Consider the following 70,753-nt stretch of genomic DNA (forward strand, 5'->3'; position numbering starts at 1 on the left):
GCTGGTTTATGAATCTTTAACTGGTTTATGAAGCTTTAACTGGTTTCATCTCAGACCTTCTGCTGGTTTATGAAACTTTAACTGGTTCCATCTCAGACCTTCTGCTGGTTTATGAAGCTTGAACTGGTTTCATCTCAGTCCTTCTGCTGGTTTATGAATCTTTAACTGGTTTATGAAGCTTTAACTGGTTCCATCTCAGACCTTCTGCTGGTTTATGAAGCTTTAACTGGTTCCATCTCAGACCTTCTGCTGGTTTATGAAGCTTTAACTGGTTCCATCTCAGACCTTCTGCTGGTTTATGAAGCTTTAACTGGTTCCATCTCAGATCTTCTGCTGGTTTATGAAGCTTTAACTGGTTTATGAAGCTTTAACTGGTTTCATCTCAGACCTTCTGCTGGTTTATGAAGCTTTAACTGGTTTCATCTCAGACCTTCTGCTGGTTTATGAAGCTTTAACTGGTTCCATCTCAGACCTTCTGCTGGTTTATGAAGCTTTAACTGGTTTCATCTCAGTCCTTCTGCTGGTTTATGAAGCTTTAACTGGTTCCATCTCAGACCTTCTGCTGGTTTATGAAGCTTTAACTGGTTCCATCTCAGACCTTCTGCTGGTTTATGAAGCTTTAACTGGTTCCATCTCAGACCTTCTGCTGGTTTATGAAGCTTTAACTGGTTTATGAAGCTTTAACTGGTTTCTGAAGCTTTAACTGGTTTCATCTCAGACCTTCTGCTGGTTTATGAATCTTTAACTGGTTTATGAAGCTTTAACTGGTTCCATCTCAGACCTTCTGCTGGTTTATGAAGCTTTAACTGGTTCCATCTCAGACCTTCTGCTGGTTTATGAAGCTTTAACTGGTTCCATCTCAGACCTTCTGCTGGTTTATGAAGCTTTAACTGGTTTATGAAGCTTTAACTGGTTTATGAAGCTTTAACTGGTTTCATCTCAGACCTTCTGCTGGTTTATGAATCTTTAACTGGTTTATGAAGCTTTAACTGGTTTCATCTCAGACCTTCTGCTGGTTTATGAAGCTTTAACTGGTTCCATCTCAGACCTTCTGCTGGTTTATGAAGCTTGAACTGGTTTCATCTCAGTCCTTCTGCTGGTTTATGAATCTTTAACTGGTTTATGAAGCTTTAACTGGTTCCATCTCAGACCTTCTGCTGGTTTATGAAGCTTTAACTGGTTCCATCTCAGACCTTCTGCTGGTTTATGAAGCTTTAACTGGTTCCATCTCAGACCTTCTGCTGGTTTATGAAGCTTTAACTGGTTCCATCTCAGATCTTCTGCTGGTTTATGAAGCTTTAACTGGTTTATGAAGCTTTAACTGGTTTCATCTCAGACCTTCTGCTGGTTTATGAAGCTTTAACTGGTTTCATCTCAGACCTTCTGCTGGTTTATGAAGCTTTAACTGGTTCCATCTCAGACCTTCTGCTGGTTTATGAAGCTTTAACTGGTTTCATCTCAGTCCTTCTGCTGGTTTATGAAGCTTTAACTGGTTCCATCTCAGACCTTCTGCTGGTTTATGAAGCTTTAACTGGTTCCATCTCAGACCTTCTGCTGGTTTATGAAGCTTTAACTGGTTCCATCTCAGACCTTCTGCTGGTTTATGAAGCTTTAACTGGTTTATGAAGCTTTAACTGGTTTCTGAAGCTTTAACTGGTTTCATCTCAGACCTTCTGCTGGTTTATGAATCTTTAACTGGTTTATGAAGCTTTAACTGGTTCCATCTCAGACCTTCTGCTGGTTTATGAAGCTTTAACTGGTTCCATCTCAGACCTTCTGCTGGTTTATGAAGCTTTAACTGGTTCCATCTCAGACCTTCTGCTGGTTTATGAAGCTTTAACTGGTTTATGAAGCTTTAACTGGTTTATGAAGCTTTAACTGGTTTCATCTCAGACCTTCTGCTGGTTTATGAAGCTTTAACTGGTTTCATCTCAGACCTTCTGCTGGTTTATGAAGCTTTAACTGGTTTCATCTCAGACCTTCTGCTGGTTTATGAAGCTTTAACTGGTTCCATCTCAGTCCTTCTGCTGGTTTATGAAGCTTTAACTGGTTCCATTTCAGACCTTCTGCTGGTTTATGAAGCTTTAACTGGTTCCATCTCAGACCTTCTGCTGGTTTATGAAGCTTTAACTGGTTCCATCTCAGACCTGCTGCTGGTTTATGAAGCTTTAACTGGTTCCATCTCAGTCCTTCTGCTGGTTTATGAAGCTTTAACTGGTTTCATCTCAGACCTTCTGCTGGTTTATGAAGCTTTAACTGGTTCCATCTCAGACCTTCTGCTGGTTTATGAAGCTTTAACTGGTTCCATCTCAGACCTTCTGCTGGTTTATGAAGCTTTAACTGGTTTCATCTCAGATCTTCTGCTGGTTTATGAAGCTTTAACTGGTTCCATCTCAGACCTTCTGCTGGTTTCTGAAGCTTTAACTGGTTCCATCTCAGACCTGCTTCTGGTTTATGAAGCTTTAACTGGTTTCATCTCAGACCTTCTGCTGGTTTATGAGGCTTTAACTGGTTCCATCTCAGACCTTCTGCTGGTTTATGAAGCTTTAACTGGTTCCATCTCAGACCTTCTGCTGGTTTCTGAAGCTTTAACTGGTTTCATCTCAGACCTTCTGCTGGTTTATGAAGCTTTAACTGGTTTCATCTCAGACCTTCTGCTGGTTTATTAAGCTTTAACTGGTTTCATCTCAGACCTTCTGCTGGTTTATGAAGCTTTAACTGGTTTCATCTCAGTCCTTCTGCTGGTTTCTGAAGCTTTAACTGGTTTCATCTCAGACCTTCTGCTGGTTTATGAAGCTTTAACTGGTTCCATCTCAGACCTTCTCCTGGTTTATGAAGCTTTAACTGGTTTCATCTCAGACCTTCTGCTGGTTTATGAAGCTTTAACTGGTTTAATCTCAGACCTTCTGCTGGTTTATGAAGCTTTAACTGGTTTCATCTCAGACCTGCTGCTGGTTTATGAAGCTTTAACTGGTTCCATCTCAGACCTTCTGCTGCTTTATGAAGCTTTAACTGGTTTCATCTCAGACCTTCTGCTGGTTTATGAAGCTTTAACTGGTTCCATCTCAGACCTTCTGCTGGTTTCTGAAGCTTTAACTGGTTCCATCTCAGTCCTTCTGCTGGTTTCTGAAGCTTTAACTGGTTTCATCTCAGACCTTCTGCTGGTTTATGAAGCTTTAACTGGTTCCATCTCAGACCTTCTCCTGGTTTATGAAGCTTTAACTGGTTTCATCTCAGACCTTCTGCTGGTTTATGAAGCTTTAACTGGTTCCATCTCAGACCTGCTGCTGGTTTATGAAGCTTTAACTGGTTCCATCTCAGACCTTCTGCTGGTTTCTGAAGCTTTAACTGGTTCCATCTCAGTCCTTCTGCTGGTTTATGAAGCTTTAACTTGTTTCATCTCAGTCCTTCTGCTGGTTTATGAAGCTTTAACTGGTTTCATCTCAGACCTTCTGTTGGTTTATGAAGCTTTAACTGGTTTATGAAGCTTTAACTGGTTTCATCTCAGTCCTTCTGCTGGTTTATGAAGCTTTAACTGGTTTATGAAGCTTTAACTGGTTTCATCTCAGTCCTTCTGCTGGTTTATGAAGCTTTAACTGGTTTCATCTCAGACCTTCTGTTGGTTTATGAAGCTTTAACTGGTTTATGAAGCTTTAACTGGTTTCATCTCAGACCTTCTGCTGGTTTATGAAGCTTTAACTGGTTCCATCTCAGACCTTCTGCTGGTTTCTGAAGCTTTAACTGGTTTATGAAGCTTTAACTGGTTCCATCTTAGTCCTTCTGCTGGTTTATGAAGCTTTAACTGGTTTAATCTCAGACCTTCTGCTGGTTTATGAAGCTTTAACTGGTTTCATCTCAGACCTGCTGCTGGTTTATGAAGCTTTAACTGGTTCCATCTCAGACCTTCTGCTGCTTTATGAAGCTTTAACTGGTTTCATCTCAGACCTTCTGCTGGTTTATGAAGCTTTAACTGGTTCCATCTCAGACCTTCTGCTGGTTTCTGAAGCTTTAACTGGTTCCATCTCAGACCTTCTGCTGGTTTATGAAGCTTTAACTGGTTTCATCTCAGACCTTCTGCTGGTTTATGAAGCTTTAACTGGTTTCATCTCAGACCTTCTGCTGGTTTATGAAGCTTTAACTGGTTTCATCTCAGTCCTTCTGCTGGTTTCTGAGGCTTTAACTGGTTTCATCTCAGACCTTCTGCTGGTTTATGAAGCTTTAACTGGTTCCATCTCAGACCTTCTGCTGGTCTTTGAAGCTTTAACTGGTTTCATCTCAGACCTTCTGCTGGTTTATGAAGCTTTAACTGGTTTCATCTCAGACCTTCTGCTGGTTTATGAAGCTTTAACTGGTTCCATCTCAGACCTTCTGCTGGTTTATGAAGCTTTAACTGGTTCCATCTCAGACCTTCTGCTGGTCTTTGAAGCTTTAACTGGTTTCATCTCAGACCTTCTGCTGGTTTATGAAGCTTTAACTGGTTCCATCTCAGACCTTCTGCTGGTTTATGAAGCTTTAACTGGTTTCATCTCAGACATTCTGCTGGTTTATGAAGCTTTAACTGGTTTCATCTCAGACCTTCTGCTGGTTTATGAAGCTTTAACTGGTTCCATCTCAGACCTGCTGCTGGTTTATGAAGCTTTAACTGGTTCCATCTCAGACCTTCTGCTGGTTTCTGAAGCTTTAACTGGTTCCATCTCAGTCCTTCTGCTGGTTTATGAAGCTTTAACTGGTTTCATCTCAGTCCTTCTGCTGGTTTATGAAGCTTTAACTGGTTTCATCTCAGACCTTCTGTTGGTTTATGAAGCTTTAACTGGTTTATGAAGCTTTAACTGGTTTCATCTCAGTCCTTCTGCTGGTTTATGAAGCTTTAACTGGTTTCATCTCAGACCTTCTGTTGGTTTATGAAGCTTTAACTGGTTTATGAAGCTTTAACTGGTTTCATCTCAGACCTTCTGCTGGTTTATGAAGCTTTAACTGGTTCCATCTCAGACCTTCTGCTGGTTTATGAAGCTTTAACTGGTTTCATCTCAGACCTTCTGCTGGTTTATGAAGCTTTAACTGGTTTCATCTCAGACCTTCTGCTGGTTTATGAAGCTTTAACTGGTTCCATCTCAGACCTTCTGCTGGTTTATGAAGCTTTAACTGGTTCCATCTCAGACCTTCTGCTGGTCTTTGAAGCTTTAACTGGTTCCATCTCAGACCTTCTGCTGGTTTATGAAGCTTTAACTGGTTTCATCTCAGACATTCTGCTGGTTTATGAAGCTTTAACTGGTTTCATCTCAGACCTTCTGCTGGTTTATGAAGCTTTAACTGGTTCCATCTCAGACCTGCTGCTGGTTTATGAAGCTTTAACTGGTTCCATCTCAGACCTTCTGCTGGTTTCTGAAGCTTTAACTGGTTCCATCTCAGTCCTTCTGCTGGTTTATGAAGCTTTAACTGGTTTCATCTCAGTCCTTCTGCTGGTTTATGAAGCTTTAACTGGTTTCATCTCAGACCTTCTGTTGGTTTATGAAGCTTTAACTGGTTTATGAAGCTTTAACTGGTTTCATCTCAGTCCTTCTGCTGGTTTATGAAGCTTTAACTGGTTTCATCTCAGACCTTCTGTTGGTTTATGAAGCTTTAACTGGTTAATGAAGCTTTAACTGGTTTCATCTCAGACCTTCTGCTGGTTTATGAAGCTTTAACTGGTTCCATCTCAGACCTTCTGCTGGTTTATGAAGCTTTAACTGGTTTCATCTCAGACCTTCTGCTGGTTTATGAAGCTTTAACTGGTTCCATCTCAGACCTTTTGCTGGTTTATGAAGCTTTAACTGGTTTCATCTCAGACCTTCTGTTGGTTTATGAAGCTTTAACTGGTTCCATCTCAGACCTTCTGCTGGTTTATGAAGCTTTAACTGGTTTCATCTCAGACCTTCTGCTGGTTTATGAAGCTTTAACTGGTTCCATCTCAGACCTTTTGCTGGTTTATGAAGCTTTAACTGGTTTCATCTCAGACCTTCTGTTGGTTTATGAAGCTTTAACTGGTTCCATCTCAGACCTTCTGCTGGTTTATGAAGCTTTAACTGGTTAATGAAGCTTTAACTGGTTTCATCTCAGACCTTCTGCTGGTTTATGAAGCTTTAACTGGTTCCATCTCAGACCTTCTGCTGGTTTATGAAGCTTTAACTGGTTCCATCTCAGTCCTTCTGCTGGTTTATGAAGCTTTAACTGGTTTCATCTCAGTCCTTCTGCTGGTTTATGAAGCTTTAACTGGTTTCATCTCAGACCTTCTGTTGGTTTATGAAGCTTTAACTGGTTCCATCTCAGACCTTCTGCTGGTTTATGAAGCTTTAACTGGTTCCATCTCAGACCTTCTGCTGGTTTATGAAGCTTTAACTGGTTCCATCTCAGACCTTCTGCTGGTTTATGAAGCTTTAACTGGTTCCATCTCAGTCCTTCTGCTGGTTTATGAAGCTTTAACTGGTTTATGAAGCTTTAACTGGTTCCATCTCAGTCCTTCTGCTGGTTTATGAAGCTTTAACTGGTTCCATCTCAGACCTTCTGCTGGTTTATGAAGCTTTAACTGGTTCCATCTCAGTCCTTCTGCTGGTTTATGAAGCTTTAACTGGTTTCATCTCAGTCCTTCTGCTGGTTTATGAAGCTTTAACTGGTTTCATCTCAGACCTTCTGTTGGTTTATGAAGCTTTAACTGGTTCCATCTCAGACCTTCTGCTGGTTTATGAAGCTTTAACTGGTTCCATCTCAGACCTTCTGCTGGTTTATGAAGCTTTAACTGGTTTCATCTCAGACCTTCTGCTGGTTTATGAAGCTTTAACTGGTTTCATCTCAGACCTTCTGCTGGTTTATGAAGCTTTAACTGGTTTATGAAGCTTTAACTGGTTCCATCTCAGACCTTCTGCTGGTTTATGAAGCTTTAACTGGTTTCATCTCACACCTTCTGCTGGTTTCTGAAGCTTTAACTGGTTTATGAAGCTTTAACTGGTTCCATCTCAGACCTTCTGCTGGTTTATGAAGCTTTAACTGGTTTCATCTCACACCTTCTGCTGGATTCTGAAGCTTTAACTGGTTCCATCTCAGACCTTCTGCTGGTTTATGAAGCTTTAACTGGTTCCATCTCAGACCTTCTGCTGGTTTATGAAGCTTTAACTGGTTTCATCTCACACCTTCTGCTGGTTTCTGAAGCTTTAACTGGTTCCATCTCAGACCTTCTGCTGGTTTATGAAGCTTTAACTGGTTCCATCTCAGACCTTCTGCTGGTTTATGAAGCTTTAACTGGTTCCATCTCAGACCTTCTGCTGGTTTATGAAGCTTTAACTGGTTCCATCTCAGACCTTCTGCTGGTTTATGAAGCTTTAACTGGTTTCATCTCAGATCTTCTGCTGGTTTATTAAGCTTTAACTGGTTCCATCTCAGACCTTCTGCTGGTTTATGAATCTTTAACTGGTTCCATCTCAGACCTTCTGCTGGTTTCTGAAGCTTTAACTGGTTTCATCTCAGACCTTCTGCTGGTTTATGAAGCTTTAATTGGTTCCATCTCAGACCTTCTGCTGGTTTATGAAGCTTTAACTGGTTCCATCTCAGACCTTCTGCTGGTTTATGAAGCTTTAACTGGTTCCATCTCAGACCTTCTGCTGGTTTATGAAGCTTTAACTGGTTTCATCTCAGACCTTCTGCTGGTTTATGAAGCTTTAACTGGTTTCATCTCAGACCTTCTGCTGGTTTATGAAGCTTTAACTGGTTCCATCTCAGACCTTCTGCTGGTTTATGAAGCTTTAACTGGTTCCATCTCAGACCTTCTGCTGGTTTATGAAGCTTTAACTGGTTCCATCTCAGACCTTCTGCTGGTTTATGAAGCTTTAACTGGTTTATGAAGCTTTAACTGGTTCCATCTCAGTCCTTCTGCTGGTTTATGAAGCTTTAACTGGTTCCATCTCAGACCTTCTGCTGGTTTCTGAAGCTTTAACTGGTTCCATCTCAGTCCTTCTGCTGGTTTATGAAGCTTTAACTGGTTTCATCTCAGTCCTTCTGCTGGTTTATGAAGCTTTAACTGGTTTCATCTCAGACCTTCTGTTGGTTTATGAAGCTTTAACTGGTTCCATCTCAGACCTTCTGCTGGTTTATGAAGCTTTAACTGGTTCCATCTCAGACCTTCTGCTGGTTTATGAAGCTTTAACTGGTTTCATCTCAGACCTTCTGCTGGTTTATGAAGCTTTAACTGGTTTATGAAGCTTTAACTGGTTCCATCTCAGACCTTCTGCTGGTTTATGAAGCTTTAACTGGTTCCATCTCAGACCTTCTGCTGGTTTATGAAGCTTTAACTGGTTTCATCTCAGACCTTCTGCTGGTTTATGAAGCTTTAACTGGTTTATGAAGCTTTAACTGGTTCCATCTCAGACCTTCTGCTGGTTTATGAAGCTTTAACTGGTTCCATCTCAGACCTTCTGCTGGTTTATGAAGCTTTAACTGGTTCCTTCTCAGACCTTCTGCTGGTTTATGAAGCTTTAACTGGTTTCATCTCACACCTTCTGCTGGTTTCTGAAGCTTTAACTGGTTCCATCTCAGACCTTCTGCTGGTTTATGAAGCTTTAACTGGTTCCATCTCAGACCTTCTGCTGGTTTATGAAGCTTTAACTGGTTTCATCTCACACCTTCTGCTGGTTTCTGAAGCTTTAACTGGTTCCATCTCAGACCTTCTGCTGGTTTATGAAGCTTTAACTGGTTCCATCTCAGACCTTCTGCTGGTTTATGAAGCTTTAACTGGTTCCATCTCAGACCTTCTGCTGGTTTATGAAGCTTTAACTGGTTCCATCTCAGACCTTCTGCTGGTTTATGAAGCTTTAACTGGTTTCATCTCAGATCTTCTGCTGGTTTATTAAGCTTTAACTGGTTCCATCTCAGACCTTCTGCTGGTTTATGAATCTTTAACTGGTTCCATCTCAGACCTTCTGCTGGTTTCTGAAGCTTTAACTGGTTTCATCTCAGACCTTCTGCTGGTTTATGAAGCTTTAATTGGTTCCATCTCAGACCTTCTGCTGGTTTATGAAGCTTTAACTGGTTCCATCTCAGACCTTCTGCTGGTTTATGAAGCTTTAACTGGTTTCATCTCAGACCTTCTGCTGGTTTATGAAGCTTTAACTGGTTTCATCTCAGACCTTCTGCTGGTTTATGAAGCTTTAACTGGTTCCATCTCAGACCTTCTGCTGGTTTATGAAGCTTTAACTGGTTCCATCTCAGACCTTCTGCTGGTTTATGAAGCTTTAACTGGTTTCATCTCAGACCTTCTGCTACGTTCTGAACCTTCAGGAACAGGTTTGCTTTCTGTCCTCAGAGTTAGAACCAAACATGGAGAAGCTGCTCTAAGTTTTTATGGATCATAAATGAGGAACAAAGTCAAGATAACTGCAGGTCTGAGCCAACTCTTCTTCTTTTAAACCAAACTTTAAGACTTTTCTGCATTTATTGACTGATTTAATCCAACTGAAGGACTTCGATCAACAACTTTCCCTGCACTGTACTTCTTTTTGCTTTTAAGTGCAAATCTATATCCTTGATTCTTTTCTCCTCTAGGACTCACCTTGTTGTTGAATTGTGATACATATATATACATATATATATATATATATATACAGATATATTTGCCTTGTTGCTTCCTTTCCACTGTTACACTTTCAGATATTTGTCACTAATCCAAATCATTTCAACCACGTCTCTGTTTTCATTTGTGGTTTTGTGGAATTCTTTAGGAACTGACTCCTGATGGTCAACAGTCATTTTGTGAACATTTACATCTGTTGTGTGGCTTGAATTAAATGTTTGGTGGTTTATGAAGTTGTTCCTTCACTCGACTCCTCTCCTTGCATCTTAGTCCCTCCAACCAGAGGCAGAGGAGTTGAGGAGAGAGGAGACAAGGAGACAAGCATTTAAGAGAAGGAGACACTCCACATCATTTCAAACGGATGTGTGAACAACTGCTTTGTTTAACTGTTAATAATTTGTCAGAAAGAAGAATAAAAGAGAAAACCTGACATAATTTCCACTCTTTTCGTGGTAATTTATCTAAGTGGAAACTTTTAGGATTGATAGGGACCAAAAAACTAATGTTTTTGTGAATATATTCAGATTTGATACGATAAAAACTCTCACATCCTCACTAATTCTCTCTCACTGGTTCTGGTTCTGCCAGAGGTTTCTTCCTGGTTCTGGTTCTGCCAGAGGTTTCTTCCTGGTTCTGGTTCTGCCAGAGGTTTCTTCCTGGCTCTGGTTCTGTCAGAGGTTTCTTCCTGGTTCTGGTTCTGCCAGAGGTTTCTTCCTGGTTCTGCCAGAGGTTTCTTCCTGGTTCTGGTTCTGCCAGAGGTTTCTTCCTGGTTCTGGTTCTGCCAGAGGTTTCTTCCTGGTTCTGCCAGAGGTTTCTTCCTGAGTCTGGTTCTGCCAGAGGTTTCTTCCTGGTTCTGGTTCTGCCAGAGGTTTCTTCCTGGTTCTGGTTCTGCCAGAGGTTTCTTCCTGGTTCTGCCAGAGGTTTCTTCCTGGTTCTGGTTCTGCCAGAGGTTTCTTCCTGGTTCTGCCAGAGGTTTCTTCCTGGTTCTGGTTCTGCCAGAGGTTTCTTCCTGGTTCTGCCAGAGGTTTCTTCCTGGTTCTGGTTCTTCCAGAGGTTTCTTCCTGGTTCTGGTTCTGCCAGAGGTTTCTTCCTGGTTCTGGTTCTGTCAGAGGTTTCTTCCTGAGTCTGGAATAAAGAAGAATAAAAGGAGAAAACCTGACATAATTTCCACTCTTTTCGTGGTCATTTATCTAATTTGAAACTTTTAGGATTGATAGGGACCAAAAAACAAATGTTTTTGTGAATATATTCAGATTTGATACGATAAAAACTCTCACATCCTCACTAATGTGGCATCGGAGCTCACATTCGTCCTGCCGGTGCTCAGCTGGTGTGAGCAGAGCATCCTGTGACATCATGTGACCAATAATCAGCACAAATACTCACTGATATCGGTTAGAGATCCAGAGTCTGGGATAAAGCTCAGTTGAACGATTCTCTCTTTAATGCAGACGTGAGTTTTACCCGCTGAGATGAGTCAAAGGTCGGCAACATGTTGCAGATAAGCTTCCTGAGTCCAACATGTGGGCTGAATATTTACAACAACATGGACAAGTTCAAGGAGCTTGTTTGTTTGGCCTCATGGAAAACTGTGTTCTTCTGCTGATTATGGAAGTGTAAACAGAGGGTTGCAACAGCTGACCTCTGGGATGGAGCAGCTCTGTGTTTATCGTCAGATCAGACTTATGAACATAGTAATCGGCAGGTTCTGACAGTTTGTAACTGCAGGTCCAAGCTGCAGCAGCCATGATGCTTTTGTTCGGATTATTCTTGTTTAATTTGCTCCTGCAGAAGGGTTTCTGCAGGAAAAAAGCACACAAACAGTGTGAAACTTAGTCACTACGGACCCTCAAATACTTAGGCAACAATAACTAGGTTAGTTTTTAAAAAGGACCTGAAAACATCCATCTTAATGCGTCAGTCGGGTCACGGGGGGGTGGGAGCCTATCCCAGCATGCATTGGGTGAGAGGCGGAGTTACACCTGGACAGGTCGCCATCACAGAGACAAACAACCACTCAAAATCACTCCTAAGGACAGTTTTAGAGTCACCAGTTAACCTGACAGCATGTTTTTGGACGGTGGGAGGAAGCCGGAGAGAACCTCACATATAATAGAGAACATTCAGACTGTTCTGTTAATCAAACTGACTTTGAAGCAGCTTCAGGCCTTTTCAGAAACTTGCTCCTAAGACCTAAAGCACAGCTTTGTAGAGGGTTCAGGTAACATACTGAAACTCGCTGTATTCACCTCCAGCTGATCATTTCCATGCTGTAATTCATATGAAACTAGATCAATAAGATTTGACTCAAATATACAGTTCAGGAACATTATAGGGGAACTGCGGTGTTTTTAAACCTTATTTCTGGCATGAAATACGTTCATCTGCTCACTGAGAACAGTTTGGTGAAAGTCGGCGTCCTTCAGAAGATATTTAGATAACTGGAGATCCATATAACGGAGTGAACGGGGCTTAGAGGATGCAGCCTCTAAATAAGGCATTATCTGTCTTTATTTCACCAATACTTTAAGAAGAATGAATGAATGAACGTGTGCTATAGCTCTGTTAGCTCATAGCTGCTGTTATGTGGCTACTTGCAGCTATAGGAGAGCTAACGGAGGGATTTCTACACAGGCACTCTACTGGGACCACTTCATCCACACGCCCCCCTGCAGCACAGTTTATTCACTCCGTGCTCTGTGACAGTCGGCTAACTTCACACAGAGTTTGCTGCTGATAGTTTTGTGCAACATGGCAGGATATTTATCAGATTTAGACAACGACTTTGAGTCTATGGGACCATAGAGGGACAAATTTAGTCATCCTAAACCATGACAACCCAGGATGCAGAGTAGTAGTTCTCTCTGCAGCTTCCGCCCAAAACCCCACACCACCCAGAGTAGATAAAACAGAGGAGTAAAAGAGCAAAACTCCATGGAAGGATTTAACTGAACAGAAATTAAATGGTTTCCTTAATATTAGATCTTTCCAAATGAATTGATTTGTCATCATTGATAGGGTTGCATCACCTCTGCTGCCATCATTTCCATTAATAATGGAGTCATCTGCAACAAATCTATTCAAAAACACATCTTAAGCATAATTAGGACAGTTTTAGGACAATTAAATAGAATAAACTGATTCAACACCAACTTTAAGAGCTCATTCAGCGCAAGCTTTGAGTTTCTGCTCGGCCACGTTTCAGGCAGCAGATGAAAGAGACTGATGGGCAGCAGCTGTTGTTTCTCTATGAGAAAAGTATTTTCCTTGTGCCAACATACCCCTGAATGCTCAAAACCAGCAAACTGCCTCATGCCATCCAGCAACCAATTCACAGACAGAGTACTTTAACTTTTAAAAAGCCATTTATTGCATCACATGCAGCAGCAGCTACACCTCTGGAGCATGAAGGCCACACATGCAGAGTACAGGGAGCCTCACCAGAAACAGCCTCAGAAGCCGGTGGGAACGTGAAGCTTGTGCCGAGAGGCTTTGCCGTGGTGTGGGTCGTGTTCTGCTGGGGTGTAGTGGAACTGGGTGAACAGCACGCGCTTATTGTTGTGGCGCGACCGAGACTTGAAAGCGTAGACTCGATCCTGGTCAGTCACGGGAGTGAAGACGAGCTCGTCCTCGCCGCTGGGGTCAGAGGAAAAGCTCCAGCTCCCATCTTCAATCTGGTAGGTTCCACCTGGAGCTCCAGACTGACCTCCCCAAGCACCTTGCTGCTGTGCTGCAGAACCACTGGACTGTCCAATAAGCTCCTGATATGTTGGCTCATATGGATCCTGTCCATAAGCAGAGTACCACATGGGTGAGGAACCTGGAAATCAAGTGAAGCACAAAGTCAGCCTTCCAGTTACACCCCGAGTCAGTTTCAGCTGCTGGGATTTGAGGAGCAGCATCTTAGCACCTGGTGGAGGAACGCAGGCGATGCTTCCAATCAGCACACAGGAAATCCACAAAACCCTGCAAACACAGGGACATCTCATCAAGTTTTAGTATATTTAGAGAGCAGCGGGGTCCTGAACAGGCACCATCCTGTGGAGCTTCACTGCATTTCATAGTGATGCTGAGACCAAATGAGGCGGCCAAGGTTCAGTTCCACCACTTAGAAGCACTGGGGCAGACCAGAAGTTACTCACCTCATTCTGGTGCCGCTAACAGGGTCAAATTACAGCTTAACTGGGACCTGCTTCTGCCAACCTGCACCAACACAAAGCTCAAAGCCCTCTGACACTCAGTGGAGCTGCAGGAGCTGCTTTCATATGACCCTCAGTGCAGAGTTTACTGATTGCTCAGTGGTAACAGCTGCTGCTGCTGAAAGCTGCCAGGCTGCAGCTAACTGGGAACAATGGCTGACATGTGGAGCGTCTCATTTTCAGTCCTAAAAAAGCTTTCACTGATTGGCTGCATGGATTGAGTGCATGAGAAGGAATAGTGGAAAGCTGCAGCTCATTTAACATGTAAGTCTCGTCTCATTGGTCTTCTTCACTCATCCAAAACAACAATGTGAAGATAACAACATCATAAAAGCACCAAACCCTGAAATTCCCAATCCAGACACCCTTCTTTCTCTAAGGCTGCAGGTAACGAACTCCCAGTTAATATAATCATAGCCATAAACTCAAACAAAGTGTTTGCATTTTGACGTCACAGAGAGAAAACACTTAGCTCATCATTCTCAGCTTATTTATTGTGACAATGTGAAGCATTTCAGATATTTTGGGGAAGTTTTAGAGACGAATCTACACAGATCCACCCCCCTGCCCTCATCTTTTTCTTTTATTGAGAAAGCCTCCAGGCCCTAATAAGTTCAAGGTTAGACTACAGCAATGGACTTTATGTCAGCATCTCCCAGACTTCTCTCAGTCGCCTTCAGCTGGTGCAAAATGCTGCTGCTGCCCGTCTTTAACCAACACTAACAGACCTGTGCACATCACTCCTGTTCTTAGCTCCCTTAATTGGCTTCCTGTCCTTCATAGAACTGATTTTAAACTTTTAAAGTTTGTTTTTAAAGCTCTTAACGGCCTCACCCCATCGTATTTATCTGAGCTTTTAACTGTCCGTAACCCTGGCAGAGCTCTGAGGTCAACAAATCAACTTTTTCTGGAAGTGTTCAGGTCCCAATACAAGCCCTGAGGTGCCCCCAGGCTCTGGAATAAGCTCCGAGATGCATCTTATTTCTGACCTCTGACCTCTTTAAATCTAAGCTAAAAGCCTACTTATTTCAGATGGCTTTTAATACCCAGTAGTATAGTAACTATTTTATATTATCTTATTCAATTTTGCTGTATTTTATTGCGTTTTCTGTCATTTTATTGTTTTTTACTTATTCTTTTCTTTATTTATTATCTGCTGTAAAGCACTTTGGTTACACCGAAATGGATTGTTGTAAAGGGCTGTAGAAATAAATCACATTTATCTTTTCCTTCGGCCTATGAGGTTTTTCACAAAGTCAAGCAATAGAGTTTAGCTTGTTTAGTTCTTTGGTTATTCGACGAGACCCAAGCAACAGAACCTGGTCAAAATACCACCTAGAATGCATCTTTCTGTGGTGAAGTCTCCCAGATGAAGGTCATCCAGCTGATAAAATACTGCTCCAACCAGCAGGAGTCAGAGACAGAAACACAGCCTCGGTGGGGTTTCTGTTTTCCCTGCAGCACACAACGTGCACGTGCACGTGCACGCCACAACAGCGAGCAGAGGAATGTGAGCGGTTGGGGGGGGCATTGAGCTGAAGTGTTCAAAGAGCAGTTTTGGTAATTTTTTACTCGGCGGTCAGAGTCCTGTGCGGAGGGTAAATCGATGGTTAACATTTCCACTGAACACACTGAGCTTGTTTGTGATTTGCGTGGAATGAGAGGCTGAAGGTGCATGTGTGTGTGCATGTGTGTGCACGTGCGTGTGCACGTGTGTGGGAGGTCCAGCTCAGGGGCGAGGAGCCGGAGGGCTTTTTCCTCTGTAAGCTCGCTGTAATTCTTTCTGTTTTGTCGGCGCTCGGTCAGGATGAGAACAGTGCAGCTCATTGTTTATCTGCTCCCTGTAATGATGGTGAACTCGCATCCAGCAGCAGGTAGGACGACCCTTCATTTTAACTCTTATTTATTTCTGCAGGACCTGTGCATGCATCAGCCACTGCAGACACGGTTCGTTCGAAATGTCACACAGAGAAGCAAGGTTCAGCAAAAAGAGTTCAGTGAACAGAGAGGGAGGCAAAGCGTGGACTCAGACATGTCATCTCGCTTTAAAGCAGCCAGTTTGGAGGAAAATTAAGTTAAAAAAGCTTTCTTTAAAAGCCACTGATCACCTGCAGTTTGTAAAATCGTGAAATATAATTACAGAAGCCTCTTTCACTTCTAATTCGGCTCATTTTAAAGCTTAATGTCATCAACTTTATCATTGAATTCAGTGTAAATTCAAAGTGTTTCGCTGTTAGATTACATTTATTCATCTTTTTTTATCAAATTTAATCAGCTGTCGATAAATAAATAAAAAAACAACTAGTCTGACTGAGATAAACCAGCGAGTAAAAAAGGATAAAATGCACCATAAAGCAATTAAAACCCCTCAGATGATTCAACAAAGTTTAATGTGTGTTTTAATGCAATCAATGATAGATCCCAGTTAAAAAAGGAGTCCTGCAACATTTTCAGGGGATTTTGAATTCTACTTTACTGATGGTCACATATCAGCTGCTTTAAAAGCAAACTGTTGACTCGGTTTTGGGGGATATGAGGTGATTTTGATGGAATAAAGTGGACTCTGTACACAGCTGGGTGGTAAACCGCACTAAGAACTCTCATTCTTGGCACCAGGTGTAAAGCAGGATTTGCACGTCTGGCTGTGTGGAGCAGATTAAAACTTCCTTAAAACTTTATTAAAACCCACTCCGATGAGTCACACGGGGAGATTCAAAGAATACCTCAAATACACTTTTGTATTAGTTTTTCTTAGGACATTTCCTGCTTTTTCACTCCAGTTTTTCTTTGTTCAGCCACTTAACTCCGAGCTATGAAGCATTCAGGCAGAAAAAAGGCTCCTAACTCAAGGGATGAACCAGTGTTGTGTCGACACAGAACAGACAACTTAGCAAAGAAGCCATTTTAAACTGGATCTTTAGGCACTTTGTTACAAAGACACATCATTTGTTCCCATTTATGAAAAACAGCAAAGAAAACACAGTTTGACAGACAGAAAATAGGATTTCTGCAGCAACAAGGTGATTCCCAAAGAGCTATTAGCTGAAAACTTGGCATATCTCAGCATGGTGTGCAGTGTGTCCTTAAAACATTTGAGGAAACTGGACAAGTGGAGGACAGAAGAAGAAGTGTCAGGCCTAAAAAACTATCTCCAGCAGATGAACAGGATCTGAAAGTGATGTCCTTAAGAAAGAGGAAAAAATCCAGCTGTGACCTGACAGGACCTGAGAGATGCATCTGGACCTTCAGCTGATCCATCTACTGTTGGCCCAAGCCTCATCAGAAATGGGCTCCATGGAAGGGTGGCTGTCAAGAAGCCGTTCTTAAGGAAGGGAAACAGGGAGAAAAGGCTGAGCTGTGCCAAATGACACAAGAAGTGGACTGAAAATCAGTGGCAACAGGTCTTATGGAGGGATGAATCCTCCCCAGAGCCCGGACCTCAACATTATTGAAGCAGTGTGGGATCATCTGACAGAGAACGGAACAAAAGGCAGCCCACATCCAAAGAAGAGCTTTGGGATGTCCTTCAAGAAGCCTGGAGAACTATTCCTGAAGACTCCTTAAAGAAATGACAGAAAGCTTGTCTCAGAGGGTTCAGGCTGTGTTGGAGAATAAAGGAGCTCAGACCAGAGATTCACTTTAAAGCTGCTGAGAACTGATAAAAAACTCTGTTTCTGCCTCATTTAGCTCCTGTTTCTATATTTAAGAATGTTTAGTATCTACTTTCTTTCTGACATTTCACGTTCAGAATAATTTATTGCTTGCTCCATTGATAATTTGATAATCGTATCAGTAAAAACCTATTTTTTTATCGTTTATTCTGTTTTTTCTATATTTCTGTTGAGGCAATATTTACATATTAGCACAAAATGCAGCACTAACAAAAAGATGGTCTTAATATCAGTATAAACCTGCAGAAGTTCCACTTTCTCTCTTGTTTTCTAAAGTTTTTAATCTTGACGTATCTAATGTGTTGAACTGAAGCCGCCTTTTCTTAAAAACCTACTTCCGGGAAAACAAAGATGGCGGCTAACGGAAGTAAAACAGCGGGACCGTTAACGTGTTTTTCGTGAGAACTGAACAAACTCTGTTTCTACGGCTTGCTTGTAGTTTATCTAAATAATTGGTTTAATTTATCATAGATAAGGATTTCATCTTCTCTGTGCGAGTGGAAAACAAACTGCGGTCCACGTTGTTCCCATTAATTAGACACTATTCCACGGTAAATGGTGCATTCAGGGGCCTCTGGAGTAATCGGAGAAAGAAGAATTCATCTCACTGTTTGCTTTACAAAGCAAACGCAACATGTCATACTTGAACTCTGCAAAAACACAACGCACTGACAACAGAATGAGCTGGAAAAACAGCAGAAATGTTGAACTGTTCAACAGTTTGACCCCTTGACCCCAAAGCACACACTTGTGTTCTCTGCAGGGAGCAGCGACCTTGTGGTCTCACTGAAAAATGGTCGAATCAGAGGAGAGTTCGTCTCCGTGAAAGGCACAGAGAGGAGGGTGAAGCAGTACCTGGGAATCCCCTTCGCCCGGCCCCCGGTGGGGCCCCTCCGCCTGGCTGCTCCCCAGAGCGTGGAGCCCTGGGAGGGCGAGAGAGACTGCACACACCAGCCACCCATGTAAGACTGTCAATTACTTTTTATCCCTCAGGGTCATCATCAGCCTCACCTTCTGTGTCTGTTTTCAGGTGTATCCAGGATCCAGAAATAGTTGTGAATATTTCTCGGGCCATGTCCATTGAATTTACTCCATCGGAGCTCTCAGAGGACTGTCTGTATCTGAATGTGTACAGTCCTGCTGAGGCAGCAAAAGGAGACAAACTGCCGGTGAGTTAAAGAGAGGGTGGGGATGTGGTCCAGAGACCATTAAAGGGGAACTCCGGTGTTTTTAAACCTTATTTCTGGCATGAAATACGTTCATCTCCTCACTGAGAACAATTTGGTGAAAGTCGGCGTCCTTCTGAAGATATTTAGATCACCGGAGATCCATATAACGGAGTGAACGGGGCTTAGAGGATGCAGCCTCTAAATAAGGCATTATCTGTCTTTATTTCACCAATACTTTAAGAAGAATGAATGAATGAACGTGTGCTATAGCTCTGTTAGCTCATAGCTCTGTTAGCTCAGAGCTGCTGTTAGCTCATAGCTCTGTTAGCTCATAGCTCTGTTAGCTCATAGCTGCTGTTAGCTCATAGCTGCTGTTAGCTCATAGCTGCTGTTAGCTCATAGCTCTGTTAGCTCATAGCTCTGTTAGCTCATAGCTGCTGTTAGCTCATAGCTCTGTTAGCTCATAGCCGCTGTTATGTGGCTACTTGCAGCTACAGGAGAGCTAACGGAGGGATTTCTACACAGGCACTCTACTGGGACCACTTCATCCACACGCCCCCCTGCAGCACAGTTTATTCACTCCGTGCTCTGTGACAGTCGGCTAACTTCACACAGAGTTTGCTGCTGATAGTTTTGTGCAACACGGCAGGATATTTATCAGATTTTGACGACGACTTTGAGTAAGATGGACGTTCTTACCGGAGTGAATGAGCTGTGCTGCAGAGGGGCGTGTGGATGAAGTGGTCCCAGTAGAGTGCCTGTGTAGAAATCCCTCCGTTAGCTCTCCTATAGCTGCAAGTAGCCACATAACAGCAGCTTAGAAAACAGAAGAAGGAAAGAAAAAAAATAGAAGACAGAAAAGAGGGAAAAGAGGGGGGGGAACACCATAACACCATTCAAAGGATACCTGCTGGAACAGGGAAACACAAGTTAATAACCACAATAATGTCACATGGACATAAAATCATTTGAGAAATTAAATGGAGGGAGGTGAGGTGCATCATGGGAGCTCCCCCAGCAGGCTGGGCCTATAGCAGCAGAACTATGGGATGTTTCAGGCTCACCTGAGCCATCCCTAACTATAAGCTTTATCAGAAAGGAGAGTTTCAGCCTGATCTTAAAGGTAGAGAGGGTGTCTGCTTCCTGAAGCCAAACTGGCAGCTGGTTCCACAGAGAGGGGCCTGATAACTGAAGGCTCTGCCTCCCATTCTGCTTTTAGGGGCCTGATAACTGAAGGCTCTGCCTCCCATTCTGCTTTTAGGGGCCTGATAACTGAAGGCTCTGCCTCCCATTCTGCTTTTAGGGGCCTGATAACTGAAGGCTCTGCCTCCCATTCTGCTTTTAGAAACTCTGGGAACCACAAGGAAACCTGCAGCCTGAGAGCAAAGTTATCTGTTGGGAAAAGTGGAAAAGAAAACAGGAACGCTATGCAAAAGGACAGCAGATAGACAAAAAATATGCCAAATGATCACAAAGATCTGTCAAATAGCAGCAAAGCAATGCTAAATATGATGAAGTGGACCACAAAGCAATCATAAAGGGACGGAATTAGGCCCCACGGAGATGCGAAATGACCAAAAATATCCACAGAGCGACTGAAATACTCCCCAAAGTGTTGCGAAACAACAGAAAAGACCCAAACCACCATAAAGATGAGGAGTACGGCGTCTTGTCTCTCCAACCCAATTCATGCTAATGTTGACCTCGGTTTGCAGAGGCGTGAACAGCAGGCTCCTGCCTTGTGTTTCAGGTGATGGTGTGGATCCACGGAGGAGGTCTTACGATGGGAGCAGCTTCTCAGTACGATGGCGCCCCATTGGCTGCTTATGAGAACATAGTGATGGTTGTTATTCAGTATCGCCTCGGCATTCTGGGATTCCTCAGGTAAGGAAGTGTTTTCCTCTATCTAAATTACTCTGAAAGAACCCAGATCAAGTGTGCTGACTCTTCCTCTCGCGAAGCACCGGAGACGAACAGGCTCGGGGAAACTGGGGCTTGTTGGATCAGCTGGAAGCGCTGAGGTGGGTGCAGGAAAATGTCGAGGCCTTCGGTGGTGACCCACAAACTGTTACAGTGGCTGGGGAATCTGCTGGCGGCATTAGTGCATCCATACTGGTAAAGAAAACTCGTGATTATATGGAAGTATCGTGCTGGTCCAACCACCATGCACTAACTATTCTGAATTAACTTCTATTAGCATGTTTAGTCCCACAATTTATAATAATTGGTGCATTTTTTCTCATGTTATCTTTCCAAGTATCATACCCACATGCAGAATGTTTCCTTTTGCATAGACTCTGTCTCCAAAGGCAAAAGGATTGTTCCACAGGGCAATCTTTCAAAGTGGAGTAGCAACACTTGGGACCTACACTTCAGACCATCCTTTGACTTACGCCAAGGTACGGAAAACATGTAATTTAGGCTGTATTTCCACACAGTTTCACTCCAGAATGTGTATGAGCTACGTTGGTCAAAGCACGAAATGTGGCAGCTTTGAAACAGAAGACTCAAAAACCGTAAAAGCCTTGCATGACTCAGGCTTGTGGGCCTATGTCTCACAGTTTTCCAGATTCCTCCCTACATTTATGTATAAGCAGGATAAGAAATAATTGTTGTTAGTTTATAGATTTACAGTTTGCTTGTGAACCGTCAGAAGCACTGGGAGCTGCACCTCAGCAGGCTTCTGTAGAACCGGTCTATCACCGGAAACCGGGCTTTTAAGGGGCGTTGTCTTAAAGCGACGGGAGCTGACCGCGGGACTCGGTAACAGGGGACTGGAGCCGACCGCGGGACTCGGTAACAGGCGACGGGAGCCGACCGCGGGACTCGGTAACAGGGGACTGGAGCCGACCGCGGGACTCGGTAACAGGCGACGGGAGCCGACCGCGGGACTCGGTAACAGGGGACTGGAGCCGACCGCGGGACTCTGTAACAGGGGACTGGAGTTAACCGCGGGACTCTGTAACAGGCGACTGGAGCCAACCGCGGGACTTGGTAACAGGGGACAGGAGCCGACCGCGGGACTCTGTAACAGGCGACTGGAGCCGACCGCGGGACTCGGTAACAGGCGAAGGGAGCCGACCGCGGGACTCGGTAACAGGGGACGGGAGCCGACCGCGGGACTCGGTAACAGGGGACTGGAGCCGACCGCGGGACTCGGTAACAGGCGACGGGAGTCGACCGCGGGACTCGGTAACAGGCGAAGGGAGCCGACCGCGGGACTCGGTAACAGGCGAAGGAAGCCGACCGCGGGACTCGGTAACAGGGGACTGGAGCCGACCGCGGGACTCGGTAACAGGCGAAGGAAGCCGACCGCGGGACTCGGTAACAGGGGACTGGAGCCGACCGCGGGACTCTGTAACAGGCGACTGGAGCCGACCGCGGGACTCGGTAACAGGCGAAGGGAGCCGACCGCGGGACTCGGTAACAGGCGACTGGAGCCGACCGCGGGACTCGGTAACAGGCGACTGGAGCCGACCGCGGGACTCGGTAACAGGCGAAGGAAGCCGACCGCGGGACTCGGTAACAGGGGACTGGAGCCGACCGCGGGACTCTGTAACAGGCGACTGGAGCCGACCGCGGGACTCGGTAACAGGCGAAGGGAGCCGACCGCGGGACTCGGTAACAGGCGACTGGAGCCGACCGCGGGACTCGGTAACAGGCGAAGGAAGCCGACCGCGGGACTCGGTAACAGGGGACTGGAGCCGACCGCGGGACTCTGTAACAGGCGACTGGAGCCGACCGCGGGACTCGGTAACAGGCGAAGGGAGCCGACCGCGGGACTCGGTAACGGGCGACTGGAGCCGACCGCGGGACTCGGTAACAGGCGACTGGAGCCGACCGCGAGACTCGTAACAGGCGAAGGAAGCCGACCGCGGGACTCGGTAACAGGGGACGGGAGCCGACCGCGGGACTCGGTAACGGGCGACTGGAGCCGACCGCGGGACTCGGTAACAGGCGACGGGAGCCGACCGCAGGACTCGGTAACAGGCGAAGGGAGCCGACCGCGGGACTCGGTAACAGGCGAAGGGAGCCGACCGCGGGACTCGGTAACGGGCGACTGGAGCCGACCGCGGGACTCGGTAACAGGTGAAGGGAGCAGACCGCGGGACTCGGTAACGGGCGACTGGAGCCGACCGCGGGACTCGGTAACGGGCGACTGGAGCCGACCGCGGGACTCGGTAACAGGCGAAGGGAGCCGACCGCGGGACTCGGTAACGGGCGACTGGAGCCGACCGCGGGACTCGGTAACAGGTGAAGGGAGCAGACCGCGGGACTCGGTAACGGGCGACTGGAGCCGACCGCGGGACTCGGTAACGGGCGACTGGAGCCGACCGCGGGACTCGGTAACAGGCGACGGGAGCCGACCGCGGGACTCGGTAACAGGCGACTGGAGCCGACCGCGGGACTCGGTAACAGGCGACTGGAGCCGACCGCGGGACTCGGTAACAGGCGACGGGAGCCGACCGCGGGACTCGGTAACAGGCGACTGGAGCCGACCGCGGGACTCGGTAACAGGCGACTGGAGCCGACCGCGGGACTCGGTAACAGGCGACGGGAGCCGACCGCGGGACTCGGTAACAGGCGACTGGAGCCGACCGCGGGACTCTGTAACAGGCGACTGGAGCCGACCGCGGGACTCGGTAACAGGCGACTGGAGCCGACCGCGGGACTCGGTAACAGGCGACGGGAGCCGACCGCGGGACTCGGTAACAGGCGACTGGAGCCGACCGCGGGACTCTGTAACAGGCGACTGGAGCCGACCGCGGGACTCGGTAACAGGCGACTGGAGCCGACCGCGGGACTCTGTAACAGGCGACTGGAGCCGACCGCGGGACTCGGTAACAGGCGACTGGAGCCGACCGCGGGACTCGGTAACAGGCGACGGGAGCCGACCGCGGGACTCGGTAACAGGCGACTGGAGCCGACCGCGGGACTCTGTAACAGGCGACTGGAGCCGACCGCGGGACTCGGTAACAGGCGACGGGAGCCGACCGCGGGACTCGGTAACAGGCGACTGGAGCCGACCGCGGGACTCGGTAACAGGCGAAGGGAGCCGACCGCGGGACTCGGTAACAGGCGACTGGAGCCGACCGCGGGACTCGGTAACAGGCGACTAGAGCCGACCCCGGGACTCGGTAACAGGCGAAGGAAGCCGACCGCGGGACTCTGTAACAGGCGAAGGAAGCCGACCGCGGGACTCGGTAACAGGCGACTAGAGCCGACCGCGGGACTCGGTAACAGGCGACTGGAGCCGACCGCGGGACACAGTAACAGGCGACGGGAGCCGACCGCGGGACTCGGTAACAGGCGACGGGAGCCGACCGCGGGACTCGGTAACAGGCGAAGGGAGCCGACCGCGGGACTCGGTAACAGGCGACTGGAGCCGACCGCGGGACTCGGTAACAGACAGTGTTGTGTAGCTGGGCATCAGGTTGCTGGATGACATCAATTGTGAAAAACAGATGAACATGCAAGGTTTCACATAACATAGACTGTGAGAACTCTCTCAGAACTGTCAGATTCATGTTTTAGTGTTATATTTCTACATTTTCTTACAATTGGCAGTGTTCATGATCTCTTTTACGTGTCATATTTATCCATCTTATTTCTCCCGCCTGCAGATTGTTGCCAACATCACTGGATGCTGCGACTGCAGCACAGAAGAACTGGTGCGGTGCATCAGGGGGAAAAGTGTCGACGAGTTACTGGCTGCAACCAAAAAGGTAAACGAATCCCGTGAGGACAGACACAGGTAGATGTGTCAGGAGTGATTCCAGACTGAGAAACCCTGAACTCACCAAGACATGAAATAAAGAAATGAAAAGTCCTGGAAAATCTGGAAAATTTCAGACCAGAATGCACAGCTTGGCCACAAGATGGCAGCCTTTGGTCAGCATCACCTGCTGCTAAAGTCAGTCTGTTGCCACTTAAAGTCACTTTAGCTTCCTGTTTAGATGAAGATTTACCTGGGAGCAGTTGTTGATGGGGATTTACTGCACGGCACGGCCGAGGTCCTCCTCCGGAGAAAAGAAGTGCTGAAGGTTCCTGTGCTGATGGGAATAACCAATCACGAGTTTGGCTGGATCCTGCCTCAGGTGATTTACTTCCCCAGGCCTCCGTAAAAAGCTCAGAGCCTCTCATGCTTTGTGTTTGACCGTCTCCTCCTGTGGACTGCAGAGCTTCGGCCCCCCTGGCTGGGAGAAAGGCATGAACAGGGAGTCGGTGCTGGCTGTGGTGAACATGTTCAATCCTGCAGGGGTGAGCATTGCCTGAATCAGTTTGATCCTTTTGTGTTTCACTTTATTTGACTGATTAGCTTTAAAGTTTACTTCAAAGAATGGATTTTGTTATGGATCCAGCAGCCAAGTTAGCCAATAAACATTTATTCTACATAAAGGAACTTTATTTTTACTGTTACTTTGGATAAAATAAGTGGTTTCAATCATGTTCAAAGAGACTTTAAAAAAAAGTTTTGGGGAATAACTAATCTATATCTAATTTATATTTTGGTCCTCTTAAAAAAACAACTTCTATTTCATGCATTTATTTGCAAAGTTTAACGATTATACGTGAAGTTCTCCTCCTGCACTGAAGTAGGAGTCTGTTCTTTATGTATTTATTCAGAAATCAGTGTAAATCACATTATATTTCATGTTTTTTCACTTTTCCCTTGAAAGAAAAGTGTGAAAACAGCTTTTAAACATTGAATTCTTAAACAATTAAACTCAAACATTGAAACAAATTGACTCAAAGAGCTGTACAGGCTCCTTCTATGATCCAAAGCAGAATATTCTGTCTTAAGGATATTTAATCAGTCTGTCTCACCGTTAAACAGCTTCTGATTAAAGGGCTTAATGTGACTTCCCTAAAAATAAACATTCATTCATAACCAAATTTAAGCATCTTATACTCAATAACTCAATATTTTGACTGCATTTTGTCATTTTCAGTGATAATATTGCAATAAGATGACATTTTATTCCTTTATAGACCAAAGATCAATTAAATTCTAACAGATACAGAAAGTTAGCAACACTTAGCATCACCAAAAGGAAAAATAGCTCTAATGTTGTTGATATTTACGTGGCAGCCTCATTAAAAGTCTCCACTGATCTGTAAACTGTGTCCTTGTGTGTTTGGACAGACCCATAAACGCTGATCGTATTCAGGACCTACACCAATGAAATAAATGAATATGCTAAAGGGGAAATGACCAAACCAGGATAACGTTACATTTAGAGTGAGGTCAAACAAAACTCTGGGTCCTCGCGGTCAACAAATAGGTGAATAAATGTGGATCTTTGGCAAAATCTTTCAATCCACATTTGTACCTTTGTTTTGTGGAGCATTAAGCTGTTGTTCACCTCCAGAGTACTTAGTTTATTCCTCATTATTTGTGCATATGTATAAGATCTTTAATGCTTGTACAGAGAGCTAAGCTCACCAGAGGGATCATAACTCTGTTGTGAGCTAATATTCCTGTTGTTTCCTCTAAGCTCGTCCATTTTATCCACCAGAGATCTCACATTTCCCCTGATGATCAGGGGAAGAAATGCTTTAAACTTCCTCCTCCCTTTCCTCCATTTTGTTCCTGCTCTGCATCCCAGACGTCTCCTCTTCAGCTCGGGAAAGCTCAGTGAACTGCTGCCATGGTTACGCATCATAACAAATGTAAAAAAATCACCGTAGTCCCTCCAGCAGCACAGAGAAATGCTTCAGAAATCTGTGTTTTCACAGAAAAAGCTCAAGAAGATGCAAAGAAAGAAAGAGAGTCTGTCCAGGGGTGGCGCCATTCATATCATTTTAATCCTCAAATGGTAGAAAATTTGATACGAAACAACCAAAAAGATCTAAAACTTAAAAAAAAAAAACACAAAACAACCAAATAGGATTAAGAATGACCACAAAATATGCAGAATAAGCATGAAAGGACTCAGAATTACAATGAAATTTGCACGTTTATCTGTTGTTGCATTTGTGTTCTGGCTTTTGAAAAGCTGCGAGCTCTCAAGGCCACCGTAGATGTCAAGTAAACAAGAGAATAGCAGTTTAAGAAGGGCTGTTTTATTTTTAGTGAAAGATGTGTATCTTCTGCAAAACTGTGTGATTCGACTTCAATACTGTCGTTCAAAGACAGCATATGTGGGTGATTCTCACGAAACTGTCCTAACCTTTGCAAAAACAAATTTAGGTCAATTTTGCTATTTTTTTTTCTCTTATTAGTATTAAGCAGGGTCTCAATTAAAATTAGTGATCAATACACGTTCTTTAATACATTTTCGGAATGTTTTATTGAGTCGTTGACCAAATAAATTCATTACCGTAACACATTTTCAATTGATGATAACTGAATATGTATGAAAGGTAGACCTTTTATTTGTTTCATGCATGTTCTATTAATAGTTCAGAATAGTCACATAGTGTACAGTAATTTTAGTTATTATGTTCATTACCGTAACAAAATTGTATTTTTTTTTTTACACGAAATCTTTCCTGTCGTGTAAATTTCAAGTAATTAAATAGTTCCTGTACAAAAATAAAATTTGAAGGTATCACTCATTCCCATCCAAATATTTACACATACAGCAAGTGTTACAGTAATGAAAAGCTGTTACGGTAATGAAAAGTTTTGTTACGGTAATGACCTCAAACGGCATTCATACATAGAAGCATATATGCTGTATAATACACAAACAGAATGGGGCCGAGGATACTACCTTGAGGAGTTCCATATTCATAGTGATAGTAAATCCCCTAAACTTCAGAGAAAATGTACCCACATGTTAGGAAGCCATACTCCTGCAGCGCTGTCGCAGGCAGAAGTTTGATGCTTCACCTTCCATTCTCGTTTAAGGTCTCCACAGCCAACGGCCTCATCACAGATGAATACCTGAAAGATGCTCAAACTCCAGAGGAGATCAGAGACGCCTTCACGGAGGTCATAGGAGACCTGCTGATGACACTACCTGTTGTCCAGGTGGCCGGATACCATGCAGGTCGGAGAGCAAGTGAAACTAACCCGGACTAGTGTTGCAGAGAGGGAAAAACTGATCAAACTACTACTTCTGACTGCTTTAATCTAGTTTCACAGCAAAGAACGTGTGCGTCACGCTGATTCTGACTGATGGGGATGAACTAGTTGTGTCATGTACCGCCAGGCATGTCGAGGGACTTAGGACTCAGATGCAGGGTCGTGTGGTTTCAAGAGAGTTTATTATAAACACAAGACAGAACACGGCGCTGCAGGGCGCTCTCCCGGCAGTGCAAAAGGAAAAGGCTATAAAAAAACCTAAGAGCTCTCCTCTGTATCTATCGTGGAGGAGTTAAACAAAACCTCTCCAAACCGGAGGAAAACAGAAATGCTATGAACTCTTGACAAAGCAAAGACTCGCTCTCAAAATGAAAAACAGAAGACGCACTCTTTCCAAAAGAGGCTCTATGAAACTTTAAATTTAACTAAAAGCTCTCCTTTAATGGAGGCGACTCTGAATAGTAACGAAAAATCACTCCTAGAAAATGGAGGAAAAACAAAGCTATGAAACTTACCGTTACAATAAATTACTAAGGCTACGGAACAATGAATTACAAGGCAGGACAGCACTGCAGGAGAGTCGCTCGCTGCAGGCTCGAGGAATCTGTGGGTTCAAGGCAAGACAAAAGGCTGGTAATGAAGCTCAAAATGAGACGAAATACTGGCACAAGACAAGGGAAAGGTAGACTATTTGAACACATGAGGGACCAAGGGGAACAGGTGGAAACACTTTGGGAATCAGGGAAGACAATCAGACGCCTGAAACGAGAGGAGAAGGTCAGTGAGTTTTCAAAATAAAACAGGAAATGAAGAGACAAGACATGGAACAGAACATAAACCGAGACAGAAACGAGGGAAACCGAGCCGTGACCTCTGGGCATTTCCACAACTTCTACGTCAACGTGGAAGTGCAAGATACCTGGAACGAGAGGAGAAGATTAGTGGGTTTTTTTCCAAAATAAAACAGGAAATGACAAGACAAGAAACAGAACATAGATCTGTCAGGAACGTGGAAAGGGTGGACCCAGATGCAGCTCTTTAGTTCGAAATCAAAGGTTTATTTGCAAAAACAAGACAAAAACAAAGCGCGGCAGAGCCGGATTCAAAAATACTTAAACATGAAAGTAAAACAAGACTATGAATAAATACTATGGCTACGAATACTGAGGCATGAACCCAGACTTATCTGCGTGCAACGAAGCATGGGAGGGATAGTGAGGATTCTGCAATGAATGAAAGGAAACCAGGAAGCTAAATACTATGGAGGGAGTGATCAATTAACCAGGTGACTTGAGTGAACTGAATGTGAAAAACGGGGGAAAACATGACTAAACAAACTGTGATGTAACATAAACAGATAGGGCCACAGTTCTTCAGCCTTCAGCTAAGCCCAAGTCTTGTCTCTCTGTTTCCAGATGTGGATGCTCCGGTTTACATGTATGAGTTTGTGTACAGTGCAGATATGCACAAATCGAACAGACCCAGCTTCGTGAAGGCGGATCACGCTGACGACGTTGGCTTCATGTTTGGTGGCTGTTTCTGGGACGGACATATAAAAGTCACCGGTGGGTATACAATCCGTCATATGGAGTCATTTACAGACACTAATGCTGTAAATCGGTGTTAGATTTTAGATTAAACTTCTCTTTTCTGGTCTTTAGGCGACATCACCAAAGAAGATGAGAGATTTTCTCGGACCATGATGTCATACTGGGCTAATTTCGCCCGGACTGGGTGAGTAAGGACCGGTGATTTAGACTAGATTAGACAGACCAAAAGGAATCTCTTACATCTTTCAGCGCCTCGTTCTGTTTTAGCTGCCAAACGTGACTTCATTTCAGTCAGCAGGCTGCTGCGTTTTATGTTTATGTTGTTTCTGTATTTATCAGACGCTTTTATCCAAAGCGACTTACAAATGAAGATATAACAGCTTTATAAAAAGCTAACAATAAGCTAACAATAAGCTAACAATAAGCTAACAATAAGCTACATAGAAGGAACCCAGGAGTCCGACTCTGTCAGAGGGGACAGAGTAGAGATAGGGTGCAGGCATAGAAGGAAGAGCAGAAAGACTTTATTATTCACGTTTTAGCAGTTATTTGGTTCATTTCAGTGCAGATGTTGTCACAAACGCGCATCATCAACCACATCATTGTGAAATGTTGGTTGACAAATCCATTTTTAGACAAAATGTGACCTTTTCTTGTAGAATTTTGGCTAATTTTCGGGTCCTACTTTTCTTTTGGGTGCCAGGATTCTCAATATTGACCTTAAAGTCAGAGTAAAACTGAAATAACTGCAGAAAAATGTGTTATGAACTATTCGGTCAAGCATAGAGTTTATATTTATGTATTTATCAGACGCTTTTATCCAAAGCGGCTTACTAATGAAGATATAACAGCTTTATAAAAAGCTAACAATAAGCTCCATAGAAGGAACCCAGGAGTCCGACTCTGTCAGAGGGGACAGAGCAGAGATAGGGTGCAGGCATAGAAGGAAGAGCAGAAAGATAAAGTGCAGAGATAGAGGGGGGAGGGAAGTACAAGGTAAGTGCTGGGATAGGAGATGCTCTCTGAAGAGCTGGGTTTTCAGGAGCTTCTTGAAGATAGACAGGGACGCCCCTGTTCTGGTAGCGCTCGGTAGGTCATTCCACCATCGTGGGACGACACATGAACAGAGTTTGGATTGTCTTAGGCGTGGTGTAGGAGCTGCTAGACGACAATCCTGGGACCAACGGAGGGACCCAGTTGGGACAGAAGCCTTTGCAAGAGCCTCCAAGTAGATGGAGCCGTTCCATTAAGCACTTTGTAGCTAACATCAGGGACTTGGATCTGATGCTAAGGGCAGCCAGAGGAGCTCAGTTTTGTAGAATATGATTTATTAAGGCAACTGTTCTCTTGTTTGCTCAGAACAAAACAACTCAGTCAGTTTGGTGAACTCCTGAGGCAGAAAGATAAAGAAATAAAGCAGAGCTGCAGTGCTTCTCTCCCCCCAAAAAAGCAGGATTTTACCTGACATCAGTTAAATTATAACATTTCTTTTTTTTAATGTTTAGTGGTAAAAGAAGTTTGTGCCTGACCTGTTTGAGTGTCTCTCCAGCTCTCCCAATGGCCCTGGGCTGGTCAGCTGGCCTCAGTATGACCGACAGAAGCAGGAGTACATGGAGCTGGGCCCGGCTCAGGTTGTGAAACAGAAACTGAAGAAGGACAGGGTCCATTTTGCTACTGTCACCCTCCCTCAGAGGCTGGAAGAGTTAGCGGCTGGAAACTGATCACTGCAAGCCTTTTAGTCTTTTCTCTCACTTTCTTTTTGTGGCTCAACTCAAAGGTTTAATCACTGCTGCTTCAGAGTAGATTTTTGATTTCCTGTATTTTGTAACATAGCTGTAATTACACGAATCCTCAGAATCCTTCAACAAAATAAAAGCTTTTTTCTCCAACAGAGCTGAGTGATGGATTACTGAAGGTCTCAAGGTCAAGGTTATAAAGTTACCTTATTTTCCTTTTATGATACTCACAACACAAAGAGTCTGAGAGGTGCTTTACAACCACAAGAGGACATGAGAGGAGCTCAATGAGATGCAAAACAACAACGACACAACCAATTTTACTTTATTAATACCCAAAGGGAAATTATACTGTTTCAGTATTAATTATTATTAAAGATCAGCTGCTGTTACAGATAACAAAATTAAATAAAAACCAGCTGACAAACATGTAGAAAGTTGAGGTGCAGCAGAGAGGAAGGTAGGAACCTTCAGAGGTCTCCATCAGTGGGTCGGGCTGCTGTTTCTGTTGCTTAGCAACAACTCAGCTGATGATGTCACTCACAGCGTCAGCAGGTAACTCAGGTGAACTCTCTCAGTATGGACAGAAACTCACAGCCAGCAGTTCAACGTCTCTTCCTGATATTCCTGTTGTTTCCTCCAAGCTCGTCCATTTTATCCACCAGAGATCTCACATTTCCCCTGATGATCAAAGGAAGAAATGCTTTAAACTTCCTCCTCCCTTTTCCTCCGTTTTGTTCCTGCTCTGCATCCCAGACGTCTCCTCTTCAGCTCGGGAAAGCTCAGTGAACTGCTGCCATGGTTACGCATCATAACAAATGTTTAAAAAATCGCCGTAGTCCCTCCAGCAGCACAGAGAAAAGTTTCAGAAATCTGTGTTTTCACAGAAAAAAGCTCAAGAAGATGCAAAGAAAGAAAGACTCAGTCTAGTCCAGGGGTGGCGCCATTCATATAATTTTAATCCTCAAATGGAAGAAAATTTGATACGAAACCACCAAAAAGATTTAAAACTTCTAAAAAAGAGCACAAAACAATCAAATAGGATTAAAAATTACCACAAAATATGCAGAATAAGCATGAAAGGGCTCAGAATTACAATGAAATTTATACGCATATATATTTTTTTTCTTTAAGATTCACGATCGATCTATTTTCTCTGTTCAATCAGCTTCTCGCCGAAAACAAAACTTGAATAAAAACCATTTGTCGTGACAGAAAAACATAACTTAAAGTCGATATATCCACATTAATCCCCACATTAACAGCATGACTCGTTATTTTAACATATTTTCCATGTAATTGCTTCTATTTGACTTCTTTTCTTGCGAAGGGAATATCCGATAATCTTACCCTCTGAGAAGCCGCAGTGCTGATTGGCTGTGCTGCTTCCTGACGTCATTGGGGTCCCCCCGTCGTCGTGTTTGCATCTGTTCGCGCAGGCGCACTCACAGCAATACAACAGGAGTAGCCTCAGACTGCTCTCAGAAACGCAGGGGAGCGGACGGGTCCGTTCGGCCGCGGCAGGACGCTTCATGTACGTACAACTCTCACTTATGCTGTCGCCTTATTAGAGTTTAATTTACACTGTCCGGAAATATTATCCCATGGCTTTTAAAACCCTCCCTGCATCGCGTCTCTCTGTATTTGAATGACCCGGGAGTCAGAGCGCAGGGTTAATTCTCGGGATGTTCTGTTGTTTTTGGACCTCATTCGCTTTCCTTCAAACTTGTGCTGATGTGTGTTTGGTCCCACCATCAGAAAAGCCTCCGTGGCTGATGTGGAGTATCCTCCTCTGCTTGAAAATGGCTCCACGGTCACGTTCCGGTCAGAGCAGCGCTCAGCCTTACAGGAAACGTCAGCTCTTTCTGTGTTTGTTCAGCGCCGCTTCCTTTCGTAGCTGTCAAGTGCGCACTGGCACGGGGACGGCGTGCACGAAACCTCCATCAGAAAGAGTGCGATTTAACTTTGTTTCGCTCACTGACAGAAATTAACAGCTTACAAAACGGTACACTTTACTTTTTCTTAATTAGTTTGAGACTTAACTACATTTGGCAAGTGTTTCATCTGTCAAGGACCTTTTATTTCTGTCACATTAAGGTGCATGCCTTAGTAAACTTAGTAAAATATGATCATATTTCGGGTGGGAAGGGGAGCTTTTTTGCTTTTTTGTTGAGGAGACATTGCACACTGGTAATAAACTGCCGCAATGAGTCCAATAAACTTTATAAAGAGGAGAATATTTAATATTTAATATATAATATTTTATATTTTTTTTATTTCAAGGACCTTTTATTTCTGTCACATTAAGGTGCATGTCTTAGTAAACTTAGTAAATAGCTTTTTTGTTGTGCCAGAAACACCGAAGAGGAGATATTGCACACTGGCCGGTAAGAAACTGCCGCAATGAGTCCAATAAACTGAATATAAAATGAATCTGGAACTTCATAAAGAGGAGAATATTTACTCCAGTCATCTATTTCAGACATAAATGTGAGTAATCAACATATTCCGTCTTCTTAGATGTGGAATTTGAATGGTTTTCATTGTCATATGTCAGTGAAACTGAAACATGATGGTTTGGAAAGTAAATAAATCCAGAGAAAATGCCATTTTTCAGATGTATCGAGCCACTTGGGGCAGAAAGCAAACCCTACACATTGGAAAGGGGATACATAACTGTATCCACACATTAAGCCTCATATCAGCATTACTTTCTGGGATCTGTGAGAGCCTTTTGCTGTGTTTGGAAGGAGGCTGCACTTCGTCAGGTTGGCAGAGACTCTGCTTATCTGGACAACTTCCTCCCAGTTTTTCCAGCATCCACTGCATTGTTGTGCATGTTTAAAGCTGATATCGATGGGGAGCTTATCTTTTGTTGCGTCCTTTATCCCGGGAGCCGGCCTCAGGTCTTACAGAAGTCTTCTGGCATGACGGGCAGACATTTTGTCTGCACTCCCTCTTCCTTGTTACAAATGAGGCTGTGATGATAAAGCTTTAAATGAAAAAAAATGTGTTTATGATATTAATGTTGGACCTCTCTATGATCTCTAAGACTAATATCTGTGTGGTTTGACCCCGGCTCATCCTCTGAAAACACTCCTCTTGCCTGTGGTGAATAGATTTTATCTGTAAGTAGTGATTTTACACCATAACCCATCTGCCATCAGCCACTTTTGCTTGTCATACAGCTGCAGTAGCGTGTGATATGAGGCTGTTCATGTCAGCCAGCACTCTCAAGCACTGCAGTTCTGCTCTGACATGATATTCATACTGAGCCATATAACTGTGCTCTAATTCCTCCGTAAGCAGCTATAAAACGGTCATTATTTGGCTATGATTTCTTTATTGTAGATGTGTGACTTTATGAGGTTTCCCAGAGAGCAGCAGTTCCCATTTGTTCCCACCTCGCTCTGATATGATTTGACTTTGTTTGACTTTCTCCAGAAGAGGCTAACAGAGTTTTTCCAGGACTCGACATTCTTGAAGCTGCAGTGGCCTAAACACTGACTGCTTCTGCATATCAAACACTTTCCCCAATCCACCGGCTTTGCTCTCTGCTCTGTGCAGCGTTATTATAGCTCTGAGTTAGAAACTGAAGCAGTCCCTGCAACACATCTCAAGGAGATTTATGGAACCGAAGTCCTCGTTTCAACCCAAACGGTTGGTGTAACCGTGTGGATAAATATGAAAGAACAGATTTAAGACACTGGTAACACTTCAGAAACATTCAGCACTGCAAGCCCAACAACAAAAGTACTGGTTTAATCTCAAAAGTACCACTTTCTTACTGTTCTGGGGCTGAAAACACCTCCTTTAGTCCCTGGTTCCTGCAGTGGAAATTGAGGAGAAACTGTTTCCTGTTTAGCAGGAAATGAATGAAGAAATGAGGGCTGTTCCACAGACCAGATTCTGTTTTTTGGGGGGAAAGAAACAGGCTGAAACCAGCAGAGATGACACAGATAGCTGATGCAGAGACGTCCCTGTAGACACAATAATGGGGACTCTGAGAAAAGCATCGTCTCAAATTGTGTGAGGACACCAAAGGATTGTGGGTCAGGGAGTCCCAAGCTGGGTATTGGTTCCTGCCTCCATGAGGCTGAGCTTTGTTCAGAAATGCCTCAGCCATGGAGCCAGGTTATGGACCAGTGCCCTGAGAAGGGCACGGTGCACCCAAGCTGAACTGATATCCCATAATGCTGCAGTCCCATGAGAGAAAAGGCTGATTTATTGCTCTGCATATGCCTCATAAAGCCACAGTGACAGAGACAGATGAGCTGTGGGCAGGGCAGCGAAGCCCTCTTCATATCTGGCTCTTATTTCTTTTTTTTTAACTGTGGTTAGTGATATTTCCTGGGGATGGGAGAGGCTTGGGGTCACGTTGCGTAACGGGCCTGGCTTCCATATTTGAATCATGGTAATTGCAGCATACACTGAAGATGGGGCGGGACCTGCAGAGAAGCACGAACCCTGCGACTGTACCTGGGGGGAGGCTCCCTTTTTCTGCCTGTGGAAGCAGAAATGCTGCCTTTGTCAGAGTATCTGCTGATTTACCGAGCCATCCATCAGACAAATGGCGTCAGTGACCAGCAGGTGATTGTATGGTTGCCATCCATCCACAGCAGGGAATCACGACTGACTGAGGGCTCTGCAGCTCGCTCAGCTCAGCTTCTGCATGCCTGTAAAGCTGCGAGGGAAAGTCGTGACTTCCAGCGTCCTCTGAAAGACGATAAGACGGTTAAACTGAGGGCCAGATGCTCAGTAATCCTGGCAGGATCTTCCTCAAAAGCACTTTTATTTGTGCATTAGAGCATAAATAAAGGTTGAGGTTTTGTTGCTCTGATCGGAGCTCCATCTCCTTCCGATGGACGAATATTATTAGTCATTATTAGACAGAAAAAAACACGATAACTCCCACCCCAAAGGTTCAGGATAGACCTAAAACTGCTACCTCTGCCTGCAGGGACCTTTTTGGTGGTGAAATTGTCTCCTGGAAGTCTTTTAGCCGAAGGTTTCTGCTGTCGGCTTCCTTAAAAACAGGTTTCTGTTGGGATTAAACTTTTTAAACAGCGCATCATAAATAATGTTCATCAGCCTCCTTTCCATCAGCTGATCTGTAGTAAACAGATTGATTTGCTCAGCAGCTGGTGAGAAGTTCAGAAGGATTTTCTTTAGGCCTTAACATAATGAAATACCTGAAATGTTTCAGTTCTTTGAGGAATTCTTCTTTTCTAGGTGCAGCCATTTCCCGGCGGTTGCCTTTTCATCTCTTGCTTGAGGCATTTGTGATGAATATCAGTGTTTCTGAGCCTCTTTGGCACATTTCCAATGTAAATTACTGTAACATCTGAGTCAGTGTCTGAGTTGTTGGCATCTTTTCTTTTCCTGCTTCCTACCGAGAGGAAATCATTTCTAACGAGGAGAATTGGCAGCAGAGACGCTGTCACACATCCTCCAACACTCAGAGTGTTGCAGAACACGCTTGTCTTCATTTTCAGACGTATGTCTGGCAAGAGAACAGCTTTTTGATTGCTTAAATGTGTGAATGCTGCAGTTTTTTCTGTAAAATCATCATCTGAAACGAGTGCAGCTCATTTAGCCGGAGACTCAGTTCTGTAATAAACTATAATATTCTTATTGTAAAATGCAATGTGAGCTGAGCTGTAATTGTAGGTTGAGCTGAGATGACTCAGTGTCTCTCAGGTCCTGTAAACAGTGGGTTATGCAACCATCTCACCTTCAGAGCTGCAGCCCAAATGAAGGCTCAAGGGTTTCCAGGCCGGTGTCTAAGTGGGTGTCGAGGCTGATAAAATTATAGCTGTAGGTGTTCAGTTAAAGGACCAAACAGCAGCCTGTTGTAATGAAGCTTAACCAGATTAGCTGCAGAGTGCAGTGTCTGTTCGGGGGGGCTCTGTGGGGGGGTGCAAAGCTGTGTCTTCCACAGGCCTTTTATTGCACCCGGAGCCAGTTACACAACAGACAGGCAGCAGTGAAGCAGAGTGTCTGATTGTGGGAAATAGCTTCAGATGTGAAGTTCAGATTCGGCTTGTCAGTGATTTCTTTTTCCTGTTGAAGTGCTGACTCAAGAATAACAAAGAATTAAAACGTTGAGATTAAAGAGCTGCACCAGAACTGCTGTCACTACATAAATTTATCAATATCTTAGGTTTAAATCACACTCTGGAGCTGCATCGTTTGTTTTTTTCTGCTTTTTTCAGTTTGTGATCTGCTAAACATTCATTTCTGTGAGACATTATGAACATAGTTTAAGATCTTTTTGCTTAATCTGATCAATGAAACACAAGAAAGTCTCAGAAATATCAGATGCAACAGGAAGCAACTGAACATGTTCACACCTCACTCTGCTAAATGAAAAGGGATTTTTAGTTTGAGTAAGACACCAGTTTTATGAGCTTTTTATTTGCACAAATTATACAACTGTTTCTTTATTAAACCAGAAAGAGTTCATTTAATTACCTTAAAGTCCTCATTTCTTCATTTATTTCCAGGAAACATGAACATAAACCCAGAATCTGAGGCAGAACCAGAGTTTTTTCTCAGTTCTCAGCAGCTTTAAAGTGAATCTCTGGTCTGAGCTCCTTTATTCTCCAACACAGCCTGAACCCTCTGAGACGAGCTTTCTGTCATTTCTTTAAGGAGTCTTCAGGAATAGTTCTCCAGGCTTCTTGAAGGACATCCCAAAGCTCTTCTTTGGATGTGGGCTGCCTTTTGTTCCGTTCTCTGTCAGATGATCCCACACTGCTTCAATAATGTTGAGGTCCGGGCTCTGGGGAGGATTCATCCCTCCATAAGACCTGTTGCCACTGATTTTCAGTCCACTTCTTGTGTCATTTGGCACAGCTCAGCCTTTTCTCCCTGTTTCCCTTCCTTAAGAACGGCTTCTTGACAGCCACCCTTCCATGGAGACCATTTCTGATGAGGCTTGGGCCAACAGTAGATGGATCAGCTGAAGGTCCAGATGCATCTCTCAGGTCCTGTCAGGTCACAGCTGGATTTTTTCCTCTTTCTTAAGGACATCACTTTCAGATCCTGTTCATCTGCTGTAGATAGTTTTTTAGGCCTGACACTTCTTCTTCTGTCCTCCACTTGTCCAGTTTCCTCAAATGTTTTAAGGACACACTGCACACCATGCTGAGATATGCCAAGTTTTCAGCTAATAGCTCTTTGGGAATCACCTTGTTGCTGCAGAAATCCTATTTTCTGTCTGCCAAACTGTGTTTTCTTTGCTGTTTTTCATAGATGCAGCTAAAGAAATGGGAACAAATGATGTGTCTTTGTGACAAAGAGCCTAAAGATCCAGTTTAAAATGGCTTCTTTGCTAAGTTGTCTGTTCTGTGTCGACACAACACTGGTTCATCCCTTGAGTTAGGAGCCTTTTTTCTGCCTGAATGCTTCATAGCTCAGAGTTAAGTGGCTGAACAAAGAAAAAACACTGAAAATGCTCAGGAACAAGGACTGAAAATGAGTGAAAAAGCAGAAAATGTCCAAAGAAAAACTGTGAAAGAGCTTCAGAAAGCTGCAGAACTATTGATCAGGACACTTTAAAGGTTACAGAAAGCTGCATAACTGTTGATCAGGACACTTTAAAGGTTACAGAAAGCTGCAGAACTGTTGATCAGGACACTTTAAAGGTTACAGAAAGCTGCAGAACTGTTGATCAGGACACTTTAAAGGTTTCAGAAAGCTGCAGAACTGTTGATCAGGACACTTTAAAGGTTTCAGAAAGCTGCAGAACTATTGATCAGGACACTTTAAAGGTTTCAGAAAGCTGCAGAACTGTTGATCAGGACACTTTAAAGGTTTCAGAAAGCTGCAGAACTGTTGATCAGGACACTTTAAAGGTTACAGAAAGCTGCAGAACTATTGATCAGGACACTTTAAAGGTTTCAGAAAGCTGCAGAACTGTTGATCAGGACACTTTAAAGGTTACAGAAAGCTGCAGAACTGTTGATCAGGACACTTTAAAGGTTTCAGAAAGCTGCAGAACTATTGATCAGGACACTTTAAAGGTTACAGAAAGCTGCAGAACTGTTGATCAGGACACTTTAAAGGTTTCAGAAAGCTGCAGAACTGTTGATCAGGACACTTTAAAGGTTTCAGAAAGCTGCAGAACTGTTGATCAGGACACTTTAAAGGTTTCAGAAAGCTGCAGAACTGTTGATCAGGACACTTTAAAGGTTTCAGAAAGCTGCAGAACTGTTGATCAGGGCACTTTAAAGGTTCCAGGAAGCTGCAGAACTGTTGATCAGGACACTTTAAAGGTTTCAGAAAGCTGCAGAACTATTGATCAGGACACTTTAAAGGTTTCAGAAAGCTGCAGAACTGTTGATCAGGACACTTTAAAGGTTTCAGAAAGCTGCAGAACTATTGATCAGGACACTTTAAAGGTTTCAGAAAGCTGCAGAACTGTTGATCAGGACACTTTAAAGGTTTCAGAAAGCTGCAGAACTGTTGATCAGGGCACTTTAAAGGTTCCAGGAAGCTGCAGAACTGTTGATCAGGACACTTTAAAGGTTTCAGAAAGCTGCAGAACTGTTGATCAGGACACTTTAAAGGTTTCAGAAAGCTGCAGAACTGTTGATCAGGGCACTTTAAAGGTTTCAGAAAGCTGCAGAACTGTTGATCAGGACACTTTAAAGGTTACAGAAAGCTGCAGAACTGTTGATCAGGACACTTTAAAGGTTTCAGAAAGCTGCAGAACTGTTGATCAGGACACTTTAAAGGTTTCAGAAAGCTGCAGAACTGTTGATCAGGACACTTTAAAGGTTTCAGAAAGCTGCAGAACTATTGATCAGGACACTTTAAAGGTTACAGAAAGCTGCAGAACTGTTGATCAGGACACTTTAAAGGTTTCAGAAAGCTGCAGAACTGTTGATCAGGACACTTTAAAGGTTTCAGAAAGCTGCAGAACTGTTGATCAGGACACTTTAAAGGTTACAGAAAGCTGCAGAACTGTTGATCAGGACACTTTAAAGGTTTCAGAAAGCTGCAGAACTATTGATCAGGACACTTTAAAGGTTACAGAAAGCTGCAGAACTGTTGATCAGGACACTTTAAAGGTTTCAGAAAGCTGCAGAACTGTTGATCAGGACACTTTAAAGGTTTCAGAAAGCTGCAGAACTATTGATCAGGACACTTTAAAGGTTTCAGAAAGCTGCAGAACTGTTGATCAGGACACTTTAAAGGTTACAGAAAGCTGCAGAACTGTTGATCAGGACACTTTAAAGGTTTCAGAAAGCTGCAGAACTGTTGATCAGGACACTTTAAAGGTTTCAGAAAGCTGCAGAACTGTTGATCAGGACACTTTAAAGGTTTCAGAAAGCTGCAGAACTGTTGATCAGGACACTTTAAAGGTTCCAGGAAGCTGCAGAACTATTGATCAGGACACTTTAAAGGTTACAGAAAGCTGCAGAACTGTTGATCGGGACAATTTAAAAGACTTGGGAAGTTTTTTGACAAGCAACAAGCAACCTTTTGACTAACGGATCAACAGCTCATCTCCTGAATCATCTGTCCTTTTTCCACAGATGACACAGGTGTCAGTGACTTCAGATGGAGGCCAAACTGTAGACCTGACATCTCTCCAAGTAACTGTCGCAGAGTTTAGACACAGAGACCTCCAACATGGAGGGTGTAGCAGTGGACAACCTGATAGATTTCGACCAACCCTCAAAGGCCACATCTCTCAGCGTAGAAGGAAGCCAGCACCAAGGCCACTCAGACGCTTTCTCCCCCTCTGGAGGAGTCCAGCAGCGGCCATTGCTGCCCGAACCCATGGCACCAACAAAGCCCAGCCCCCAGCACCACCCCCCCCCAGAGGAGGGAGACAACGACAGCGACGCCACAGAGTCGGCAGACAGCGAAAACGACATGGACCCGCCTTCCCACAAGTGGGAACTGAGGAGGTCGTCGTCTTCGTCCGCTCAGAGCGGCGAGGAAACGGACGCCGAGGCGGCGGAGAGGAGGCAGTTCATGAAGGGTTACGTGGAGAAAGTGTTCCATGGAAAGTAAGTTTGTCTTTTAATCAACTTTAGGGTCATTTCAGTTGTGCAGAGCATTGGATGTAGAAACAGGGATCCTGCATTATGACCTGGAAATTAGGAATTCTGCTTTTCCAAATCTGAAAAATGGATCAAATGCAAACAAACTGAAAACTATGGCACAGTACAAGAGGAAAATGAAGCCATCGGTGGTAGAAGTCGGGTGAATTTTTCTTGTTTTATTTAGTTTAATTCATAATAATCATTGATACTTTGGTAGGAAGTTGTTGAGGGATAATAGATAACTTTTCACCACTTTACTGCCATATATATCGGCCAAATATTCAACTTCCTTAAGCATCTGGAGGGTAAGAAAACCCATTCTAGACTTTTATTTGCAGGCTTTTCCTCAGCTGTTAATACAAACCAGCCAGTGACTTTATACCATAAATTAGTGACTTTTTAATAGGTAAAGGCCTCAGTCAGTCAGGATAAACGGTGTTTTATCCCAAAAGAAGATGATTTCTACAGGTTCTGTCCCCTCTGTTGTTTATTCTATATACAAATGACTGCAGGACACATTACACTGACAGGTTAAATGTTCAAAAAACTGCTCATTGACTTCAGGAAAACAGCTTACCCAACTATTATTAAGGGTACGGCAGTGGATTCGTACAAATATTTGGGGACAATAATCAATAAAAACTTGACAAATGAACTAAATACCTGCAAAGATTCTACTAAAATCTTTTAATGTCGATAAGACCTTGACCTTCAGTCAGTTTTAACTTTTTGCTTGATCTCATTTCATGGAAAACCTGTCGACTAAAAACAAAAATCATCTGCAGAAAGTTGTGAGAGAAGCAAATAAGATAATAGCAGCTCCCGTTGTTGGAGGAATTTAATTCTCTGCCGTCTGGAAGGAGATAAAAGCGACCCAGGGTACGAACAAACAGGTACAAATGTTCCTTTATTCCACGTGCAATCAGTGCAGTTAATGTGCACAACCTTTAAATGCTCTGTTCTTTTCCTTTAAACACTTTATAGGAGACGTTTTTTATCTGTTTTTGGATGGATTGTCTTTTAAATCAAGTTTTTCTTTTCGTTTTCTGTCACAGTTTGACTATTTATTATTATTATTATTGTTGTTGTCTTTGGCTGCGCTGCTGCTGCAAATCAAATTTCCCCCTAAAGGGACAATAAAGCTCTGAACCGACCTGAATATGTAGGACACGGAAAAGATTACTCGCCTCCAAAATCCTACGGAAACAGTGACTGGTGTCTGTCCTTTGATCGTAGATATCAGTAAGTTTTAGTGACTCATCACAGCTTTCATGTGGAGATTTCTTACATGAGACACAGACACATGGAGCACAGCTTAGCTACACTTTGAAAACAAATGCTAATGCTCTTTAAGATGGGTACAAGTAGGAATTATTCACCTGTACAAACACATTCAGCAGAGGAAGCAGGTCTGGATCACCGGCCCCTGTTTCAACCACTTTGTACCCATAATGCTCCTTTTGTTGGACTCAAACCACTTCCTCCTCTCACAACAACTGAAAATATCTTGTAATTTCCAGCAAGAATGCAGGATCGTTGGGTAAAAGAGTAAAAAAAAGGGCTGAATGCTGGAGAGCAATGGCTTTTAATGGCTCTGCTTCTCCTTTCCGTTCATCTGTCTGCATCTTTTAACTCTCACTGACTCCACGGGGAGGACAGTTTCCTCTGCTCTTGGCTGTGTGTTCACTTAGGTTCAGGGATGGTTTTATCCCCCAGAAAACCCAGGAACGTTCACCTGCTCTGAGACTCGTGACCTAGCATCCGAGGCCCCCGAGGGAGCAGCTCTAATAGGGTTAAAATCTGAAAAGGTTCCTTCCTGATCAGATTATTCTCTGTATCTTGACCACCGAGGCTGAAACAGTAACCTTGAGTGGCTCGACCTGTTCCATGAGTTACTGTCACCTCTATCTTTTTTACACCTCCTTCATTGATATCACAGCCCTGTAATAAATCTCTCCTTGTTTATCGGTTTCGAACACAATGAAACAACCTTTTCCATCATTATAACATCCACAGAGGGGCTGAAGGAAAGAGCTTTCTCTTCTAAATGTACCACATGTGTGAACTGCATGTTTTCAGTATTTCCCTCCTTACCTGGAAATGATAAAGACTCGTTCCAGGAAAGCTTGTTCTGGAGCGCAGTGGCAGTCCTTATCAGCGTAAAGCTGTGAAGAGACTGACTTTTCACAGGTTCCGTAAATTAAAGCTGGTTTTTTTCACAGGGAGGAGTTTGACCAGGAAGAGAAGGCGCGTTTTGGCGAGCTGTGCAGCGGAGAGAATGGAAAAGGCCGAGAGTGGTTCGCCAAATACGTGAGCGCCCAGGTGAGCGACCTTTTAAGGCAGAAAAATATCTAAATCATTGGATTAAACATGGCAGGTACAGTAAGAGGCATCGTAGCAAAATAAATCTCCAAAAGTTTATCAAACGAAACCCGTTCCTTGATGACTAAGATCACCACAAACTTGATGAGTCTGCAGTTTATAGATAAAATAGTGCTTATAAAGGAAGACGTTTAAAAGAATGAGGTGGAGTCCTATCAAATGTTTTAATCTGGAACATTTCTTATCTTGGTGGAGCTGCTCGTTAACCAGAATTAATTACAAGTTTTTATTATAGACACATTTGGAAATCAGTTCAAATATCTTCCTAAATCCACCATTTAGTGATCGAAGCAGCAAATAAGTCTGTTTGCCTTGATTAAACATGATGAGATTTAAAAGCTTTATGATGAATGAATGCAGTCATATATAATCCTTTAACTAATGTCCTGGGATGGCTGCATGAAACCTGATTTTATCAAAGTCACAGTCCAATTCAAGCCAATTAGAATCCAATTCATTCAATTCCAAGTTAGTCCAGTTCATACAGAGTCGCTTTAAAAAAGTAGGCTGTCCAAGGAACCAATAGATTGCTGAAACTTCTCTCTGATCCAATCCATCCTAAGCTGCACGAGGCGACTGTGGAGGGAAAAAACTCCCTTTTAACAGGAAGAAACCTCCATCAGAACCAGAACCAGGAAGAAACCTCCATCAGAACCAGAACCAGGAAGGATCCATCTGCCTGGACCAGCTGGGGCTGAGAGGACAGGAAAGAGGGGACAACAAGCAGCGTAACACCAGGCCAGAGATACCTGCTGAGAGAGAGAAACACAAGTTAATGACAGCAATGATGTCAGAGGGAGGAGAGGTGCATCATGGGAGCTCCCCCAGCAGGCTGGGCCTATAGCAGCAGAACTATGGAATGTTTCAGGCTCACCTGAGCCATCCCTAACTATAAGCTTTATCAGAAAGGAAAGTTTCAGCCTGATCTTAAAGGTAGAGAGGGTGTCTGTATGTATAAAGTGAAAAGAATCGGTCCAAGCACAGAACCCTGAGGAACTCCATGACTTACTCTGAGGAAGATTCTTCATTTACAAGAACAAACTGGAATCTGTCAGATAAATATGACTCAAACCAGCCTAATGCAGTTCCTTTAAAGCTGCAGTGCGTAACTTCTGTCTATAAATACTTGTTTCCACTACAAGAGGAGATGATACAACGTTCGGCTCCTTTAAAGGGCGCATTATGGTTACTATAAGCTAACTACTACCATAAACAATGCCCACATCAGTTAGAGCAGCTCTGTCATCAATGGTCAGCATTCTCAGCTCTGCTTACATAACAGCTGATGAGCCTGCAGAAGCTGACATTTTATCACCATTATAGTCAGATTATATGATTTTAACTGTATTGTGTTACCCTTTCTTGTTATGAAATAGCTTCAGTGGACACACTTGGGAATTATTGTTGCCCTTCAGGATGCAATAATGATAAGAATAGATCGGTTTGCTGATGCTGTTTCAGTGCAGCTGCCTCTACAGACTCCTCTCTCTCCATCCGGCTTGCTGCCAAGTTACAAATTTTGCCTTTTTTAAGGCGCACGCCAGTCAGAAATACCTCTTTTTGACACCTCGCGGTATTTTTCAGTATTTGGTCTTTTTGTATTTGGTGTCGTGGGGCGACGTTCCCGCGCTGCCTCACAGGAAATAAGGCAATCTAAGCATGAAGCTGCTCGAAGCAAGATGGCGGAGAACCCGAAGGAGCCACCAAGAGGTTCAGAAGTGGATCGCACTGCAAAGAAAAGGCAGAAGGTCTGTGAGAAGAGAAAACTAAGAGCCCTGAAGGAGGAGATTGGACTGATGGACACTGATGTTGCCCTGATACTGCAGGATAAGTAAGTGGCTCTGTTCATTAGGAGCAGGATGTGCTGCTGCTACATGGACTGGACCGAGTACTTTATGCTGCTGTGAATGTGATGCATCGTTAGCAGCCTGGTGTTAGCTTGAAGAGCAGCAAGGTGTGTTGCAGCTGGTGTCGCTCACACATGGACAACAATAGGGACGTATCGGCTAACTAACCGTACTATTCTGTGTTTTAACTTTATTTACATTTTTCCTTTATTTTTCCTTTATTTGCATCGATTGTTCTTCAAAAAAATATTGTTGAATCGCTACGGTTGCACCGGGCCATATACCGGTGTGGGTACCAGATCTGCTCGGGACCCTGCGCCTATTGGCTGGACGTTGGCATGGTAACGTAAGGGAATGTGATTGGTCCGGACAACTTACTGAAGTGGTAAAAAAAACAACCTGTTGAAGTCGTTTTCGCAGCTATTTGTAGGAAACATGGACGGCTTTTACAAAGAAATCCAGCATTATCTTTCGAAAGGGACTTCACCCCCGAGCACATCTGGTTCTTATGAAATGGGACGCAATGTAGTTTGTAATAAAGTTGGAGTTTCTATTAAATAACCTCATATTGGCAAAAAAATACTTCATTCATAAAATGTAAACAGTGGGGTAAACGTAAACCGAAACAGGCGCAGGGCCCCGAGCAGATCTGGTACCTACACCAGGCTGCATCGATGTAATGACGCACACATCCTCTAGGGGGCGACAGAAGTTACGCACAACAGCTTTAAAGTCTCTGTAGCAGAATCCTGTGATCGATCGTATCAAATGCAGCTCTGAGATCCAACAGGACAAGAATGCACCAGATAAAATGAGACACAGATGGGTTTAAACTAGTGCTTATAAAGGAAGACGTTTAAAAGAATGAGGTGGAGTCCTATGAAATGTTTTAATCTGGAACATTTCTTATCTTGGTGGAGCTGCTTGTTAACCAGAATTAAGCTCTGCTGCCATCAGGGATATTACAAGTTTTTATTATAGACACATTTGGAAATCAGTTCAAATATCTTCCTAAATCCACCATTTAGTGATCGAAGCAGCAAATAAGTGGACAACAACAGAGACGTATCGGCTAACTAATCGTACTATTCTGTGTTTCTGAGGCACACAAAAAAATATTTTTCCTTTATTTGCATCGACTGTTCTTCAAAAAAGCATAAAAATATTGTTGAATCGCTATGGTGTGGGTTACACCGGGCTGCATCGATGTAATGACGCATACAACCACTAGGGGGCGACAGAAGTTACGCACAACAGCTTTAAAGTCTCTGTAGCAGAACGCTGTGATCGATCGTATCAAATGCAGCTCTGAGATCCAACAGGACAAGAATACCTTGAACCTTTTAGTCATTTTTGACCAGAATTTATCATTTGACTCACATATAAAACAGGTTTCTGCCTTCTTTCACCTGCGTAATATCATTAAAATCAGGACCATCCTGTCTCAGAGCAGAGAAACTGCTCCATGCATCTGTTCCTTCAGGACTGAACTACTGTAATTCTTTATTATTGTTCTGTCCCACAGATTCTCTGAAAAGCCTCCAGCTGATCCAAAACCCTGCAGCCAGAGTTCTGATGAGAACTAACAGGAGAGATCATGTTTCTCCAGTTTTAGCTTCTCTTCATTGGCTTCCTGTTAAATTCAGAATAGAATTTAAGGTTCTTCTCCTCACATATAAAGCTTTTAATGACCGATTTGGCTTGAATTGGACTATATTACTTAAGTGCCTTGAGATTACTGTAATTGTTGTAATCTGGCGCTTTATAAATAAAATTGAATTGAATTGAATACACAAGATAAAATGAGACACAGATGGGTTTAAAGCAGCCAAACGGCTGGTGATTGTTTCTAACCGTCTGGTTCTGTGTTCGCAGCGCTGCCACTCAAAGTGTGTGAGTGAAGCTACCTTCTACAGACTGGTGCAGTCCTTCGCTGTTGTTCTTTTTGAGTGAGTATTTTCATATTTTCATACTTTAATGCTTCCACCCTGCTGATGAATGGAGGAATATTTTCAGTTTTGGGAGCTGTTGAATGGAAAAACTGAAGCAGCTTTTTCCACAAAAATGACATTTATGATGATGGAAAACTTTAGGAGTGAATAATGGGTGGAAAAGAGGTTTATTCCGAGCCATAAAAACCAAAATATGGAAGTTTGTTGCAGTGGGAATAGAGGAGGGAAGGATTTATTTCATGGTTGGCAAACCAAACGGATGCAACAAGCGGTTCTTCATGCATCCATCCTTTATCTTCCACTTGGCTGAGTTGTGCATCAGGCTTTGGGTTGAGTAAAGCGGTTAAAAAAGCTGCTGCTGCTTCAGTAAATGACAGAATTACCTGAATGTTTTACAGATGTTACCAGATGGATGACTACAGCCCGGCCAAAAACCTCATGACCATGTGCTTTACCTACTATTACATCGGTAGGAGCTGATTTCATCACACTTTGCATGTGTCACCTACTTCCTCACTTTAGTTAAAAAGACCTGCCGACCACCCTGAGAAAATTACTCATTTTAACTGATCGTTTTACTGCAGTTCCATGTCAAAACCTCCTTTTCTGTCAAACCAAACCAGACTGAAAGGTCATGTCAGCCCTGGAGAAACCCCACAGGTTTCAGAAGCTCCTCTCGACTGAAACTGCTCTGCAGAGCATGTCTAAAAACACATTTTACCACCTCAGTTCTACTCAGAATGACACCTTTAGAGTTTTACAGTCAGGTTCCAGCATTTCAGACTCTCCATTTCTATTAAACTCTGAGGAGAGCTCGTCCAAAAGTCCTAAAACAGCACATTTCTTCATGCTTTCCTGTGAGTTGACTGCAAAGGTTGCTCTTTTTGCCGAGCCTTGTTGCACAAATGATGGGACAAAGCAACCAGCTGTGTTTGCATGGTTCTTCTTTGCTGATTCAGGGAGTGTTGCCACCTCAGGTTGAGCCTGTGGTTTTATTTTTGCAGCAACGCCACACACTTTGAGCTTATGTAAGCAGGAAATGTGACACATTGCATTGCATCAACAGTCAGTCTCCTTTGCTCCACTTAAACTGCATCTTTCCAGCTCTGGAACAGACTAATTACGGCTTAAATTCCCAAGTTACAGCTGGCTCCAGACAAGTTTCAATTAGACCTGTTTGTCTTAGTAAACACCTGAGAGATTAACCTGGCTTCAGAAGCTAGTAAACCCTTCAAGTCTTAAACAGTCATAGTCATAATGTGTAGCTTTCCTCTTCAGGGAAGTCCCAGCCGTCTCCCTCCGAGTTGCTGGACCGTGGCGGTCCTCCAGCCGGTCTGGACTCGTACCTCAACAAAGCCAACTTCTGGCTGTCGGGGAAGAAGGACGCAGCAGAGCGCCTGCTTAAAACCACGTCCAAAACCGACGTTAAAGGCTTCTTTGGAGGCCTGGAGAGCAAGCTGAGGGGCTCCGTTTCTCCGAAGTCTGAGTGAGAAAATGCACCTTCAGTTGACTCATTTGAAGATGGATTTTCTTCTTATGCAACCATTTCTATTTCAGTGACGTGGAAGGCCAAGTGGAGACGAAGCCCAAATCACCAGGTACAAACCTGCTCGGACACTTTCGACCTGTTTCTACGATCTGGAGTCATGTTTCTGTGGTGTTTTGTCTTCAGGGTCAGAAGCTCCAGAAGAGAGGAAGGAAGAGAAGGTGTATCTGTACACTCACCTGAAGCAGCAACCCATCTGGTAAGAGAAAAAGGATGCAGCAGATAAAAGAGAGGTGATGGAAAACGTATTAAATGAACGGTGAGGCTCAGGGTACAGAATATTAGGTGGAATAATAGCAAAAAATAAAACTTCCTGCTCTCTGGCTGTCGGAGGCAGCCACCCATGGGTGTTAAAGTGAGGATGCAATCTATTTAACGTCATTTTCTTTATTTATTTGCTGTTTTACTGGGGCTCAGAGTTTGGTTTGGACTCATTTTAGGCTGTAAGTTACGCACTTAAATACAAAACGGTCCTAAAATTCTGTTTTTAATGGGCAACCAGTGCAAAAGATGTCTGTTCTGGTAGATTTGCAGCATTATTCAATTCAATTCAGTTTTATTTATAAAGCGCCAGATTACAACAATTACAGTCATCTCAAGGCACTTAAGTAATATAGTCCAATTCAAGCCAATTGGAATTCAATTAATTGTAATCAGAATCCAATTAATTCATATGGAGCCAATTAAAAAATAATATCCGAGCTAAGGAAACCAACAGATTGGACCGGAACTTGTCTTCAGTCCAATCTCCCGTCCTGAGCCTGAGGGACTGTGGAAAGGAACGACTCCCTTTAACAGGAAGAAACCTCTGGCAGAACCAGAACCAGGAAGAAACCTCTGGCAGAACCAGAACCAGGAAGGAACCTCTGGCAGAACCAGGAAGAAACCTCTGGCAGAACCAGGACCAGGAAGAAACCTCTGGCAGAACCAGAACCAGGAAGAAACCTCTGGCAGAACCAGAACCAGGAAGAAACCTCTGGCAGAACCAGGAAGAAACCTCTGGCAGAACCAGAACCAGGAAGAAACCTCTGGCAGAACCAGAACCAGGAAGAAACCTCTGGTAGAACCAGAACCAGGAAGAAGCCTCTGGCAGAACCAGAACCAGGAAGAAACCGCTGGCAGAACCAGGAAGAAACCTCTGGCAGAACCAGAACCAGGAAGAAACCTCTGACAGAACCAGGAAGAAACCTCTGGCAGAACCAGAACCAGGAAGAAACCTCTGACAGAACCAGGAAGAAACCACTGGCAGAACCAGAACCAGGAAGAAACCTCTGGCAGAACCAGAACCAGGAAGGAACCTCTGGCAGAACCAGACTCAGGAAGAAACCTCTGGCAGAACCAGAACCAGGAAGAAACCTCTGGCAGGACCAGAACCAGGAAGAAACCTCTGGCAGAACCAGAACCAGGAAGAAACCTCTGGCAGAACCAGAACCATGAAGGGTCCATCCGCCTCGACCAGCTGGGGTTTGAGAAGACAGAAAAGAGGGAAAAGAGGGGGGAAAAACACCAAAACACCATTCAAAGGATACCTGCTGGAACAGGGAAACACAAGTTAATAACCACGATAATGTCACAGGGACATAAAATCATTTGAGAAATTAAACAGGGGGAAAAAGAGAGCAAAGTGAGGAAAGGTGTGACAGATGAGGCCCCCCAGCAGGCTGGGCCTATAGCAGCAGAACTATGGGATGTTTCAGGCTGAGCCATCCCTAACTATAAGCTTTATCAGAAAGGAAAGTTTTAAGCCTAATTCTTATTCTGCCCCAGCAAGCCGACGATACTTCTTCTGGTGCCATGGAGACCTAAAAGAATCAATGAGCATAGAACCAAAAGGGAGACTATGGAAAGCAAAGGAAATGGGTCCCAGTACAGAACCCTGAGGCATTACGTTAACATGAAAGTTGTCTGTGGAAACAGAGCTGGGCCAGAGCTCCGGGCCTCAGCCCGGTCCCTCAGACGGTCACGATGAAGGACAAAGTTGGTGCATTTCTAAGGACATCTATGAACAGCCCTGAAGCACAAGTGGAATTTATTTAGTTTTGTTTTGTCATTGCTGCTCATTTAAAAAAAAAAACCTGACAGAATGCTTTTCTGCTTGTGGTAAAACAGAAGCTACCGCTCTGTTTGGACCTTTCTGGGTCACGATCTCCACATTAGGAACCACAAACGGTGTAAATGCATCAGAGCTTTGTGCTGATTCTCCCACAGAAACTTGGCCGTCATTTGCTTTGAGATCCCTGCAGTTTTACTGGAGCTCCAGCATGAAATCGGTTTTCTCTTTCAGGCATACGCTGAGATTTTGGAACGCTGCGTTTTTTGATGCCGTCCATTGCGAGAGGAAGAAGAGATCTCCGACTACGAGGTGAGTCTGAGGGAAGCCCAGAGGAGCTGTTCTAAGTGTCTAAATAACAGTTTCAGACTCTGAAGTGTTTCCTCTCCTCCTTCCTCCCTCTAAGCTGTTGTCGCCCTCCCTCTTTCTGCATGTTAACTTCAAACACTTTGTCTCCTTGTGCCTTGCTGCCGGGCAGCGGAGCGCAGGATGAAGAGAAAGACGAGAGGTCTGTTCTTCCTTTTGTCCACTGCCCTAAAAACATTAAGGTGGAATGAGAAGGGCAGGGGTTCTGCAGCTGTTTCAAACACTGTGCCCACTCCCCCCTCTGCCCTTTTGCATGTTTATCAGGCTTAAAGAGATGATGAGACTGCAGCACTTTGGGAGGTCATGTGGCTAAAACCGCAATAAAACGTCAGTGATGAGAAGCTGCAAAACGATTTTATGCTGTGAAAACCGTCGATTTGGCAGATTGGGTTCATCATTTTCTACCTGCTGTCACTTCTGATCCAGAACTAGTTATTGTGTCATTATGTCACCTGTTAGAGCTGTGATTCTGAGATGCTAATCAATAGAAAACATTAGCATCTGATTAGATCCCAGCAGCCTGGTCCAGGTGAAACTCCTCCATAACTGAGCATATTTACCATTATTTTCACTGTTCCAAGGGCTCCAGACTGAAGTTTTGATGCTTCTTATGAAACATCAGGAGGAAATGGTAGTCTGAGTGTGCACGTTTGTGCACGTTTGCCTTGTCATTATGTCACCTGTTTAGAGCAGTGATTCTGAGATGCTAATCAATAGAAAACATTAGCATCTGATTAGATCCCAGCAGCCTGGTCCAGCTCAAACTCCTCCATAACTGAGCATATTTACCATTATTTTCACTGCTTCTTATGAAACATCAGGAGGAAATGGTAGTCTGAGTGTGCACGTTTGTGCACGTTTGCCTTGTCATTATGTCACCTGTTAGAGCTGTGATTCTGAGATGCTAATCAATAGAAAACATTAGCATCTGATTAGATCCCAGCAGCCTGGTCCAGCTGAAACTCCTCCATAACTGAGCATATTTACCATTATTTTCACTGTTCCAAGGGCTCCAGACTGAAATTTTGATGCTTTTTATGAAACATCAGGAGGAAACGGTAGTCTGAGTGTGCACGTTTGTGCACGTTTGCCTTGTCATTATGTCACCTGTTTAGAGCAGTGATTCTGAGATGCTAATCAATAGAAAACATTAGCATCTGATTAGATCCCAGCAGCCTGGTCCAGCTGAAACTCCTCCATAACTGACCATATTTACCATTATTTTCACTGTTCCAAGGGCTCCAGACTGAAGTTTTGATGCTTTTTATGAAACATCAGGAGGAAATGAAACATAAATGAACATAATTAAGAAAAGTATTGATCATTTAGAGAAGATAGAAGTGAATAACATCAGCTGGGATAAATACACTTATTTAAATAATGACTTTTATTGGACTTCATGTTTATTTAAGAAATGTTTTTATTTCAAAATCTTTTTGTTCTAAACTCAGATTTTTTTAAAGGTATTTTAGTGAATTCATAAATAAAAAACATAAATGAACATAAATAAGAAAAGTATTGATCATTTAGAGAAGATAGAAGTGAATAACATCAGCTGGGATAAATACACTTATTTAAATAATGACTTTTATTGGACTTCATGTTTATTTAATAAATGTTTTTTGCTCTAAACTCAGATTTTTTAAAGGTATTTTAGTGAATTCAGTGTGTTTTTTTCTGATTAATAACCTCACTGTGGTTGTTAACCGGCCAAGTTTTCCATTTGTGGGGATTTTTGGATGCAGCTGAGGATCGGGTCCAGACAGAAGCCGTTAAATTAGACCGGATCGGCTGTTACGGGCCCACATTTCAGAGGAAATAAGTGTTGTTCTGCACGTTCAGGGTCTCAGAAGGTACAGGTTATTAGCTCCAGTTATAAACCTGATCAGGTAACTGAAACATTATTGATCTGACGGTGAATCTGACTCAAACTTCAAGCCTAACTTAGAAAAAAGCCTGCAAACATCGAGAGATTAAACTCACTTATTCAGAGATTATCGAGGATTTCTTCTTCTGCGTTGGTGTTCCACACAGTTGGAACTGATGCCCCCACGACTGTGACCTTTGACCTTTCTAAAGAAAGCACTTTCTCAGATAAGATCGGCTGTTACTGAAACTCCTCCATAACTGACCATATTTAACATTATTTCCACTGTCCAAAGGGCTCCAGACTGACGTTTTGATGCTTTTTATGAAAAACCAGGAGGAAATGGTGGTCTGAGTGTGCACGTTTGCCTTCTGTGAGTGAGAGACTGGAGCTTAAAGCTGAAACCTGAAACTGTCCCAGTTAAAACTGCTGGTTGTAATCTGTCAGTAAACATCGTGTTGCTTCACTGAGGCAAAGACAGCCGGAGATGCTGTAGGTTTATTGAAACTAAAGGTGCTGCTTCCAGGGTTGTTGTCTCTTTCTGGAGGAGTGAACACGCCACACCTGTAGTTAATATCCTGAGCTTCCTCGCCGCATGTTCTCTGCATCAATCTGCTTTCATGTCTCCATCTGCATGCTCCATCGTTTCTGCTGCAGACTGATCACTTTCACCCTCCGTAAAGTGATTAAACGGTCATTAATCAGGTGCTGCTGGGAGCTTTTGATCAGATTCGATAATCAGGTCTGTTTCCACTTGTCATGTTAAGTTAATTAAATCAGTTTGTTGAAGGCTGACAATCTGAAACCAAACCGGACCTCACAGATCAGTGAAAAGTGACCCAATCCTTGCTGCCTGTGCGTCCAACATCTCTTAATTTCATCTCTTCTGGCTCATCTGTTCACTCAGAACTGAAGGTGAACTGATGACAATTTAAGCTTGAAGTTTAGAATAAATAGGGCTGCAAGATTAGGACCAAAATCATCTGGAAAAACATGGATTTTTACATAAAAACAAACAATGTGGCAACATTTTCAGTGAAAAATTCAACTTTAAATTAGAATAAATGATGAATAATGCTAAATAAAAACAAAAACCCAACAATTTAACATTTTAAAGCACTAACTGTACTGATCGGACTCGTCTTTGGCCAAATAAAAAGATGTGGCGTCTGTTATTTTGTGAATTAACTTCAGCTTTGGCCTTCATTCATTCCTCATATTTAGGTTTGTGATGCATTTTCAGGTGATTTAATAAATTAGGGGTGTTACTCTGGGGCAGACACTTCTTTGTTGCACTCTTTGCAAATAACTTGTTTAACGTCACTTTCCCTGAATTAGAAACGAGTCCAGACAATGGAAGTCGCCCCGTTTCGAGGTAAAAGCTCCTCGCCGTCCCCAGATGCTTCGGATTCTTCAGTCTAACTCACAGACTGTCTAACCAGCTGCCTGCAGGCTGTCTGACTGTTATTTAGGCAGCTTAATGACGCCTTAACCGTGCTGGCGCCCCCTGGTGGTCGGTGGACTACTGGTTCAGAACATGTGGTCAGATGCAGGCAGCAGAGCTGCGTTTTGAATGTAAATATCATTGACAATCAGGTTAATTCAATCGTGATCACGATGAAAATACGATCAATTGTGCAGCCCTACTCTGAAACTAAGTTTCACATCCGTTTGGCGAAGATCTAAACTGCATCTCGGCTGGTTGGTGGACGCAGATGAACTGTGAGGAGACACAAAAATGGCAAAAGAAGAAGACAAAAAGCCGAGAAAATAAAGAAAATTATCATTCTAAAACGTAAATTAACATAAATAAGAAAAGCATTGATCATTTAGAAAAGATAGAAGTAAATAAGTGTAAATAAATACACTTATTTAAATAATGACTTTTATTGGACTTCATGTTTATTTAAGAAATGTTTTTTGTTCTAAACTCAGATTTTTTAAAGGTATTTTAGTGAATTCAGTGTGTTTTTTCTGATTAATAACCCCACTGTGGTTGTTAACCGGCCAAGTTTTCCATTTGTGGGGATTTTTGGATGCAGCTGAGGATCGGGTCCAGACAGAAGCCGTTAAATTAGTCCGGATCGGCTGTTACGGGCCCACATTTCAGAGGAAATAAGTGTTGTTCTGCACGTTCAGGGTCTCAGAAGGTACAGGTTATTAGCTCCAGTTATAAACCTGATCAGGTAACTGAAACATTATTGCTCTGACGGTGAATCTGACTCAAACTTCAAGCCTAACTTAGAAAAAAGCCTGCAAACATCGAGAGATTAAACTCACTTATTCAGAGATTATCGAAGATTTCTTCTTCTGCGTTGGTGTTCCACACAGTTGTGACCTTTGACCTTTCTACAGAAAGCACTTTCTCAGATAAGATGTAAGATGTTTTCAGCATGTTGCTTGAAATAAAACGAGTTACATGTTCGAATCCAGCTGCTCCTGCAGAAGGAAATAACATCTCTTGTCTGCAAGCTGAGAGTGTAAGTTGTAAAACAGCAGTTTCAGAACCCTTTCTTTTTTATTTATTCACCAAAATGTCCCAGTAGTCCATAAATCCTGTTTGATTTAAACAGAATCCCATTCCCTTTCCTCAGGAGTGCCCCAGGGCTTGGTGCTCGGACCACCTCCCTTTGGCCAGTTGTTTGCTCGTATGACCTTTTTGAATCACAACGTGCAGAACGAAACACTTTGACCTTGCTCTAATAAGCCAGATGCCACTCTTTAGCCGTGCTCTCGGATAGATTTAGTACTTGGAGCTGTTCTGAAGCTTGAATCTTTGGCTAAAAGTGTCGACTCACTGAAAGTTAATGATGCAAACAGCTGATAACTGACAGAATAAACCAACATACAGCTTATAATGCCACCCAGCATGATCCAAAACACCACTGATAATGTAAACTTTGTGTTTTTGGTGAGTTCAGGCATGAATCCTTCCCTGTTTCTTTTACACTAAAGTGCAAATCAGTGCGTTCCATCTGCTTGTGTTGAACTCTGATGATTCTTTGTGGACGAATCATTTGCTGTTTTGCTTCTTGTGGCTGATTGATGTTTTTTTTTAGCTTATTATTTACATGTTTTGTGTTTTCTGTGTAATGAAATCTTATGACATGCCATCGAATACAATGAGCAGACGCAGGGATGGACGACAGAGGATGGATTATTGAGCTGTTTTTAACCTCAAAAAGCTAAAAAATGGCAGTGATTGTCCAACAGTTGGAGGCTTTTAATTTAGCTCCAAAAAGCCAGCTCTGGACTGTGTTTTTCTTCTCCGACACCCACCCCTGATCTGTCATTGTGGGCGAGCTGAAGGGCGAGTGGCATTAACGGCTGACTGCAGCTGTCTCTGTGCTGCAGGGAGAAGTGGTGTCATATGACGCCGGAGGAGAGGGACAACAGCTCCAGAATGGATGAGAACATCGCGTTCGGCCAGCTGGGGTAAGGCTCTGCAGCACTGCTGCATTTTTAAAGGTTTATAGTGACCTAACTCTGTTTTATTCTTTATTTAATATTAATTAGAGCCCAGATCGTGTTTAGTACTAATAACTACAGCTTTGGGTCAGTGTTATTTCAGTTTCCTGTGGCCCATATCTTCATTTATACATTTATATATATATTTCAGCAACAAAAAAAAGAACATAAAGTCATTTAATTCAGTAATAACTCAATTAAAATGCAAATTAATACTAATGAATCACTAGAAAAACAGAAATTGGATTAGAATAAGCAACAAAACAGATTTATATTTTGCTTTCCTCTTGCTTCCATTGTTTTTCATTCCTCCGGGCCACCGTAGTTTCAAGCTTGTTTGGTAACAAACTGAAATTTTGCAGTTAAGTGTCCAGTTACTGGTGAATCTGGTGATGGAGGCTCACTGCTGTGTGCTTTCAGGACGTTCACTCACAACATGCTGGCCTTCGGTCTCAGCAAGAAGCTCTGCAATGACTTCCTGAAGAAGCAGGCGGTCATCGGGAACCTGAACGAAGGTAAAGCTTCAAAGAGTTTAGATCTTTTCTTCAGTCGTGGAAACTGCACATTACTGCACAGTTGGGCTGTTTGCTGTAACCAGTTGATGGTCTTGTTGGGAACCAGGTCACGACCTCATGAAGCTGGTGATACAGATGAAAGGCAAACACTACAAACTACATGCTCACATGCATGTTCTTTCCTAGTTTTGGTATTTAAAAGGGAAAACCTCTCGGTGAACGTGTCCAAACTGTTGAGCCGACATGTAGAACATGAATGTCGCCTTCTGCAGGTAAAGGAAGTAAAGTTTAGCTGCAGGAGGCGAGCTGAATGTCACCTTCTGCAGGTAAAGGAAGTAAAGTTTAGCTGCAGGACACGAGCTGAATGTCGCCTCCTGCAGGTAAAAGAAGTAAAGTTTAGCTGCAGGACACGAGCTGAATGTCGCCTCCTGCAGATAAAAGAAGTAAAGTTTAGCTGCAGGAGGCGAGCTGAATGTCGCCTCCTGCGGGTAAAAGAAGTAAAGTTTAGCTGCAGGACACAAGCTGAATGTTGCCTCCTGCAGGTAAAAGAAGTAAAGTTTAGCTACAGGACACGAGCTGAATGTCGCCTCCTGCAGGTAAAAGAAGTAAAGTTTAGCTACAGGACACGAGCTGAATGTTGCCTCCTGCAGGTAAAAGAAGTAAAGTTTAGCTACAGGACACGAGCTGAATGTTGCCTCCTGCAGGTAAAAGAAGTAAAGTTTAGCTGCAGGACACAAGCTGAATGTCGCCTCCTGCAGGTAAAAGAAGTAAAGTTTAGCTGCAGGACACAAGCTGAATGTCGCCTCCTGCAGGTAAAAGAAGTAAAGTTTAGCTGCAGGACACGAGCTGAATGTCGCCTCCTGCAGGTAAAAGAAGTAAAGTTTAGCTGCAGGACACGAGCTGAATGTTACCTCCTGTGGGTAAAAGAAGTAAAGTTTAGCTGCAGGACACGAGCTGAATGTCGCCTCCTGCAGGTAAAAGAAGTAAAGTTTAGCTGCAGGACACGAACTGAATGTCGCCTCCTGCAGGTAAAAGAAGTAAAGTTTAGCTGCAGGACACAAGCTGAATGTTGCCTCCTGCAGGTAAAACAAGTTTAGATTTAACAATGAATACTGAACAAGGCTTATATAACTTTAAAGTCCAGGGGTGTGAAATTGAGTTGCTAATAATAATAATAATAATAAAAACATATCAATGGCATATTAAATTAAATTAAAATAAAAATGTAATGCCTCCTTTCTGTTTGCAGCCTTCTGAGCTAAATGTCAAAATTAGCTTCTTACACAGGCTAATAAATGTGAAAATAAAATAACATAAACCTCTTTTCATCTCCTTTACTTTCTGGCTCCTTTGAGCTGAGTCCAGGTCCTTATATTTGTCCTGGTGTTTCCTTTCATAGTGTCTCTAATATTATATCCTTAGTTACTCCTTAGTTACTCCTTAGTTACTCCTTAGTTACTGACACTTTAGCTCCACAAACAAGACAAACAGGTCTGTCTTTTACATAAACAGATATTCTGTCTCCCACCTGTCCAGAAAAGTTCTATTTTCTGCCTTTCTTTTGGCCATTTTTTGGTAGGTAACAGTGACAGCTGTGGTTTGAGGTCTGGGGGAGAGGCGGGGGGCGCAAGAAGACCGCTAGCATAGATGCTACTGACACAGAGGAGGGGGCGTGTCTGCCTCTGTCCTAATTGACGCGCCAAAACAACCGCAAAGCATTATGGGATTTGTAGTATAATGCGGTGTTACAGCGCTGCCGCCGTATAATACTGGCGGGCCAGCTCTAATATTAATTTGAAAATGCCTCGCGGGCCAAATATAATTACACTGCGGGCCAGAGTTTGACACCTATGATTTAAATCATCCTCCTCTGTTTCTAATTGGATCCACATTCTAGCATCTCAGCAGCACTTTGATGGTAAAGAACTGGTGTGTGTTTTATCTCTGCAGAACAGTTCAAGCTGCTGACTGAGCACATAGAGAAAATGGCGGCAGAGTGACTCTGTGGGCGACGGGCACGACCTGCATGGACGGTTTCCCTCCAGCTCCCCGTCACTTCCCTCTGATTGGATGTTGCTGCTGTATTTGTGTGGTGAAACGCTGACAAACCGCCTGCTGAGCAATAACACGACGCCTCCATCACAGAAACCTCACATAACGAGAAACACCCGCAACAACGTGCTGTTTATTCTGTTTTGTGTCAGTGTGACTCATCCAGTGATATGTGTGGCAATAAGAGCTCATTGTGCTGTTATCTGATGTTTAGTATCTAACTTTATTGCATTCAAACAATATTCCTCCCTGCAGGAAGTCACGTTGGCTGTTAAACACAAAGATTTACACCAGTCTGAAGACGCATGTTTGCTCAATCTGGTCAAAAAGGGAACGATGAAACGAGAAGTGACGTCACGGCCGCTTTAAACCTGCATTTATCACCGGTTCAGAGATTATTCTTTTATCACGAACAGTCTGGTCATCCCTTTAAAGTGCCTTCCGTCCTCCGACGTCCGCCCCGACGTCCGCCCCTCCCCCCCCCCCCCCCCCCCCCCCCCCCCCCCCCCCGCTCTGACACTACCTTCATCACAGGTGACTTCGTTTGTGTTTGACGCGTCCTGCAGTCGGTGTTCAGCTGAAAACTGACAGCACAGATGTGCTGGATGCTGCTGCATGTGGAACTGCATCAATCTGACTGAACTGTGTCGTGTGTTATTTCGAGCTGCCACTAGGGGGCAGTGTTGTCTTTGATCAAAGGCCTTCCCACAGACTGACTCCAGATCCGATTTACTGTCCTCATGTAAACATGTCGTGGGTCTGTATTTATAAATGTAGAAACCGTAGAAGTAGTGGTGCATTGTGTCCCTGAAGGGCTTCCGTAGGTGTCCCATCTGTCCGACCTGCTCATTCGGTGTTGTGCTGTGAACATGTGAAGCATTTCCTCGCAGCCATGTGCAAACTCTGGATCCATGGAGCCCATTTCCAGCACTGCCACCGTGATTTTCCTGATGTGACCATGTTGCATTTTACTGTAGATTTCTCTGACTTGAAGTATTGATCTGTGTTCTGTAGTTGTTGGCTCAGGATGAGCTGTTTGCACTACATTTAGTCTCATCATGTTGTTGTTGGTGGAAATGTCCCAAAGTGTTCAATGTTTAATGGATTTAATTAAATCAGAATCTGTACAAAAAACTGTCTTAATGATTTAAATGAAGCGACATTTACTGATTTTAAGTAACAACAGCCTGTTGTCAGCTGACTCAAACCTGCAGTCTCACAGGAGTTTACTGACTTTGACAGGCCAGAAAAGGAAGATTTCATCCAGTCTGATGTCACAGTCCTATGGGAAATAAAGTTTTCATTTAATGCTGCATCATGTGTGCAAGTAAAAGCAAAAGTAAACCACCTGAAATAAAAGTTAACACTTTAATAAAGTGTAGATGGACCCAGATGCTTAAAATTTAATGTTAATTTAATTTTAATGCTTAAATCTGCTAATCAGTGCGTTCTAAACCATCACAAAATGGTGCAACTTTATTTTTAGACACTTAATTTAGTGCCTGCAAACAGAATTAAAACCTTTGTGAAGCCTCCACCAATAACTTTATTGTCATAAAGCCCAAGGAGGTGTAGAAAATGACCTACTTACACAGATTATAACATGGAGTAGAGTCAAATGTGAATACTGTGTCGTTAGGGGAAATTATGTTTGACTTATTATGGTCATTTTGGTTTTATGCACCACCACAGAGATCCCAAAGAGCTCATGAAGCAAAATACATCTCACAAACTTAGAAGAACTTTGTACAAATACTTTCTGCACGGTCCGCTGACCTTCGTATAAATAGGTCCATTAATGTCCGACCCTCAGCCAGAAACCCCACCCACACATGGAAGTGTCGCCCAGCCTGCTTTCTTCAGTTAAAAACAATCCCTACAGATTAAGATAAAGTAAAGTAAAGTAAAAAAAGCATCTATCTCCTCTCATTGTAACCCCCTCCTCTCAGACAGACATCCCCCTCCATCTCCAACTGGTCCAGAAAGCAGCAGCTGGGCTTCTTCCTGGTTCTGTTTGAGGTAAAGCTGACCGTCACTAACCCTCAGATCCCTGCTGCCATCACAGCAGCACAGACCTGTACACGATGCCGTCAACATCCTCCCTTTAATTAAAGTTTCCATCTGAAGTTTCCTCTTCAGATTTACTCTGAAATGCCAGCCTTCAGAGTCCGTTTGCCCCCAGTTGGTGATCAGTTTCGGGGCTTCGCTCTGACTTGTCAGTGTTCACTGTGTTGAGTGGAAGCAGCTGTTGTCTTCCCCATGAAACAACGAGCTCAGTGCTTTCTGCTCCCACATGTGTTCAAGCTCAGGGGCCGATCCACCCCAGGAAAGGCCCAGTCTGCTCTGATTGGTCAGCTCCGTTGGCCCGATCAGCCTCCATCCACTGATCTATGAATCAGAACTTTGATCAACAATCAAAACCACTGGCCAGTAGGGTGTTTTCCCTCCTGATTAGTTTGATTTCCTGGGGAAAGGCTGATAAGAACAGAGACCGAAGCCTGGAGGGTGTTGTGACATCAATAAAACTGATCAGTTAGGATAGATTGAGGAGACTGAAGTACACAGAGACACGATGCAGATTATTTTCCATTCTTTATGGCTGATTGGTTTGTAATATTTCTGTTTTGGACGGAGGAGGAAGCTGGTGTTCCCAGGCCACACATGCATGGAAACAAGCAAACTTCCCTCAGACCAGGTTATTGGTTCATTCTCAGCTGCTTGGTTTAGTCTCTGTTCTGTGTTTCCTGTTTGGTATTTTCTTTGAGCTTTATTCCTTATATTCTGTTTCAGTCACTGTTGGATTCTTGTTTCTTGTCATTGTCCCTGGAGGCCCTCAGGTGTCTCATTCACACCTGTTTCCTGTTAATCACTCACCTGTTGTCACTCAACTCAGCAACCCTCCCTGTACTTAGAGCTTTAGGTGATGTCATCGTCCTTCTTCTTCTGGTTTTCTTTGTTAGTCAGTAAGCTTGTATTAAAACTACTATTCATTCTCCTGTGGTCCTGCGGGTCCTTAACCTTTATCTTATTGTTTCCATCAACCTTTTCTCAGCTTCTCAGTTAAGTTCTTATAGAACTATAATCTGGTGTATTTCTAACGGTAAGAAAGTATGTCGCAGTGACACCAGAAGGCTGAAAATCTTCTCTGTCTGCACTTTAGCAGAGATTCAGCAGGACTTTAGTGGAATATTCTTTATGTCTGCATCAGTAATTGATCGGGACAATGAGCCGGAGTGTTCCAGTGTTTAAGGCTCGGTCCGAGCTGCCCTGCTCTCACCCATTTCCAGCTCTGTGTGTAAATAAACAACAGTCACGCTGGCTGCTCTCTGATTGGATGCCATGTAATGAGCTGTGAAAGGCCAGTCAGCAGTGTCACACCACGAATACCCTGCTCCATCTAATTAATACCAGACCGAAACACACGTGACGCAGTCAGAGTTTCAGGTTCTTCAGACTCAGTTTGAACCTTTCCATCACACAGTTAGGCATCTGTTTGTGCTGCATTCACTCTGCAGCTGGACAACAATCTCAAAGAAGGAACCATCACCTTAGCAGTTACAGCGATGAGCTAAATATTTAAAAATGTGTTTTACGGACACACAAAATGACCACAAAATATTAAAATAAATACACTATGAGCATTAGATTTACAGTGAGGATATATTCAGAGAACAATGGGCAATGCAGAAGAAGAGTAACGTTCAGAGGGACGTGCAGAAGAAGAGTAACGTTCAGAGGGACGTGCAGAAGAAGAGTAACGTTCAGAGGGACGTGCAGAAGAAGAGTAACGTTCAGAGGGACGTGCAGAAGAAGAGTAACGTTCAGAGGGACGTGCAGAAGAAGAGTAACGTTCAGAGGGACGTGCAGAAGAAGAGAACCGTTCAGAGGGACGTGCAGAAGAAGAGTAACGTTCAGAGGGACGTGCAGAAGAAGAGTAACGTTCAGAGGGACGTGCAGAAGAAGAGAACCGTTCAGAGGGACGTGCAGAAGAAGAGTAACGTTCAGAGGGACGTGCAGAAGAAGAGTAACGTTCAGAGGGACGTGTAGAAGAAGAGTAACGTTCAGAGGGACGTGCAGAAGAAGAGTAACGTTCAGAGGGACGTGCAGAAGAAGAGTAACGTTCAGAGGGACGTGCAGAAGAAGAGTAACGTTCAGAGGGACGTGTAGAAGAAGAGTAACGTTCAGAGGGACATGCAGAAGAAGAGTAACGTTCAGAGGGACGTGTAGAAGAAGAGAACCGTTCAGAGGGACGTGCAGAAGAAGAGTAACGTTCAGAGGGACGTGCAGAAGAAGAGTAACGTTCAGAGGGACGTGTAGAAGAAGAGTAACGTTCAGAGGGACGTGCAGAAGAAGAGTAACGTTCAGAGGGACGTGCAGAAGAAGAGTAACGTTCAGAGGGACATGCAGAAGAAGAGTAACGTTCAGAGGGACGTGTAGAAGAAGAGAACCGTTCAGAGGGACGTGCAGAAGAAGAGTAACGTTCAGAGGGACGTGCAGAAGAAGAGTAACGTTCAGAGGGACGTGTAGAAGAAGAGTAACGTTCAGAGGGACGTGCAGAAGAAGAGTAACGTTCAGAGGGACGTGCAGAAGAAGAGTAACGTTCAGAGGGACGTGCAGAAGAAGAGTAACGTTCAGAGGGACGTGCAGAAGAAGAGTAACGTTCAGAGGGACGTGCAGAAGAAGAGTAACGTTCAGAGGGACGTGTAGAAGAAGAGTAACGTTCAGAGGGACGTGCAGAAGAAGAGTAACGTTCAGAGGGACGTGCAGAAGAAGAGTAACGTTCAGAGGGACGTGCAGAAGAAGAGTAACGTTCAGAGGGACGTGCAGAAGAAGAGTAACGTTCAGAGGGACGTGCAGAAGAAGAGAACCGTTCAGAGGGACGTGCAGAAGAAGAGAACCGTTCAGAGGGACGTGCAGAAGAAGAGAACCGTTCAGAGGGACGTGCAGAAGAAGAGTAACGTTCAGAGGGACGTGCAGAAGAAGAGTAACGTTCAGAGGGACGTGCAGAAGAAGAGTAACGTTCAGAGGGACGTGCAGAAGAAGAGTAACGTTCAGAGGGACGTGCAGAAGAAGAGTAACGTTCAGAGGGACGTGTAGAAGAAGAGAACCGTTCAGAGGGACGTGCAGAAGAAGAGTAACGTTCAGAGGGACGTGCAGAAGAAGAGTAACGTTCAGAGGGACGTGCAGAAGAAGAGTAACGTTCAGAGGGACGTGCAGAAGAAGAGTAACGTTCAGAGGGACGTGCAGAAGAAGAGTAACGTTCAGAGGGACGTGTAGAAGAAGAGAAACGTTCAGAGGGACGTGTAGAAGAAGAGTAACGTTCAGAGGGACGTGCAGAAGAAGAGTAACGTTCAGAGGGACATGCAGAAGAAGAGTAACGTTCAGAGGGACGTGTAGAAGAAGAGAACCGTTCAGAGGGACGTGCAGAAGAAGAGTAACGTTCAGAGGGACGTGCAGAAGAAGAGAACCGTTCAGAGGGACGTGCAGAAGAAGAGTAACGTTCAGAAGGACGTGCAGAAGAAGAGTAACGTTCAGAGGGACGTGCAGAAGAAGAGAACCGTTCAGAGGGACGTGCAGAAGAAGAGTAACGTTCAGAAGGACGTGCAGAAGAAGAGTAACGTTCAGAGGGACGTGCAGAAGAAGAGTAACGTTCAGAGGGACGTGCAGAAGAAGAGTAACGTTCAGAGGGACGTGCAGAAGAAGAGTAACGTTCAGAGGGACGTGTAGAAGAAGAGTAACGTTCAGAAGGACGTGCAGAAGAAGAGTAACGTTCAGAGGGACGTGCAGAAGAAGAGTAACGTTCAGAGGGACGTGCAGAAGAAGAGTAACGTTCAGAGGGACGTGTAGAAGAAGAGTAACGTTCAGAGGGACGTGCAGAAGAAGAGTAACGTTCAGAGGGACGTGCATAAGAAGAGTAACGTTCAGAGGGACGTGCAGAAGAAGAGTAACGTTCACAGGGACGTGCAGAAGAAGAGTAACGTTCAGAGGGACGTGCAGAAGAAGAGAACCGTTCAGAGGGACGTGCAGAAGAAGAGTAACGTTCAGAGGGACGTGCAGAAGAAGAGTAACGTTCAGAGGGACGTGCAGAAGAAGAGTAACGTTCAGAAGGACGTGCAGAAGAAGAGTAACGTTCAGAGGGACGTGCAGAAGAAGAGTAACGTTCAGAGGGACGTGCAGAAGAAGAGTAACGTTCAGAGGGACGTGCAGAAGAAGAGTAACGTTCAGAGGGACGTGCAGAAGAAGAGTAACGTTCAGAGGGACGTGCAGAAGAAGAGTAACGTTCAGAGGGACGTGCAGAAGAAGAGTAACGTTCAGAGGGACGTGCAGAAGAAGAGTAACGTTCAGAGGGACATGCAGAAGAAGAGTAACGTTCAGAAGGACGTGCAGAAGAAGAGTAACGTTCAGAGGGACGTGCAGAAGAAGAGTAACGTTCAGAGGGACGTGCAGAAGAAGAGTAACGTTCAGAGGGACGTGCAGAAGAAGAGTAACGTTCAGAGGGACGTGCAGAAGAAGAGTAACGTTCAGAGGGACGTGCAGAAGAAGAGTAACGTTCAGAGGGACGTGCAGAAGAAGAGTAACGTTCAGAGGGACGTGCAGAAGAAGAGTAACGTTCAGAGGGACGTGCAGAAGAAGAGTAACGTTCAGAGGGACGTGCAGAAGAAGAGTAACGTTCAGAGGGACTTGCAGAAGAAGAGTAACGTTCAGAGGGACTTGCAGAAGAAGAGTAACGTTCAGAGGGACGTGCAGAAGAAGAGTAACGTTCAGAAGGACGTGCAGAAGAAGAGTAACGTTCAGAGGGATGTGCAGAAGAAGAGTAACGTTCAGAGGGACGTGCAGAAGAAGAGTAACGTTCAGAGGGACGTGCAGAAGAAGAGTAACGTTCAGAGGGATGTGCAGAAGAAGAGTAACGTTCAGAGGGACGTGCAGAAGAAGAGTACCGTTCAGAGGGACGTGCAGAAGAAGAGTAACGTTCAGAAGGACGTGCAGAAGAAGAGTAACGTTCAGAGGGACGTGCAGAAGAAGAGTAACGTTCAGAAGGACGTGCAGAAGAAGAGTAACGTTCAGAGGGACGTGCAGAAGAAGAGTAACGTTCAGAGGGACGTGTAGAAGAAGAGTAACGTTCAGAAGGACGTGCAGAAGAAGAGTAACGTTCAGAGGGACGTGCAGAAGAAGAGTAACGTTCAGAGGGACGTGCAGAAGAAGAGTAACGTTCAGAGGGACGTGTAGAAGAAGAGTAACGTTCAGAGGGACGTGCAGAAGAAGAGTAACGTTCAGAGGGACGTGCATAAGAAGAGTAACGTTCAGAGGGACGTGCAGAAGAAGAGTAACGTTCACAGGGACGTGCAGAAGAAGAGTAACGTTCAGAGGGACGTGCAGAAGAAGAGAACCGTTCAGAGGGACGTGCAGAAGAAGAGTAACGTTCAGAGGGACGTGCAGAAGAAGAGTAACGTTCAGAGGGACGTGCAGAAGAAGAGTAACGTTCAGAAGGACGTGCAGAAGAAGAGTAACGTTCAGAGGGACGTGCAGAAGAAGAGTAACGTTCAGAGGGACGTGCAGAAGAAGAGTAACGTTCAGAGGGACGTGCAGAAGAAGAGTAACGTTCAGAGGGACGTGCAGAAGAAGAGTAACGTTCAGAGGGACGTGCAGAAGAAGAGTAACGTTCAGAGGGACGTGCAGAAGAAGAGTAACGTTCAGAGGGACGTGCAGAAGAAGAGTAACGTTCAGAGGGACATGCAGAAGAAGAGTAACGTTCAGAAGGACGTGCAGAAGAAGAGTAACGTTCAGAGGGACGTGCAGAAGAAGAGTAACGTTCAGAGGGACGTGCAGAAGAAGAGTAACGTTCAGAGGGACGTGCAGAAGAAGAGTAACGTTCAGAGGGACGTGCAGAAGAAGAGTAACGTTCAGAGGGACGTGCAGAAGAAGAGTAACGTTCAGAGGGACGTGCAGAAGAAGAGTAACGTTCAGAGGGACGTGCAGAAGAAGAGTAACGTTCAGAGGGACGTGCAGAAGAAGAGTAACGTTCAGAGGGACGTGCAGAAGAAGAGTAACGTTCAGAGGGACTTGCAGAAGAAGAGTAACGTTCAGAGGGACTTGCAGAAGAAGAGTAACGTTCAGAGGGACATGCAGAAGAAGAGTAACGTTCAGAAGGACGTGCAGAAGAAGAGTAACGTTCAGAGGGACGTGCAGAAGAAGAGTAACGTTCAGAAGGACGTGCAGAAGAAGAGTAACGTTCAGAGGGATGTGCAGAAGAAGAGTAACGTTCAGAGGGACGTGCAGAAGAAGAGTAACGTTCAGAGGGACGTGCAGAAGAAGAGTAACGTTCAGAGGGATGTGCAGAAGAAGAGTAACGTTCAGAGGGACGTGCAGAAGAAGAGTACCGTTCAGAGGGACGTGCAGAAGAAGAGTAACGTTCAGAAGGACGTGCAGAAGAAGAGTAACGTTCAGAGGGACGTGCAGAAGAAGAGTAACGTTCAGAAGGACGTGCAGAAGAAGAGTAACGTTCAGAGGGACGTGCAGAAGAAGAGTAACGTTCAGAAGGACGTGCAGAAGAAGAGTAACGTTCAGAGGGACGTGCAGAAGAAGAGTAACGTTCAGAAGGAGATGCAGAAGAAGAGTAACGTTCAGAGGGACGTGCAGAAGAAGAGTAACGTTCAGAAGGACTTGCAGAAGAAGAGTAACGTTCAGAGGGACGTGCAGAAGAAGAGTAACGTTCAGAGGGACTTGCAGAAGAAGAGTAACGTTCAGAGGGACTTGCAGAAGAAGAGTAACGTTCAGAGGGACGTGCAGAAGAAGAGTAACGTTCAGAGGGACGTGCAGAAGAAGAGTAACGTTCAGAGGGACGTGCAGAAGAAGAGTAACGTTCAGAGGGACGTGCAGAAGAAGATTAACGTTCAGAGGGACGTGCAGAAGAAGAGTAACGTTCAGAGGGACGTGCAGAAGAAGAGTAACGTTCAGAGGGACGTGCAGAAGAAGAGTAACGTTCAGAGGGACTTGCAGAAGAAGAGTAACGTTCAGAAGGACGTGCAGAAGAAGAGTAACGTTCAGAGGGACGTGCAGAAGAAGAGTAACGTTCAGAGGGACGTGCAGAAGAAGAGTAACGTTCAGAGGGACGTGCAGAAGAAGAGTAACGTTCAGAGGGACTTGCAGAAGAAGAGTAACGTTCAGAGGGACTTGCAGAAGAAGAGTAACGTTCAGAGGGACGTGCAGAAGAAGAGTAACGTTCAGAAGGACGTGCAGAAGAAGAGTAACGTTCAGAGGGACGTGCAGAAGAAGAGTAACGTTCAGAAGGACGTGCAGAAGAAGAGTAACGTTCAGAGGGATGTGCAGAAGAAGAGTAACGTTCAGAGGGACGTGCAGAAGAAGAGTAACGTTCAGAGGGACGTGCAGAAGAAGAGTAACGTTCAGAGGGATGTGCAGAAGAAGAGTAACGTTCAGAGGGACGTGCAGAAGAAGAGTACCGTTCAGAGGGACGTGCAGAAGAAGAGTAACGTTCAGAAGGACGTGCAGAAGAAGAGTAACGTTCAGAGGGACGTGCAGAAGAAGAGTAACGTTCAGAAGGACGTGCAGAAGAAGAGTAACGTTCAGAGGGACGTGCAGAAGAAGAGTAACGTTCAGAAGGACGTGCAGAAGAAGAGTAACGTTCAGAGGGACGTGCAGAAGAAGAGTAACGTTCAGAAGGACATGCAGAAGAAGAGTAACGTTCAGAGGGACGTGCAGAAGAAGAGTAACGTTCAGAAGGACTTGCAGAAGAAGAGTAACGTTCAGAGGGACGTGCAGAAGAAGAGTAACGTTCAGAGGGACTTGCAGAAGAAGAGTAACGTTCAGAGGGACTTGCAGAAGAAGAGTAACGTTCAGAGGGACGTGCAGAAGAAGAGTAACGTTCAGAGGGACGTGCAGAAGAAGAGTAACGTTCAGAGGGACGTGCAGAAGAAGAGTAACGTTCAGAGGGACGTGCAGAAGAAGATTAACGTTCAGAGGGACGTGCAGAAGAAGAGTAACGTTCAGAGGGACGTGCAGAAGAAGAGTAACGTTCAGAAGGACGTGCAGAAGAAGAGTAACGTTCAGAGGGACGTGCAGAAGAAGAGTAACGTTCAGAGGGACGTGCAGAAGAAGAGTAACGTTCAGAGGGACGTGCAGAAGAAGAGTAACGTTCAGAGGGACGTGCAGAAGAAGATTAACGTTCAGAGGTCCTGCGAGGACTTTAAAACCAACCTTTAAAATGTCCTCGGAGGAGCTGCTTTAATCAGAAACAACACTCCCAGCAAAGATACAGATTGTAATGTGGGAAAGTTCCTTGTTGTTGCACTTTAAATGAAGTTAATCATCTTGACTCAGCTGGCTGATTAGTGTTTAAACTCACAGAAACACATTTCAAGTTTTGTTTCGAGCTGATAGAAATCATAATAAAGCACTACAAAGTCCATGAAAAGGCAGATGGACCCAAATTCCACTGATATGTAAAACTATCGCGATCATGTTTGTATTCTGGGTCCTTCGTGTGTCGTCACTTCCTGTTTTATTTCGTGGTTTCCCTGTGCATATTCTGTTGGCTTTTACTTCCCTTTCTTCTCACTCCTGGGTTGCTTTGCTGCCTCACCTGCTGCTCATTTTGTCATCAGTTCCTTGTGTGTGTAGACTGAATAATTTCACGTTGTTTTCTTTTCACGTTCCTGAGCTATTTTGCCCGTTGATTTTCCATTTTTTCAAAAGAAAACAACCAAAGAAAACTTGAAAACTCGCTCTACTCTCTCCTCTGCATCCTCCACTGATCCTGATTAAAAACATTAGATGCTTCAGACTCCTTTTCTTCTTCACCTGATGTTTGTGGAATCAATAACCAGTTAAAGCTTACATGACTCCTACAGCGGCCTCTGATTTGGAGGCTTGCAGCTGTCCAACATCAGGTGACTTTCTTTCTCCTTCGTGACAAGCTCCACTGATGTATTTTGACACTATACATACAAACACAACTATGATGCATTCACAGACACTCTGGAAATACCACATTCAGCAAACATGTTGGGTTTGTACAAGACCAGCTGTGTAGCATAAATCTAACGGGTTTGTTTTGGTTTAACCGCTCAGATGAAGTGTGTGTTGGGGACACAAACTCCATTGCAACACAATTCCTACTTTGCATAGGCATGTGTGTAACTGAGCCCTGTAATGCAGATGCACTTCCTCCTGGATTAAGTGTTAAAGTCAGGGTGGTCCCGGTCTGAGGGTGGTAATCCTGCTGCTGTGTACAAGTCCTGCTGCCAGTGTTCATGCACGTTCGTTATATACACGCATATACACACGATCCTCATGGGACGGTGGGTATTTGTTTACATTTGGTGAAAAAAAGGCTGCAGAGACGTAAATCTGCGAGTGACGTCATCGTGTGCAGGATGCAGGAGGAGCGTTGTTTTCAGTTTGTGGAGCTTTAACAGCAGCTTGCTCATGTTAAACACTCTGTAAATATTAGTTTCTTTGTGTTAGACTTAGAGCAAAATAAATATGCTGGAATAATCTCAGTGTTTAGGCTCAACATCCAACGGCAAAAAAGGATCGCTGCTGAGTTGAAAGGGTAAAATGCTACTAAAATATTCCGTCGAGGCTTTGAAATCTTGGTCGGATGTCACAAAAATAAACAGTGGAACATGACTGAGCGCTTTTGAAGTTGTGTCCACACTGAATCAAAAACACTCCCA

General features: G+C 44.0%; 2 protein-coding genes across 3 annotated transcripts; both read left to right on the plus strand.

The window, feature by feature from the left end:
- Positions 1–15,560: 15,560 nt before the first annotated feature.
- ces3 (carboxylesterase 3) lies at positions 15,561–31,107 on the plus strand. Its single transcript, XM_072386738.1, has 13 exons — positions 15,561–15,668; positions 18,229–18,427; positions 18,496–18,634; positions 20,385–20,518; positions 20,596–20,749; positions 20,929–21,033; positions 24,259–24,360; positions 24,592–24,732; positions 24,815–24,895; positions 27,492–27,633; positions 29,084–29,233; positions 29,330–29,402; positions 30,768–31,107. The coding sequence occupies exons 1-13, from the start codon at positions 15,602–15,604 to the stop codon at positions 30,937–30,939; spliced, it is 1,659 nt and encodes a 552-aa protein (XP_072242839.1). The 5' UTR covers positions 15,561–15,601; the 3' UTR covers positions 30,940–31,107.
- A 1,245-nt stretch (positions 31,108–32,352) lies between these two features.
- Positions 32,353–60,194, plus strand: kiaa0513 (KIAA0513 ortholog). 2 transcript variants are annotated; one of them, XM_072386740.1, is made up of 13 exons: positions 32,353–32,488; positions 40,500–40,979; positions 43,238–43,337; positions 47,120–47,193; positions 47,595–47,665; positions 48,475–48,682; positions 48,754–48,794; positions 48,869–48,941; positions 51,027–51,104; positions 51,271–51,300; positions 56,380–56,460; positions 56,914–57,008; positions 58,959–60,194. In XM_072386740.1, the coding sequence occupies exons 2-13, from the start codon at positions 40,597–40,599 to the stop codon at positions 59,006–59,008; spliced, it is 1,284 nt and encodes a 427-aa protein (XP_072242841.1). In that variant the 5' UTR covers positions 32,353–32,488; positions 40,500–40,596; the 3' UTR covers positions 59,009–60,194. The 2 variants fall into 2 exon arrangements, with proteins under 2 accessions (XP_072242841.1, XP_072242842.1); XM_072386741.1 differs by lacking the exon at positions 51,271–51,300 and having other exon boundaries at positions 32,360–32,488.
- The last annotated feature ends 10,559 nt before the right edge of the window (positions 60,195–70,753 follow it).

Source organism: Leuresthes tenuis, unplaced genomic scaffold (genome assembly GCF_036924035.1).
Source record: "Leuresthes tenuis unplaced genomic scaffold, fLeuTen1.0.hap1 SCAF_5, whole genome shotgun sequence".
NCBI lineage: Eukaryota > Metazoa > Chordata > Actinopteri > Atheriniformes > Atherinopsidae > Leuresthes > Leuresthes tenuis.

What these genes read in the sequence shown, in the direction of transcription:
- ces3 (XM_072386738.1), top strand. Translation starts at nt 15,602, where the DNA reads ATGAGAACAGTGCAGCTCATTGTTTATCTGCTCCCTGTAATGATGGTG. An exon ending in GCATTAGTGCATCCATACTG is followed by an intron (nt 20,750 to 20,928) that starts GTAAAGAAAACT and finishes CCTTTTGCATAG; the next exon opens with ACTCTGTCTCCAAAGGCAAA. An exon ending in ATCCTTTGACTTACGCCAAG is followed by an intron (nt 21,034 to 24,258) that starts GTACGGAAAACA and finishes TCCCGCCTGCAG; the next exon opens with ATTGTTGCCAACATCACTGG.
- kiaa0513 (XM_072386740.1), top strand. Translation starts at nt 40,597, where the DNA reads ATGGAGGGTGTAGCAGTGGACAACCTGATAGATTTCGACCAACCCTCA. An exon ending in TTCGCTGTTGTTCTTTTTGA is followed by an intron (nt 47,194 to 47,594) that starts GTGAGTATTTTC and finishes AATGTTTTACAG; the next exon opens with ATGTTACCAGATGGATGACT. An exon ending in AAGAGATCTCCGACTACGAG is followed by an intron (nt 51,105 to 51,270) that starts GTGAGTCTGAGG and finishes GCTGCCGGGCAG; the next exon opens with CGGAGCGCAGGATGAAGAGA.